General features: G+C 32.5%; 2 protein-coding genes across 3 annotated transcripts; one reads left to right on the top strand and one right to left on the bottom strand.

Annotated features, from left to right (window-relative positions):
• Window positions 1–25959: 25959 nt before the first annotated feature.
• Window positions 25960–67898, bottom strand: LOC133321257 (nuclear protein localization protein 4 homolog). 2 transcript variants are annotated; one of them, XM_061530353.1, is made up of 9 exons: window positions 67875–67898; window positions 57719–57862; window positions 57562–57651; window positions 57336–57502; window positions 56591–57119; window positions 56331–56529; window positions 56095–56255; window positions 26217–26632; window positions 25960–26140 (listed from the first exon to the last, which is right to left on the bottom strand). In XM_061530353.1, exons 1-9 carry the CDS (start codon window positions 67896–67898, stop codon window positions 25966–25968), a joined length of 1905 nt encoding a protein of 634 aa, XP_061386337.1. In that variant the 3' UTR covers window positions 25960–25965. The 2 variants fall into 2 exon arrangements, with proteins under 2 accessions (XP_061386337.1, XP_061386336.1); XM_061530352.1 differs by lacking the exon at window positions 67875–67898 and adding an exon at window positions 61015–61111.
• On the top strand, window positions 42389–44569 carry LOC133321256 (myb-like protein P; the record flags this gene model as incomplete). Its single annotated transcript, XM_061530351.1, has 1 exon — window positions 42389–44569. A coding segment is annotated over one exon (2181 nt), but the record flags the coding sequence as incomplete, so codon positions are not given.
• Window positions 67899–72089: the final 4191 nt, after the last annotated feature.

The raw sequence follows: 72089 nt of genomic DNA, 5'->3' as shown, positions 1-72089 counted from the left end.
TACCTATTCATTGTGCCATGGTTTTCATAATGGAAGTCAATTCACAATAATGAATTTTGGCAGCAAACTTGAGAGGCAGCTGGATGACAATACACCTTGGAACATCATTTGTTGTTCTTTTACTATCAAGGTCTATTTGTAAGGTCATCCAGGGAGATCAGCTGACTCTCAAGTTTGCTGAAAATGAAAACATTTTAACAGCACGGGTGCAATCATCTGGACTTATCTTACGACCTTATTGTTGGGTCATATAAAGGCCTATTAATCGATTGACCTAGACCTTGGAACATCATTTGTTGTTCTGTTACTGTCAAGGTCTATTTGTAAGGTCATCCAGGGAGATCAGCTGACTCTCAAGTTTGCTGTCAAAATTCATTATTAATTATTTTTAAAAAATAAAAAAAGTCGGTTATGTATGTGATAATTTTTTTCATCATCGCCTTGATCGGCCGAAACATTTTAAATAAAAGTGATACCTACTTTTTTCATTAAGGATTTTTTTACTTGCGGATTTTTTGTTCATGATGAAAGGAGAAAAATTCATTATGGATTTGGTATTCATGATTGGACTTTGGATCATAAATCGGATTTGGTTCAAAAACTCTTCGGCTCTCAAACCGTTATTTCGTTATGGCACAGGGACATATAATTACAAATATATACGAACACCTTGGATTTTGAACTGTAAATAATTGCAGGGCCCATTTATTGACTACATCAAATAAAAAGGGGTTAAATTCGGGCTGATCAAAATTGTCATTCCTCCAAAAACAGAAATGAAATAAATACCATTATATATACTTCGAACTATATTGAAAAATTTCTACAAGGATTAAAACCTTCAAAATACATAAAATACGGCAGAGCCTTTATTCTACCACAACCACATTGATGGGAAAATGTGGCAAGAATTTTCAAAGTAGGTCGAAATAGGTCATATATGGTAGTTAGGTCTAAGGATTTAACTAATTATTGCTTGGACAATTTAATCTACGACTTGGAAATTTCCAATATCTAAAAATAAGGTTGGAACCAAGATCTATTAATAAAGTCACCCAGGTAGCAATCGAAATTAGAAAACAGCTGTTTTTTCTCAAGTCTAATGTCAAAAATTTCGACTTTGTTTACGTTTTCATAATGGAAGTCAATTCACAATTATGCATTTTGACAGCAAACTTGTATGGCGCAGATATCGTGGTGGTCTCCCTGGATGACCTTATTTATAGGCCATGGGGTTGGAACCTTATATGGAGACTTTCTCAATATCGGAAATGCAAGTTATACCCAAATATGGACCTTTGTTGATATTTTTTCCCGTTCAAATAACTCGAATGTCAAAATATCAGACTCTTTGGATAAACATTAAATTTATAACAAAATTACAATCAGATATAATTTACTTCTTGATTTTGAAAAAGTTATAATTGATTTCTATTTCTTGTGTATTCGATTTCAAGAATCCTATGAATCCAAGATGTGCTAAAACTTCTAGGAAAACAGATATCGTAATTGTAGGAAAGAAGAATTTTATTGTTGAAAGAAATAGGTATTTAAAAAAATACAATTTCTTTTTCCTCTTTGCCATAAGATTTCAATTTTATTTCTTCTACTATTTACTGGGTCCGAATACCGAAAATATTTAAAAAAATTTACAATGTGAAAAAATGTTTTATCACATTTTCAAACGCAGTCATTGAAGTTGTAAAACAAGATTTAGGAGATATTTTTTCACTTTACAAAAACTAAATACATTAATACAAATAAAAATACATTAATACATAAACATACAAACACACATACTTAGGTGGTAAATTCAAAACAATATTAATGTGCTCTTACTAGATTAAAAAAAAAATAGACATGTTGTTTAGGACTTGAGATGTTCGAAAATGAGGCCTACTATAAAAAAACCAATACCCTATAGCCCAAAACATAAAAATACAACAATTATTCACAAATTACACACACACATATATATAAATGTATATATATCGAGTATATACCTTACATATATCTATTATTAAAACTCAGTAAATAAACAAACTTTTTCTAGAATTGTATGACAATAAAACAACTAAAACAAAACCCTTTATAAAAAAATAGAGTTTCAAATACAGAACAGTATAAGAAATTAATATTGAAAACACTATTTGGAACTTGAAAGTATTTTTCTAGTAACAAAAATAATAAAAAATAAAATAAAATAATTAAAAAAATATTGAAATCTAATTAAAAACAAATAATAGTATAGGTTATTAAATATATATACAGAACATACCTACATTATATATCCCGTGATATTATATACATATATATATTATATCAGAAACCCTTATATATAATTCCAAATAAACTGGCAACCAAGCAATTAACGAAGTATTAACCTTTTAGTAAACATAAATAGAAAAAAAATAAGTACAAACTTATATCTCTAAAATCATATTGAGAATATTAAAACGAATTCCCAAAAACAACAACATGAAATTAAAACCATATCGAATCAAATCTTCGATAGACAAAGAAAGACAACAGTGTTAAGACAAAATTTTACACACATACATAAATATATATATCGTACAAATATATATATTTGTATGTATTTATATATAGATATATCATCAAGAACTAAAGTGTTGTGTCAAATACATATATATACATATATTATTATATATATTTAGAAATGAGACTTTTTGTAAGAAGTATTTTTTGGAAACCTAACCTCAGAAACAAAAACGTATTTTATTTGAAAAAATTTCTTCCTTCATTTATTTTGTATAGTGTTGAAAAAGTAATTATTCAAATATATGTAACTCAAAAGACTTATAGTGAACAACGATCAAGTAACAAAAATATATGAAATTAGTTGTACAAGTGTATTTCTTTCCTAGTTATTATTATTATTACTTTTCTTTAATAAAAATAAATAGTATATTTGGTATTTTTTATTTAGTATATTCTGCTGAAAAAAATATATATAATGAAGTAATAAAACCGGTCTTCCTGTAAGTTTCATGTTTTTTAACTCTATATATAGACATTTTTTTAAAGAAGTAGTGTTTTATAATTTTCTATCTTTTAATTTTTGGTTTTTAGTAATACCACAATGCTACAAAGGAAACTAAAAATATTTCTATAGTGATTTTAAATTTAAGAATAAAATGTGAGGTTAAGGTCGAAATGAAAATGTTGCCAGTCTTTTCATATTGAAACCATTAACTCAATAATTTACCTCGATTTACCATAAAAAAGTAAATCGATTCATTATATCGATTTGTTCGATATGCAATTCGGAATCGAGATAATCTTAAATACAACTCTGTTTTTGCACTATAATGGCATCACTTTTGCTAAAAGTACCAAAAGGCAACACAGTATGAACGTCAATTAAAAAAAAACACGTTTTCTAATTCGAAAAAATCTTGGGATAGAAAGTTACGAATATTCAACATAAAAAAAAACTAAAAAGTAGTTCCTAATACTACAAAATTACAAATGGGATAGATCCTAAAATATTCGCAAAATTTAAAAGTATTGAGCACGAAGGTTTTGAAATTATTGTTAAAATTTTGCAATAATTGGAGCTCAGAATTGTCTTTAAAAAATTTGTAGTTTTTCTCTTTCGAGTCGAGCTTAATGATCGAAATTTTACAATGAAAAGGAAAGCCGGGGAGAGAAAGAGAACCTACACACCCACCATAATGGACACGTTTTGACATTGATTATGCGGCATATTGGGTTATGAGGTTTTATAAATTCTTAAGGAATTTTTTTAATACAATTTTCGGATTCCGACGTTCTAGAAAGCCCGCCATCAACAATAATATATGTGCAAAGTTACAAACCTTAACAAGCATTGGTATTGATTTACCAGCCCATTGGAAATCTTGAAAATTTAAAATCGAGAATGGGGGATTGATAACTTGTATTTAGTTTCATCTGCGATTCGAATTCAAAATTATCAAGGTTCGACATATGTCTTCACTCCAGAAGCTGTCCTTTTCAAAGCAGATTTTTTGTTGTTGCGATGGTAATTTTTTTGTGCAATCTTCGGAAGAGACTTATTGATTCAGAACGCTAAGTAGTCTGGCAACAATTTTGTTATTCAGGGAACATAGGTTAGAATCCTAGTCTTGTTCAGCTAAAATAATGTTTTAATTATATGCTCGATGTGTGATTTTACGTCAGTTTTTCTCTCTATAGAGTTAACCTCAATGTATTATGTTTAAATCAAAGAGTATTTCGTTTAGGGAATCCCGATCCAACAGAATTTATATCAGATTAAAGGCCAACCATCCCCATTTCATACTCTATCAACATCTCGGACCAAAATAATCAACATATATTCCAACGAATGAAAACTTGAAAGACTTGTCATGCTAATTTTTTGTTCAGATCTTCTCCCCCGGGAAACATTTCGATTTAATATTACAAAGTCAATAAATTAATTTAAGGGAACCCCCCCCCCCCATTCTCGATTTTATTTTTTCAAGATTTTCAATGGGCTGGTAAATCAATACCTATGCTTGTTAAGGTTTGTAACTTTGCACATATATAATTGAAGATTTAAAAGAGAAGAAAAATAATTTACAAAAAAATTTTGTTATTGTTTTGTTGTTGTTTTTTGTAATTAAAGAAAAGTCCTTATTTTTGATGGCGGGCATGATAACTCCTCACTGGAACATCGGAATCCGAAAATTCCCACGGTGTTAGAAAGAGTACATGTCTGACTCTCGTATGAACTAGGATTATTGACTTCGCTCTAAAATTAAGAAAATGGTGGCCCTTTGAAAAAATATTTTTGAAAAATCGCGGATTATTGACTTCGCTCTAAAATTAAGAAAATGGTGGCCCTTTGAAAAAATATTTTTGAAAAATCGCGGATTTTTTACCAAAAACCAAGGTAAAAAATAAGGAAGATCTTCACCGATTGGCTTTATCCTAGTTCATACGAGAGCTATACACTCCCAGAGAAACGTTGCAAAATTTGGAACCGATTGGATTATTAGTTTTTGAGTTATCGTGCCCGCCATTCGCAAAAAAATGTTTAGAGAAAAACGCGTTTAAAGTTTGAGAAGCCCTTCAGCCGTCACTTGATGCTGACACAATAAATCGGATATATCTTCAACAGTTCTTGAGATTTTCACTTGAAATTTTGTAGACACATTCTTTAATCAGTGTAGATTCGAATTATATCAACAAAAATTTTGACCCCGAGAATGGGGGGGGGGTCCCCTTAAATATTATAATAAAACTAACAAAAAATTACAATTTTTAAAATTAAATTTTAAAATTAAAGAATATTGGATTGAATATTGACGATTATAGCCTCAAAAAATATGCTGCAAATATTTCTAACTATGCAAATTATTGTAAATCTAAAAATACAAATTGCTGTCAAACTATTGATATAAAATCGTCGCAGGATATCTCGTGTTAAAAATGATTACAACACATATAATTCTCCCAAGAAACTGAGCTATACTGATTTATTCGAACCTTTTAAGGTGCTGCGACTCCTATTAGTATTGCCATTAATCATGCGCTCAATAGACACTAGAGATATAATCTATGTCTCTATAATATAGGTTATTCTCTCAAGAAATCGAACTAAACGTATTTCTTTGAAACTTATAAGGTGATGTGAAGCGTATAAGTAATGCCATCGTTCATGCGCTCAAAAGTACACTAGAGGAAAATTTGTACTTCTTAGTGCGTATGAATAGTGTTATTATTCATTCGCCCATAGGTACTTCATCTAAAAATGTAAAGATTTTATGGGTTTCAACAAAGTAACTAAATAAACGCGATAACAAAATAGCCTGCAAATTATTAATTTAAAATTGATCAGATCATTCTCTCAAGAAATCGAGTTAAATTTATTTCTTTGAAACCTTAAAGGTGATGTGAAGCGTATAATTAATGCCATTAATGCTCAGAAGTACACTAGGCAAAAATTCTTATTTATTGGTGCACATGAGTATGGTTATTACTCATACGATTATTGGTACTTGTTTTAAAAATGTTATAATATTATTTGTTTCAACAAAGTAACTAAAAAACACAATAACAAAATAGTCTTCAAATTGTGAATTTAAAATCGATCATTCTTCAGAATATGAAAAATTTCCTGATTATACATGGTTATTCTCTCAAGAAATTGAACTAAAGGTTTTCAAACCTTTAAGATGATATAAGGCGTATACGTAATGTAATCACTCTTGCGCTGGGTAGTACACCAGAGAAAGCGATTGGTGCGTATGAGCATCGTTATTATTCATACGATCATATTATTGGTATCAACAATCTAACTAAAACAACATGATAACATAATAGTCTTCATTTTTTTTATTTAAAATCGATCATTCTTCAGAATATGAAAAATGTCCTGATTATACACGGTTATTCTCCCAAGAAATCGAGCTAAAGCGTATGAGTAATGTCATCATTCATGCGCTCGGGAAAACGTATTATTCATTGGTGCGTATGAACAGTGTTATTATTCACACCCACATTGGTGCGCTCTGCAGGATCACAAATTACTACTTTAATAAAACACGGTTATTCTCCCAAGAAATCGAACTAATTTTATTGCTTGTATACCTTTGAAGTAACGTAAAGCGTATCAGTAGTACATTGGAGAAAGAGTATTTTTCATGACACGCATTTACAATTTTTAACATATTACTGCTTTCAATGTGTATTAACATTGACATCGTTCATACGCTCTGCGGTACTTTCAATAAATAGCAATATTACTTAGTGCGTATGAGTAGTGTCAAGATTCATACGCGCCTTAGAACTTCTTGCAATAAATTTAATATTTTACTGATTTCAATACAGAAACGTATTAAAATGAGTATTTGGTAAAAATCGACATAAATTACTTAATTTAAAATCATTTTGTAGCATTGTGTTATTAAAACAGTAGTAAGAAAATAATCATATTAAAATATACAATGAGGACCAAACAAAAATTTTAAGCAGAAAATAAAACCAAGAAACTTAACAAATAGTTGTAATAATCATTAAATTGATATAAAACGAGAAATTATAATCAAAACTAGACAAAAAGAGCATTTGACTTATTTTGTTTTTTAATTTTTCCATAGCCATAGACCAAAATCCCTGTCTTAAAATTAGTTCTACTATTTAGTTTATTTTTTTAATTATATATAGAAACTAATATTTATTTTAATTTATAAAAGTAATAATTAAAAGATTTTATTTAATTTATTTATATTTTTTAGATTTGTTTTTAAAAATAAAATAATAAAAAAATCCCCTATACTAGTCAATTATTGAAACAAACAAAGATACACAGAAAGAAACTGCAATATTTCAATAAATCAATAACAACAACTACAACTAACATACATATTTACTCATACATATATATATAGAATAAAGACAAACAACATGACAAAAAAAAACTATCAGACAAATAACAGCAACAACATCTATACTATTTTACATAACTTTTAAACAAATACCATATATTTATTATTTTACAAGAAACCAAAATGAAAGAAAATCGAATGTATTGGAAGGGCAAAACTCTGTAATTATTTGGGTTTTTCTAATAACTGATAAGAAAAAAAAAACTTAGAATTAAAAAAAAACATGAAAATTATTAAACAAATAACCTCTGTATGGACTTTTAAAAAAAATATCATAAAACAAATTTTATTCAGTTTAATTCGAATTTCAATATAATAATAGATAATTTTTTCTAAAATATTCCTTTAACTATTTTTTAAATTTATTATTAAAATTTCCAATAAACTAGTTATGATCATTAATGTACTGTGTTGCGTATGACTGATGTCAACAATTATACGTACATTAGTACCCCAACGAAATTAAAATAATTGAAAAATATGAAATATGTCAATTATATTACGAGTTCCAAACAATTTTTTATACAAAGAATGAAATAATATTAAAGGTGTGGTGGGATCGGAAGTAATTCCTCTTTGTGATTATTTAAATTCTCCAAGAAATGTATTTGACTATAAACATTTTCGTCTTTAAAGTATTGTTTTGCGTATGACTGATGTCATCAACCATACGTATATCTAACTCTATGAAATGATGAACCCATATTCAAAAATTAATTGCAATAAATAAACAAATTAAAAAATAATTATCTTAGCGATCGGAGATGAATTTCCATTATATAAAAATTTGAAAGATATTTTTATACCCTTCACTGTGGTACAGGGTATTATGTCCTTGTGCATATGTTTGTAACAAGCAAAAGGAAATGAGATAGACACATGGTTCCTTTTGAGAATATGCATAGAATCACTTTTTGAGTCGTTTTACGCATGTCCGTCCGTCCATGAATTTTGTGAACAAAGTACAAGTAGCATTTATGATCCGATTTGGATGAAATTTGGCATAGGTCACTTATTTGGCCCAAGGACGAACCCTATTGAAATTGCACGAAATGTGGCACAGCTGAATGAATTAGGTCTAGAATGATGTGTGCAAAGTTTCGTGAAAGTCGGTTCTGATTTAGATATAGCTCCCATATACATTTTCGTCGGATTTAAGGTAAATGTTGCACCAAAGTCTTTATATATCTTTCGATTTGCACGAAATTCGGTTTCCTGAAATTTGTTCAGATTTAGATATAGCTTCTATATCTGACCAAAAGAAACATTTAGTATAGGTTGCAGAATGACATGCTGATGGATCCAATTTCATTTTACTGGTCCTTTAAAAATACGACATCTGTTGGGAATCATCTGTTGAATATACCCAAAGTGGTGAATGGTATCATATAGTTGACCCAGTCCGACTTTACTACTTTCCTTACTGGTTTATTTTGAAAATGTACTGTTTAATGTGCCGTGTTGCGTATGACAGATGTCAATAATTATACGTACATTGGTACGGCATGAAATATGTACGACATGGTGAATTTTCATTGAAAATTTTAGAAAAACAAATACTATGTTTTAAATGCCAGCACATTCTGAATACACTTTATACAAAAACCAGTATGCCGAGCAGTATAGTCGGACAGGGCAGACCATATTATACCCTACACAACTTCCACGAAAATTTCTGTGTTTCTATGTTCTGAGCTTGGGCAATATTTCGCCACCCTCTTAATCGACTAGATTAAGTACAGCCCTTCTAATTACTTGGCCAGATTCCAGATTGGGTTGTGTTGTGATGTTCGGCTTTCAAATGTGGCTTATAGATCGACTCAAAAAAACACAAAAAATAATTTTTCGATCCAATTCATCCCAATATTATTATCTGATAATCACCGAAAATTATAGGCGTTGGCCTTGATCATAATTGGAACCTCAGGGAATATTTCTAAGCTCTCAGCGCTATATTTCCGCCCCCTAGTGTGGCAATGGGTTACTAAAAAATATATGAATACATAAGTGTAACTCCCACAACCGAGAACATACGGCAATATAATTGATACCAATACCAAAGGGCAACCTTCAGGGGTAAATATATACGCTATAGAATACACATTTTGTCATTTTTCACACAAAGGGTCCATTTGACCCGCTAATTATTTACCGATCTTTATCAAAACAGGCATGCTTATCCTTTGACCCGATCTGGGGCTTCACAAAGCTATAATACCTTGACAACATTTTTTATTTTTATTTCATAACTTCTCAAAAAAAAATATTTTATTAGAGAACAACCTTTTTTGGTACAGTGTTCCGTATGACTGATATCAACACTCATACGCAGACACGTACACCAACTAATTATAAAAGTTAGTGGATCTTCATTAACCAAATATGTAGTATGAAAAGTATATTCCGAATTCCTCATTTTTTTTATAAAAACAATTACATTTTATATTCTTTTTTGCAAACATATATGTTTTTGTTATCATGTCAGGAAACAGTTGTCAAGTTATAATGGAATAAACTTCAGAATAAAAATTTTTTAAGAACTTATCCGTGTAATATTATTTCAATTATTAATAATATTATAATATTTATTTTCCCGGAGCTAATTTATGATTATTTTCAAATTACGAAAAGTTCCTTTTAGAGTACTGGGTTGCGTATAAGAGATGGCAACAGTTATACGTGCAACGGTACACCCGGGAATTTATTGAATTATTGACTACTAATTGAATTATGATATATGAAAATTATATTTCAGATCCCCTATTACTAATTTTTGTTTTTAAATTCTTTTTACCGATTTCACTATTAAAATGATTAAACAAAAACAATTTCCTTTCGAATTTTCTCTTCTTTCTCTCTAAGAAAAAAAAACTATTTGATCAGGAAATGACCCATCTTTTCTGTACCATGTTGCGTATGACTGATATCAGCGATCATACGCACATTTGTACATCAAGAATTTATACGAGTTAGTGAATTTTCATTAAACAGATATGAATTAAACATTATACTATTTGATAGATAGTTTTCCAAGCCTTAATTTTTTAGGTAACTATGCAACCATGGAATTTTTCCTCTTGAGGTATTGTGTTGCGTATGACTGATGTCAACAATCATACGCACTTTGGTACGAAAAAACAAAATAATACGATTTAGTGAACCCTTATTAAAAATAATAACGTATTTATTTTTATAATGACTATAATAAATATAAAAACTATTTTTATTATATATATATATATATATATATATAATCATTAAATAGTTCTCCTCAGAGGTTATTTGTTAAAATTTTTTCTATATTTTTGATTTCACATATTTATTTTTAAACTTAACAAACAAAAAATCCCCCAAGACATATAAAAACTGAAACCTATGAAAGCAATTTTTTCTTTGAGAAATTAAAAAAAACAAATATTTTAAAAAATACAAACAATATATAACTTCTAAAAAAACAAAAGAAAAAAAATACATTTATTAAAAAATTATAATGTTACATTTACATATAATTACCAAAAAAAAGGAAATCATAGATTTTTAAGGTTAACAATTGAGAAATTATTTTAAGAAGAAAATAAAACATACAAAAATTATGTTTTATGCTTAAAATATTTACAATGAAAATAAAATAAATGAAAGGTAATAAAAATATATATTACAAATTTAAAACAAAAAAAAAATATATATACTAAAAATAAAATGAAATAAAAAAGAAATTTGAAATGAAACAAATAATAACTAAGAAACTATAAGAACCCCCAAAAATTTTGCTTTTTGTTCGAAAAACCTAAACCATTTATATTTAAAAAGAAAAATATATTAACAAATTTAAATAAATAAATATACATCTACGTATATTTATTACGAATTAAAGGTAAAATAAATACAAGAGAAATTTCCATTGAAAACTTACAAACCTACTTGAGAGTGTATGTTTGTTTTATATAAAACAGAAAATAATAATTATTTATATTTGTTGTCTCGAATGTACGTACTTCAATAAACAAACAAACAAACTGTTGCTAATATATATATTTGATGTGATTTCTCTGTACTACATACATACATGACTTCATATATATACACATACATACATATAATTACATATATATACAATTAACATATTTATGGTTACCAAATTAAAAACAAAAAAATAAAAACAAAAATTATTTAAAAAATAAAAATTCCAAAATATTATTTAAAAATAATTTCCATTTTTTCATTTTGTTTTCTTTTTGCAACAAAAATTTTTTCGAAAATAAATATGGTAATCGGAAGTATAGGTTGGTACACTCTTATGTCATTTAGATCTCTAAGATATTCTAAAAATTTCGGAATACAGAACAATGCTGAGCAGAAACGTGGCTTACGACACTGGACAATTGTTTCTCTTTATTCTCCCTTCATTGGTCACTTTTTATATGGGGAATTTTCAATAATTCGCACCCACCTTTAACTATTTCAGTACATTTAAATAAACTGGTTCGTTCATCAAGTTCAATAGTTTACTAATCTACATCCGTTTGCATTTTTATTTTTGTCATCATCCGAGAATCGGAACTAATTTATGATTATTTTCAAATTATAAAAAGTTCCTTTTGGAGTACTGGGTTGCGTATGAGAGATGTCAACAGTTATACGTGCAATGGTACAACTGGGAGTTAAATGAATTGTTGAATCCTTTTTGAATATCATGAATTAGGAAAATTATATTTTAGAATATATTAAAATTAGAATCAACAGATAAATATATTTTTTAGTTTCGTGTAAGTATTGGGAATTTAAACTTACATATTTTCACTATTAAAATTACCAAACAAAAACAATTTCCTTTCTTCCTTTTCTCCATTTAAGGTATGAGTGATGTTAGCAATCATACACAAAGTGGTAATGCATTGGTGAATAATAAATAAAATGTTATAATTGTGTGGGGATGGGAAATAATTTATTTACAGTATTATAATTTCCAATGAGAAACTATTTTTATGACACGTTGGTGCATATAACTATTATCTGACGAATTATCGATTTCTGATTGAAAAATGTATAATTAAAAAAAAGAGGTTTTAAAATAAATTCCAATAAAATGTATTTTTAAATTACAAACAATGAAAGTTAAATTAAAATTCATTGGACTATGAAATTTTAATGTAATATATTGCGTATGACTTGTGTCAATAATCATACGCACTTTGGTACTTTAAAAATTTGTACAAATTATAGGAAATTCATTAAAAATCTACTTCCATTTTTAAAATTCTCGACGAAAAATCAAATCGATTACGAAATATTTTTCTTTTCGGTACTGTGTTGCTAATGACTGATGCCATCAGTCGTGTAATTATCTGGAGATTGGAAATACAGTAAAATTGCAGACCCCAATCCGGATTACCAATTTTTGCGGATTACCGAGGGTTTTAAATAGGTTTAATTCTTTATTAAGTGATCATATAAATAGTTTTAAGTTTTTGTTGTAGCAAATAAAATTGTTCATTGCAAAAGTATGAGCTTTAAATATAAAAGGTGTTTTTTTTCTGAAATAGGTACAGTTTTACAGGACCACTTTACTGACGGCGTCGTGAAAAAATACTACACTGATAAGCTAAACACTCATAATTCTAAATGTAGGTTCGTGCCATTCTACGATTCTTATAAATAAATGCATATTCATAATTCGATTGTATATAGTCAAATAGAGACAAACAATACAGATTATAGAATATACAATGAGTTGTGAAATGTAGTCCGGATTGCCGGACAATCCGGATTATCAAGATTTTTACTGTAGTCTATTTAAATTTTTAAAATTCTTAAAACTATTTTAATAGAAATATATCCCTTTATATGATATCAATAATCATACGCACATCGATACACCATACAAATTGTAGATAATTTTTATTGAACAAATCTGAGGTATGAAAAGCATATTCCAAATTTAATCTTTATTTCGGAAAATAATACATATATTTTTGTTATCAAGAAAAAAATTGGAAAAAACTTCAGAATAAAAATAAATTGAAATATTAATTCATATAATTGTCTAGAGATTGAAAATAGTTCATTTCCTTTTTTAAAACTCTCAAGGAAATACTATTTGATAAAGGAATTTCTCCTTTTTTAGGTGCAGTGTTGCGTATGGCTGATATCAACAATCATACGCACACTGGTACACCAAGAAATTATAAGAATTATTGAATCTTCCTTAAACATCTCTGAAGTTTTTTCATAAAGCCGGAAAAATCAAGTCATAATAAATATATTTTCATATCAGAAAAAATATATTTTTAAAAATCAATTCAAATAATAATTTATTCACTTTTTTAAAATTCTCAAAGAAAAAATTATATAATTAGGAAATTACCCTTCTTTTTTGTACCATATTGCGTACATTTGTACATCAAGAAATTATACGAATTAGTGAATATTTATTTTTAAAAAATATGAATTAAACATTAAAATATTTGTGATAGTTTTCCAAACGTTAATTTGTGTTTGCTGAATGTATTTCTGTCTTTGCATTTTGTGTTGAAAAGTATTGAAGATTTCTCACATTTAGATTCTATATTCGAAAATCATATGAATATTCTGAATCTAAACAGATTCGGTGCTTCTAAGTATACATTTCATAATACTACGAATGGGTACACTTACCTTAACAAAAAAAATGTTCTGTACCAGAATGCTTTTTTAAAAATTGTGAAAACCTAAAGAAGTAGAATCTCACCGGGGCTGAGCTTAGAAATGTAATTGTGTTGTTTATTCTTCTCCAGAGAAGGCGATTTCTTGGCGAATGTGTATTTAAAATGGTGCTTGCCGATTTTTTGCGGATTACTCTTTCGGTTGTGTATTACTAAGAGGTGTGGGGAAATCTGTTTCTTTCTTCTTTTTTCTAGAAATTGTCCAATGTGTTATAGTCCAATGTGTTATACTAGATAGAAATAGGTCTGCTATTGGAAGGATATCAGCTGTATTTATTTGTTTGTTCTTTAATCAACATTATCTACTTTCGGACGAGCCTCTTTCTTGCAATTGAGAACACCAAAATCGGAAACAATAGAAACCAAGCGTTCAGTGAATCTCTTTCAATTATTTTATTCTTATATCTTGCTCCATACTCTCCTAGCTTCATGATAAAAATACATTTTGCTCAAAAATTATTATTAATAAAATATTGAGGTTTTAATGTCAAATTTATGATTTTGAAGCAAAAATCTTTGACATTATCTGGGTTAATGGTAACTGGTACAATAGTGCGTATGATTGTTAATAATTATTGGATTATTTTGGGAAATCGATAATAATTTGATCATCTCCAAACCGAATTTTGTTATTTCAATTTTAATTGATTAAAAACAAATAGAGGAAGTTTCCTGAAATTTGTATAGACTATATACAATTCATTTAATTAAAAAAATGTGTTGTTTTCAAAAATATTTTCCAATTCCAACAAAAGAAGTTCAATTTTCTAAATATTAGGAATTGTAATTAATTAAAAAACTGTTTATTTCCACTATAAAAAAACTACATATCAATGCCATTATTATATTCCGGTGAAGGGGAAAAATTCATTAAAAAATAAAAAAAATATTGTGATTTTTTTTTCAATACATTTATTCAAGGTGAGTTAAAATTCAAATTCTCCTCATGCAATATTTATTTTGGTAGCCCTTAAATTAAAATTCAGTTTTTCCATCATAAAATTTATTTTGGTAGCCATTAATATTACTTGTATTGAAAACATTTATAAAAATAAAAACTTAGAACTAGTCTTCCATAACAAAGAGAAAATAATAGTAAACAAATTAATGCATTATTATTATTTCCTATATTTAATGTAAAACTCTATACTCTATATAATCTATTAAGCTATATATACTCTTATATACACACACTACTTGGAAACTACAAACATATAATGGAAAAATTCTACTTAAGAGAGACAGTTAGAAAATTTAAATAAAAAGATGACGACAAAAAAAATAGATAACTGGAAAATCTCCCAACTTTAGTACAAGTACTCTTTGCAACGATTTGAAAATTGAAAAATAAAGTTGGAGTTTCAAAGGCGAAAAATTATAAATTTTAAAATAAATTCTAAATTTTGTATTGATTTTGAATTAATATTCATTTTTTTAGAATATTAATATCTATTTATTATTTTAAGTATAACTTCTTAGTTTAATATCTGTAGTTGAGTTATTTCAATTTTTAAAATTCTAAAAACTATTTAATTTGAAATTTTCTCTCTTTTAGGTACATTGTTGCGTATGACTAATGTCAGCAATCATACGCACAGTGGTACACCAATATATTATACAAGTTAGCGAATCTGGATTAAAATATTATCTATTATTTTTATACCCTTCACCACACTGTGGTACAGGGTATTATGTCCTTGTGCATGTGTTTGTAACAGGCAAAAGAAAACGAGAATCACTTTCTGAGTCGATTTATGCATGTCCGTCCGACCGTCTATATATGTTAAATTGTAAACAATGTACAGGTCGCATTTATGATCCGATTTGGATGAAATTTGGCACAGCTCACTTATTTGGCCCAAGGACGAGCCCTATTGGGAAAAATCCTAATTGGGAAAAATCGGTTCAGATTTAGATATAGCTCCCGTATATTGTTTCGTCCGCTTTAAGGTAAATGGGGCACAAAAGACCTTATATATCTCTCGATTTGGACGAAATTTGGCATAGAGTTCTGAATTAGGTCCAGAATGATGTGTGCAAAGTTTCGTGAAAATCGGTGCAGATTTAGATATATATATATATATATATTCGTCGGATTTAAAGTAAACGGGGCACCAAAGTTCCCATATATCTTTCGATGTGCACGAAATTTCGCATAACGCACTGAATTGAGTCTAGAATGACATGTGCCAAATTTTGTGAAAATTGGTTCAGATTTATATATAGCCCCCTTATATATTTTCGTCCGATTTAAGGTAAATGGTGCACCAAAGTCCGTATATATCACTTGATTTGCACGAAATTAGGTATAGGATACAGAATTGAATCTAAAATGACATGTGCCAAGTTTCGTGAAAATCGATTCAGATTTTGATATAGCTCCCCTATAAAGTTTTGTCCTATTTAAGGTAAATGGGACACCAAAGTACCTATATATCTTTCGATTTGCACGAAATTTGACATAGGGTACTGAATTGAGTCTAGAATGACATGTGCCAAGTTTCGTGAAAATCGGTGCAGATTTAGATATAGCTCCCCTATATAGTTTTGTCCGATTTAAGGTAAATGGGACACCAATGTACCTATATATCTTTCGATTTGCACGAAATTTGGCATAGGGTACTGAATTGACTCTACAATGACATATGCCAACTTTCGTGAAAATCGGGTCAGATTTATATATAGCCCCCTTATATATTTTCGTCCGGTTTAAGGTAAATGGTGTGCCAAAGTCCCTATTTATCTTTCGATTTGCACGAAATTAGGCATAGGGTACTAAATTAAGTCCAGAATGATGTGTACTAAGTTTCGTGAAAATCAGGTCAGTTTTAGATGTAGCTCCCATGTATATTTTTGTCCGATTTAAGGTAAATGGGGCACAAAAGTCCCTATATATCTTTCGATGTGCACGAAATTTCGTATAGGATACTGAATTAGGTGTAGTATGACGTGTGTCAAGTTTCGAGAAAATCGGGTCAGATTTCGATATAGCTCCCATTTATAGTTTTGTCCGATTTAATGCTTCAGCCAGGGACTTTGGCGTGCCAAAGTCCCTATTTATCTTTCGATTTGCACGAAAGTTGGCATAGGGTATTGAATTAGTTCGACAATGATGTGTGCTAAGTTTCGTGAAAATCGGTTCAGATTTAGATATAGCTCCCTTATATAGTTTTGTCCGATGCAAAATTTAATGACATGTGTTGGGATTAATCTTAGCCGATTTACTTTATCTGGAATATTGCCAAAGTAGTGAAGGGTATCACATAGTCGGCCCAGTCCGACTTTACTACTTTCCTTACTGGTTGTTTAGTTAATTGTCTGCCGTTGGTTTTTTTCAATTTATAAAATTCTAAAAAAATTCTCCCTCTATTAGGTACATTGTTGCGTATGACTAATGTCAGCAATCATACGCACAGTGGTACACCAAGACATTATACGAGTTATTGAATCGTCATTAAATCCTCTATGAATTTTTGTATTGATTTGGAATTTATATTATAATTTTTTGGAATATTAATAATTATTTATCATTTTTGTTATAACTCTTTATTTGTAGAACTAAGAATTTGTTGGAAGTCTCTTTATAGTGAGTGACCTTCCGAAGTCTAAAAAAATTGTCTTTATATATGAAAACTCATTTGTGACTAAAAAGAAAAAACATTTGTAACAAAAACAAAACCAGTGATTTTAATAATTGTTTATAATAATGAAAAAACTCTATATATACAGCAGAATATATACACCCCTTTTTATATATATAAACAACATATATATACAAATATATATATTTACCAATTTAGAAGAAACAAATATATATATAAACAATTGTTTTGCTTTTTTCCTGAAAAAAATCATCTCCAAAAAAAAATATTGTAATCCAATTTTTTGAGAGAGTGACATTTATAGAAAAACAGAAAAAACAATTCGAATTTGAAAAAATGTAAAGTGACATATATATTTATAAAACAACAATTATTTTGTTCTACCCAAAAAGATTATACAATGAAAAATAAAAAAACAAAACGAGTCAAGACAAGTACTTTTGCTTTCGTTAAAAGAAAAATCTTTTATTGCAATGTTGAAAAAATGCTGAGAACTAGTAAGTTTCAAAAAATACTTATTTCAAAAAAATGTTGCATTCTTGTAAATTTAAAATAAATCAAAAAAACTGTAGTTTAGTTGTTGTGCACCTTGGTCGCTATTGTATATCGAAACGAATATTAAATTCAATTATTATAATTAGTTTGGCCTATAATTTAGAAATGTAATTTTTCTTCTAGAAAATTGTGTACCTTAAAATTAAAAAAAAAAAAAAATATTTTCAAGCTTAAATATTTTATAGAATTTTTTTTAATAAACTGCAGTAAAGATACAGCTTTTTCTAATATGTAGTTTCGAAGTAATATTTGAATATTATTTTCTTCTAAATTTTAGTTGTAATTTTAAAAAAGTGAAATTTTTATTATTAAACATTTAGTAGGAGCCATTCTGCCTGGCTGAATTAAGTTTTTTATAGGAAATCTTTAATTCAGCCTGGCTTAATTAAGTTTTCTATATGAAATCTTCAATTCAGCCTAGTTGAATAAGAATTTCTATGGGAAATCTTCAATACAGCCTGGCTGAATTAAGATTTCTATAGGAAATCTTCAATTCAGCCTGGCTGAATTAAGGTTTCTATAGGAAATCTTCAATTCAGCCTGGCTGAATTAAGGTTTCTATAGGAAATCTTCAATTCAGCCTGGCTGAATTAAGGTTTCTATAGGAAATCTTCAATTCAGCCTGGCTGAATTAAGGTTTTTGTAGGAAATCTTCAATTCAGCTTGGAAATTTTCAATTCAGCCAAGCTGAATTAAGGTTTCTATAGGAAATCTTCAATTCAGCCTGGCTGAATTAAGGTTTTTATAGGAAATCTTCAATTCAGCCTGGCTGAATTAAGGTTTCTACAGGAAATCTTTAATTCAGCCTGGCTGAATTATGCCTTCTATAGGAAATCTTCAATTTAGCCAGGCTGCATAAGAATTTCTATAGGAAATCTTCAATTCAGCCTGACTGAATTAAGGTTTCTATAAGAAATCTTCAATTCCTTCTAGGATTTTTTATTGAAATCTTAAATTTAGTATCATTGTTTTTTAATATTACTTTTTTATAATTTTATTTGTTTCTATTTTTGTATTAGTTATCCTGTAGTCCTGTATTTTGTCGTCTCTCTAAACTTTTTTGTAAATAAAAATAAAAAAAAAAAACAAAAATATCCCAGTCTATCAGAACACAAACCAAAACGTTAACATTTCTAAAACAATATTTTATATAGCGTAAAAAAAATAATTCAAAATACGATAATAAAAAAATAAATGAATAAATTAACGAAAATTAGTGATTCAATTCTCGTAACGATATCACCAATTTAAAATGCCTTTAAAATAAAAACAACAAATAAATAAAACTGACATTATTAATGAACTCTTTTTACAAGACAAAGAAAGAGAAGATTCTAAAATTCTGGTCTTAATACTTCACACACACACAAACATATTCAAATATGTAGTTTGAAACAAGAGGAAAATAAGGACAATATTCCCTATCCGGAAAACATTGTTAAGTGACAACATATTAATTAATTAACTATAACTATACTACAAAAAAATAAATAAATAAAAAACAACAAATTATAATTCATTATTATAAATGACTAGTAGTTGTCTATTAAAAATATATAAATATATAAACACACACAATGAAATATTAAAAGCAATATAGAGAAATTAAAATAAAAAAAAAATATTTAAATAATAAAAAATAATTAAATAAGAATAAGGGAAACACAATACATATTCACTATTATTATATACAAGAAAAATATAAAAAACAAATCAATAAAAATTAAGAAATATACACTGACACACACTTACATATACAAAACATAGGCATAACAAAAATTCATTATCGATAAAAAATACAAAAACTAATTTTGCTTGTTATATAATGTTGCCTATTATATAAAAAAATATTTATCCAATTATGATGTTCGTTATTTGAAATTGAGAAAACAATAACAAAATATTCAGTATTATTATCTCAAATTTATATTATTATAAGAAATCTCTTCTCTTTAAACAAAATGCATAAAGAGAGTATATATCTATGTATTGTAGTTTTGTGTTGCTCTGTTAGTAGTGGTATCGAAATAATATTTGAAAAGAAAAAAAAAACATAACTCGAGAAAAGATGTTGTAAACGTAGTTGTAATCCCATAATTGTCATAGTAGAAAAACAATAACAACAATTTTAAATAATTTGCTATTTTTTCTTCAGTAAAATAAATTAGTTCATTTTTAATTTTTTAATAAATAAATGCTTCATATGTTTATAATTCCACACATCAAGACATGATTATCGCATACCAAAACCCTATTCAGCACACTAAAAACCATAATTCAGCCAGGCTGAATTGAAGATTTCCTATAGAAACCGTAATTCAGCCAGGCTGAATTGTAGATTTCCTATAGAAACCTTAATTCAGGCAGGCTGAATTGAAGATTTCCTATAGAAATCTTAATTCAGCCAGGCTGAATTGAAGATTTCCTATAGAAAACTTAATTCAGCCAGGCTGAATTGAAGATTTCCTACAGAAACCTTAATTCAGCCAGGCTGAATTGAAGATTTCCTATAGAAACCTTAATTCAGCCAGGCTGAATTGAAGATTTCCTATAGAAACCTTAATTCAGCCAGGCTGAATTGAAGATTTCCTATAGAAACCTTAATTCAGCCAGGCTGAATTGAAGATTTCCTATAGAAACCTTAATTCAGCCAGGCTGAATTGAAGATTTCCTATAGAAACCTTAATTCAGCCAGGCTGAATTGAAGATTTCCTATAGAAACCTTAATTCAGCCAGGCTGAATTCAAGATTTCCTATAGAAACCTTAATTCAGCCAGGCTGAATTGAAGATTTCCTATAGAAACCTTAATTCAGCCAGGCTGAATTGAAGATTTCCTATAGAAACCATAATTCAGCCAGGCTGAATTGAAGATTTCCTATAGAAACCATAATTCAGCCAGGCTGAATTGAAGATTTCCTATAGAAACCTTAATTCAGCCAGGCTGAATTGAAGATTTCCTATAGATACCTTAATTCAGCAAGGCTGAATTGCAGATTTGCTATGGAAAATCTTATTCGAAGATTTCTTGGAATCGAAGATTTCCAGGCTGATTTAAAGACTTTTATTCGCATTTCAACTTTCTCCAACCATGTAGCACCTTGCGTATCTATCTCATCCTTTTTTTAATTTTTTCATATAGTTTAGAAATCACCAAATATTTAAATACAAACCGTACATAAATAACGTAATTGTATTACAACGTAAAACAAAAGTATTAAATGAGCAAATAACAATAATATCAATTATTATAAACATTATTATTATTGAAATAAACAAAAAACAACAACAATAAAGTATTTAATTAATTTCATGTAGTTTGTGTTTTAGCTGCTAGTCTCAGAGAGTATCTTTAGTATTTTGAAAAAAAAAATATATTTCATTTCTAATTTTAATATTAATAACTCGCTTTTTACAATTTTTTATTTATTTTTATTCTTTTTTTTAAGTAACGCACATTTTGTCTCAGCTTATTTTTTTATTTTGTAATCAAAATCGTATATGATTGTAGATGAAAAGTCGATTTTTGGTAGTACCAGTAATATGGAAATTTGAAAATTTTGATTTTAATTTTTAAATACTTGCCTTATTGTAGCTTTTTGATCATTATATGGTAAGTATATTTGTAATGGAATATATTATAAATAATTTTTATGGATAACTTACCTCGGCATGTTTCAAAATATTTTTGGGGTGGAATAACAAACTTCGGGGCTTTTCTAACCAGCCAGCCATTGGGGCTGCAATAAAAACGTTTTTTTTTTCATTTAGATACTCTTATTCTGTCATACTGAATACTAAAGCCTCGCTGAATTGAAGATTTCCTATAGAAACCTTAATTTAGCCAGGCTGAATTGAAGATTTCCTATAGAAACCTGAATTCAGCAAGGCGGAATTGAAGATTTCCTATAGAAACCTTAATTCAGCCAGGCTGAATTGAAGATTTCCTATAGAAACCTTAATTCAGCCCGGCTGAATTGAAGATTTCTTATAGAAACTCTTATTCAGCCAGGCTGAATTGAAGATTTCCTAAAGTAACCTTAATTCAGCTAGGCTGAATTGAAAATTTCCTATAGAAACCTTAATTCAGCCAGGTTGAATTGAAGATTTCTTATGGAAAATCTTATTAAGCAAGACTGAATTGAAGAAATTCTATGGAAAATCTTATTCAGCCAGGCAGAATTGAAGATTTCCTATGGAAAATCTTATTCAGCCAGGCTAAATTGGAGATTTCCTATGAAAAATCTTACTCAGCCTGGCTGAATTGAAGATTTCCTATAGAAACCTTAATTCAGTCAGGCTGAATTGAAGATTTCCTGTAGAAACAGTACAAAATTTTATTCTTTTTTTCACTTACTTAAATTCGATCTATTGCGATATATTGTCTTGGTTAACATCATTGGTTTTACAATCTCGTGGGTAATTTTGTTGAGAGACAGACGTAAAGCCATTTTTGTTGCTGTTTACACTTTTTATTGATTTCAATATAATTTCCACTAGAAATCAAAGAAATTGATTTATTTGTGAGAAAAAAATTACAAGGAAGAGCAATTACCGTAAAATTTTGCAGTTTTCTTTTTCAAAATATAATTGGCACAGACAATTTCGTTTGTACTTCGATAAATGAAAAATTTAAAAATATTTTAAATTTGTTTCCGAATTAATTTTCCAAGTAGACTTGATAGAAACTTCCACTCCAACAACATTATGCACAAGTAGGTAAATTTGGGAAAAGTACTGACTGGCTGACTGACTGGAAATAGGGTTGTACTGGAGAAAGCATATCTGGTATAACGATTTAGTTGCAATTTTCTGAAATCGAAAATTAAAATTCGGCTGATTGAAATTAATTTTTTATATAGAAATATATTTTTGCCGATTTGTATGAATAAAAGTTTCTCTATATAAAAATATTCAGACGTGCTGAATTCAATTCATATATCCGAGGTTCCTTATCAAAATTCAAACAACAATATTTGTTTTTTTTTTTTTAATCCATTTCATTTTATTTACCACAAAAGATTTATTTATTTTTTCGAAATTTTTATTAGGCATATATTTTTGTTTATAGTAAGTAGTATAATAAAAGTAGTAGTAAAGTATTACAATGCTACAACATAACCTATAGATTTCATCTTTATTTTCATTCTATCGATTTAAGCTTCGTCTTTTTGTGTTTATTCATGTTGCTTTTTAATATAAAACAAATTAAAAAATATATCTACTGCTTGGCTGAATTGAAATGTAAATTGAAAAAAATATTCAGCTTCTAATTAAGTGGTCTTTTATAAATTAAAAACAAATTTATAAAAGGTCTGATAATTGAAAATTAATTCTGAATCCTTAGAAAAAATGAAAACTCACACAAAAATTGATTTTTTTAAACAATCGCCTTCACAAATTGTGTTTTGCCTAAAAGTATGCTATAATTTTCTTTATAAACAAACCAGAGGGGAGAGAAAGAAAATTGCCGTTAAAAAAACAAATTTTTGTGTGGTTTTTTGATTTTCAGGTAATAGGTGCCCAGCATCCAACAGCAGGTATCTTTCAGAACATCGCTGAATTCAAATGCAAATAACTCAGCAACTACTTAACCGATTTTAATAATTTTTGCACAAATGGTTCGAGGGAATTCTAAAGTTGTTTTTCATATTGACAATACATGTATTAAATTATCTTATATAATCATTATATGAATGTTCAGCCAGACTGAATTGAAGATTTCCTATAGAAACACTTATTCAGCCATGCCGAATTGAAGATTTCCTATAGAAACACTTATTCAGCCAGGTTGAATTGAAGATTTCCTATAGAAACTCATATTCAGCCAGGCTGAATTGAAGATTTCCTATAAAAAATCTTATTCAACAAGGCTAAACTGAAGATTTCCCATAGAAACTCTTATTAAGCCAGGCTGAATTGAAGATTTTCAATAGAAACCTTAATTCAGACAGGGTGAATTGAAGATTTCCTATTGAGAATCATATTCAGCCAGGCTGAATTAAAGATTTCCTATAGAAAATCTTATTCAGCCAGGCTGAATTAAAGATTTCCTATAGAAAATCTTATTCAGCCAGGCTGAATTAAAGATTTCCTATAGAAAATCTTATTCAGCCAGGCTGAATTAAAGATTTCCTATAGAAAATCTTATTCAGCCAGGCTGAATTAAAGATTTCCTATAGAAAATCTTATTCAGCCAGGCTGAATTAAAGATTTCCTATAGAAAATCTTATTCAGCCAGGCTGAATTAAAGATTTCCTATAGAAAATCTTATTCAGCCAGGCTGAATTAAAGATTTCCTATAGAAAATCTTATTCAGCCAGGCTGAATTAAAGATTTCCTATAGAAAATCTTATTCAGCCAGGCTGAATTAAAGATTTCCTATAGAAAATCTTATTCAGCCAGGCTGAATTAAAGATTTCCTATAGAAAATCTTATTCAGCCAGGCTGAAATGAAGATTTCCTATGGAAAATCTTATTCAGCAAGGCTGAATTGAAGATTTCCTATGGAAACTCTTATTCAGCCAGGCTGAAATGAAGATTTCCTATAGAAACTCTTATTCAGCCAGGCTGAAATGAAGATTTCCTATAGAAACTCTTATTCAGCCAGGCTGAAATGAAGATTTCCTATAGAAACTCTTATTCAGCCAGGCTGAAATGAAGATTTCCTATTGAAACTCTTATTCAGCTAGGCTGAATTGAAGATTTTTTACGGAAACTCTTATGCAGCCAGATTTTCCATAGGAAAACTTCTATTCAGCCAAGCTCAATTGAAGATTTCCTATAGAAACTCTTATTCAGCCAAGCTCAATTGAAGATTTCCTATAGAAAATCGTATTCAGCCAGGCTGCATTGAAGATTTACCCATGGGAAATCTTTTTTAGAAGGTTTCCTATAGAAACTCTTATTCAGGCAGACTGAATTGAGGATATCCTGTGGAAAATCTAATTCAGCCGGGCTGAATTGAGGATTTCCTGCGGAAAATCTAATTCAGCCGGGCTGAATTTAAGATTTCCTGCGGAAAATCTAATTCAGCCGGGCTGAATTGAAGATTTCCTATGGAATTTCTAATTCAGTCAGGCTGGAAAATCTTACTTAAATGTGTTGGGACCTTGGAAAAGTAATTTTAAGTAAGCCTAACTGAAATACTAAAACGTTTAGTTTTTAAGCTTGTTTTCCTTTTTTATATAAAAATTAAAAATATGTAAATGATTTTGCAAAATAATTTTCTTATATTTTAAAAAAGAAAATTATACAAATTTTATGTTTTTAATTTATTTGCCTTTTTTCTCGCTAAAATAAATTACAAAAAATAAATCTAGAAAAAAAACTATACTGAATATGTTTACAACATCAAACGCGCAACTGTAGTTGTGTGTGTGGTATAAGTTTTTTATTTATAATTTATTTTTTTTTTTATTCTTTTTCTTAAGAAAGCCATTTCCATGAAAGTTATGCTGGTAAATTTAGAAATTAAAAAAAAAAAATGTGAAACAAAAACAAAAGAAAAATTAATTTAGAATTGTTTTTCTTATAAACAAAATAAAATACACAAATATTCTGTTCTCTTTTTTTGTTGTTGTTGTAGATGATGATATTTTCTTGCAGAAAATTTATTCATGACAGTAGTTAGCAGACTTTGGGAATTTTGAAATTTCGCTTCGCTTCTTCTTCATCTGGTGGTGATGGTGGTGGTTGGGGTGGAAGGAAATCTATCTGGGCAGAGAGCAAATTTCACAGGATGACAATTCACTGCTATTGATAAAGGTGCAATGATTACAGGTCCAGGTGTTGCCATCGATGCCAGAACTATCCATGGCATTGGATGAGGAGCCACCGGCACCAGCACGATTTGTGGAGGATGACGAGGGATAACTTGTGGTGCCCCTAGAAGAGAAATAAAGAAAAGGTAAATAAATTTTTTAATTTTCTTAATAGAATATATCCATTTTTATTCACTTACCCACTACCACTTGAACTGGCCTGTATCAGCGATTCCAATAATTTCCACACCTCCTCCTTCTTAAAGGCATAGGCCATATTGGGATTCTTATTGCGTACCGCCTCCAGCAGTGGCATCATATGCTGACGCATTGGCAACATATCCATTTTAAACAAATAGACCAGCAAATGAAAATCGGATATGGCTTCAAGGAAATCTTCATCATCCCACTGGGATAGATAGGCGCTCAAGGCGTTAAAGTCCTGCAAGTGGCCATCCAAATAACGATTTTCCACGGGGAATGGTTGTCGTTTGTCATATTTGGAGAAAGTGAATTGCGGTTGCAACGGCGTCGATGCTGGCACATCGACAAGTAAATATTCAACGGGTAGTGGACGTGCCAAACGTTGTACCTCATTGCCGTATTGATCTTTTTCCTGGAATAATAAGAAAAAAATGTTTTTTTTTATAAAAAATATTATTCAACGAAATTAAGAAAATAATTCAAGAAAAAATTAAAAAAAAAGAAAATAAAAAATCTGGAACTTGTCTCTTAAATGCGTATAAATTTCAGCTAAGTATTAAATGAAGAGGTGGTAGAAGAGTATAAGGTAAGTAAGAAAGGTAAGTAATTTACCTAAAATCGGACTAATATATGTATGGTAGCTATATCTAAATCTGAACCGATTACTACGAAATTTAACACACATCGTTTTAGACTTATGTCAGTACGCTGTGCCAAATTTCGTGCAAATCGAAAGATATATAGGGACTTTGGTGCACTATTTACATAAAATCGGACGAAAATATATATGGGAGATATATCTATTTCTGAACCGATTTCTATGAAATTTAACACACATCGTTCTAGACTCAATTCAGTACGATATGCCATGTTTCGTGCAAATAGAAGGATATATAGGGACTTTGGTACACTATTTGCCAAAAATCGGACGAACATATGTATGGGAGCTATATATAAATCTTAACCGATTTCTACGAAATTTAACACACATCGTTCTATACTTATGTCAATACGCTATGCCAAATTTCGTGCAAATCGAGGGACCTATAGAAACTTTGGTGCACCATTTACATAAAATCGGACGAAAATATATATGGGAGCTATATCTAAACATGAACCCTTCTCCACGAAATTTCACACAAATAGTTATAGTCTTAATACAGTACGCTATGCCAAATTTCGTGCAGATCGAAGGATATATAGGGAATTTGGTGCACTATTTACCTAAAATCGGATGAAAATTTATGTGAGATCTATATCTAAATCTGAACCGATTTTTACGAAATTTTACACACATCGTTCTAGACTTAAGTCAGTAGGCTGTGCCAAATTTCGTTCAAATCGAAGGATATATAGGGACTTCGGTGCAATACTTACCTAAAATCGGACGAACATTTGTATCGGAGCTATATCTAAATTTGAACCGATTTTCACGAAATTTAGCACACATCATTCTAGACTTAATTCAGTACGCTGTGCCAAATCTCGTGCAAATCGAAGGATATATAGGGACTTTGGTGCACTATTTACCTAAAATCGGACGAACATATGTATGGGAGCTATATCTAAATCTGAACCGATTTTCTCGAAATTCAACACACATTGTTCTAGACTTAATTCAGTACGCTATGCCAAATTTCGTGCAAATCGAAAGATATATAGGGGCTTTGGTGCATCATTTACCTAAAATCGGACGAAAATATATATGGGAGCTATATCTAAATCTGAACCGATTTTCAGGAAACTTAGCACACATCATTCTAGACTTAATTCAGTACGCTATGCAAAGTTTCGTGCAAATCGAAGTATATATAGACACTTTGCTGCACTATTTACCCAAAATCGGACGAAAATATATATGGGAGCTACATCGAAATCTGAACGGATTTTCACGAAATTTAACACACATATTATTTTTCACTACCAACATAGTCGTGAATTTTTATCCCCTACACAACTATGTTGTCAGGGTATTATAGCTTTGTGCAGCCCCAAGAGTTTGTAACGCCGCGAAATATTGGTCTTAGACCCACCTTTATAAAGGGAATTTGGACCACAGAAAGTTATAGCTTTGTGATAGTTGTGTAGGGTATCGTATGGTCGGCCCCGTCCGACTATACTGCTCCGTTCACTGGTTTAAAAATAGTTTCTTATAAAAACATTCTGAAAACGTCCTCATGGCGTATACGCAATAATTCCATAATATTACTCATACGACACATAAACACCCTCTACGAAATTTTTGCAATCTTCAATATACTTCACACCACACTCACATTAAACGACACACAACGGTGCAACAAAAACAATACCTAATTGAGTAGAGAAACCAAACATACTCTCATACTCAAATACACCAACAGCGTGTGTGCACTCACAGGAATCGGTGCATAAATGTTGTGATGCTGTTCGGATGTTGTGTGTGTATGTGTGTTCGTTAATCATTGACATTGGACTTGTGTGTTGAGACAATAACAAACAGCCTTGTAAAAGTGTTACAGTTTTTGTTACTGTATTTTTGGCTGGCTGGATGACTGGGTGAATTGTTCGGCAATGGCTTTGAATATTTTTGTTTTGTTGGTGATACCTTGGCCATGAATAAAATAGGTGCATATATGCTACGAGAGAGTGTGTGTGCGTGCGTTTTTAAAGAGAGAGCGAACGAAGGAATTGCGGTTTAGGATTTTGTAGAGTTACCGATGTATGAAACGTAAGAATAATTTTTATCGATTATAATTTTTAAATTCGGAATTTGGGTTTCTTCTTCTAGGTTATCTTTATTTCGTTTGAATTTGGGTATGAAACGTCAGAGTAAAATTTTTGAATTTTTTTCGAAATTATGAAACGTCAGAATAAAATTTTTGAATTTTTTTCGAGTATAATTTTTAATTTCGGAATTTGGGTTTCTTCTTCTTGGTTATCTTTATTACTTTTGAATTTGGGTATGAAACGTCAGAATAAAATTTTTGAATTTTTTTCGAATATAATTTTTAATTTTGGAATTTTGGTTTCTTCTTCTTCTTGGTTATCTTTATTTCTATTGAATTTGGGAAAATATAATAATATAAACTTCAGACAATTTTTTTAGTAATTAGTCATTATTTTTCGGTTAAAACTTTTTTGAAGATTTTTTTTCTAAGTGGGACAGTATGAAATTGTATGCATTTTTTTTTTGGTATGTTGGTGTTATTGGTCGATTTTTAGAAATTTTGTTGGTTTTTTATACATAAAAAAAATGGGTAATTCTCTTCTTATCAATTGCAATAGTTTGGTCGGTTTTTTATTTTTGGACGATTTGTATACCCACACAACTATGTTGTCAAGGGTATTATAGCATTGTGCAGCCCCAAGAGTTTATAACGCCGCGTAATATTGGCCCTAGACCCACCTTTAAGTATACCGATCGCCATATCTCGATTATCTGAATCGATCTAGACTCAGTAAACACGATACAGGCCACAGTTATGGACCAATCTTCACGACATTTTGCTGGGTTCTGGCCAATGAAGACCCCTATTGTTTTTGGTAAAGATCGTTTAATATTTAGGCTAAAGTTAAGTTGGTCGCTCCAGAGGCCGCAATTATGGCCCAAACATAGGAGACGGGAATCGGGTCAGAGAAGACGCATGCCTGGACCCAGACTTTTGTGTGAAAAATGGCAAAATTTGTATTCTAAAGCGTATAGATTTACCCCTGAAGGACGTAGACTCAAGAGGAGTGGTTGACCGTTAAATTGATACCAATTATATTGTCGTTTGTACTTGGATGAGGGAGTTACACTTACATATTTACAGGTGGTTACGTATTCCGATATTATTTAGTAATCCATTACCACACTAGAGGGCGAAAATATAGCGTTGATCAAATATAAAATATTTTTTATTATTATTTATTTCGGGCATTTTCATGATTTTTTGACAATTTGGACTTTTTTGATTATTTTGGTCGCTTTTTGTAGTATTTTTATTTTTTTTTTCAGATTTAAGTTTTGGGCTCATTTTTGGTCAATTTGGGGGGATAATTTGATATATTTTAATAGATTTTCGATCGATCTCATTTTTAGAATTTTTTTTAAGACATAACTAAAATAATTCATTATACCTTTCACCACTCTGTGGTACAGGGTATTATGTCTTTGTGCATATCTTTGTAACAGGCAAAAGGAAACGAGATAGCAACGAGATAGAATATGCATAGAATCTGTCTGTCGATGTTAAATTGTAAACAAAGTACAGTTCGCATTTATAATCCGAATTGGATAAAATTTGGCACAGCTAATTTATTTGGCCCAAGGACGAACCCTAATGAAATTGGGAAAAATCGGTTCAGATTTAAGGTAAATGGTGCACCATATTTTGGTTCGATTTTATGTAAATGGTGCACTAATGTCCCTATATATCATTCGATTTGCACGAAATTTGATATAGCGTACTGAATTGGGTCTAGAACGACGTGTGCTAAGTTTCGAGAAAATCGGTTCAGATTTCGATATAGCTCCCATATATATTTTCGTCCGATTTTATGTTTTTTCGTCTGATTTTATGTAAATGGTGCACCGAAGTCATTTTATATCATTCGAATGGCACGAAATTTGGCATAAATAAATAAAATAATTAATTTTTCATCGCTTTAATTTTGGGAAATTTGGTACATTTTCGGTAAAATTCAATTTGAGAAATTTGGTAAAATAATTTCTATATTTTTTTTAATTATGTGTGTATTAAAATAAATTACTACCAACATTTTTGTTTGTTATGTTTTTTTTTATTTGGTCGGTATTAAATTTTTTTTCAGATTTTTTTGGTCGGTTTATGTTAACTTGAGAGGCAGAAGATTTTATTTTTAGTAAATTAGTACCAGCATATTTTGTTGTTCATTTTTTTTTTTTGTAAGTTGGTAGGTATTAAAAATTTTTTTGGTCGTTTTATGTTAACTTGTTGGGCATATTTTTTGAAGATTTTAATTGTGGGATTTTCGGTCCTTTTTTAGTAGAAATTATTTTAGAAATTTGATCGATTTTTTTAATTTATAGGAATTGTTTATTGGAGTTTTTCTATAGTCAATTAGGACTTTATTATTTTTGGTCGTATATTTTTTCTGGGTACTTTGGTCGTTTTTTTTTTTTTTGTTTATCAATGTAACCTAATTTTAATGTTATGTTATGTTTTAATGTTATCTCCTAGTCTCATTGAATGCGTTATTATTCCTTCTTGTTTTGTTTTTGGTCGGCCATCAAGGTAAATCTCTTTAAATCTTTGAACGACAACACTGACCTTGGCCATGGAAACATGTACGAGTGTGTTTGCATATCAGGAGAGAGAGAGAGAGAGCGAGCGAAAGTGTTTGTATTGTGGTTACTGTGTTGTTCATCATTCAAAGTACATGAACTTGAAATTATTTAAATACTTTGTGTGTGTGTAAGCGAGAGAGAGAGAAAGCGGAAGTATAGTTGTGGGTGAGTAAGAGAGAGAATTAAAGGGGGAGTTGAATAGGATATTTCAGAGAGCTAGTGATGCATTGTGTTAGGCTTTCTCCTGCATGTTTACACATGCAGAAAACACACTATAACGGTCAACAGACGGCAGCAGCAACAGCAGTAGCATTACTTTGTGCATTTTTGCAAAATGCAATGACAAACACTTGCAAAGTGGTACTCTAAGGAAGCGGTTTAGAGAATACGATTAAACGGAAAATATAGAAAACAAAACGAACGATTTATTTAATAAAAATAGCCCTAAAAGAAATCCAAAAAAATATTTAAAATTCTTGGAAAAAAAATGATTTTTATTTAAAGAAAATAAATTAATAAAATATAAAAAATACAAAAATACAAGTTCCTAAACAATGTTGCCATGGTGAAAAAATAAAGAAAATGTTCGCAAAAATTTAGGATAACAGAAAAAAAACGGAAGAATAAATGAGTATTGAATAGAAATATGCCAGCATTTCTTTGTGAGTTTGGTTAAGAAAAGAAGCTGTTGCACACATAAAGAGAAAATAATATGAAAGTTTTATAAAAAAAAACACAAATATTACGGAAACGAAATTGAAATTTTAAAGAGAAAAAATTAACATTTCAAACGAATAATAAAAACATTTCGAAAGAAAAAAATTAATTAAAAAAGGAAAAAAATACATTTTTTTCGTTACAATATCTACGTATCGAAAAATTGTTTAAAGAAAATATTTATTTTTCCTAAAAATATCTACGTATCGAAAAATTGTTTAAAGAAAATATTTTTTTTTTTTTTTGTTACAAAAAAATCTACGTATCGGAATTTTGGTTTATTAGAAAAATAGTTTTTTTTTCTTGGAATTTTTGGTATATCCTTTGGTACAACTCCTGCCTACTAAATATATGTACATACCATAGTTGAGCTGTGATTTAACAACAACAACAAAAACATAAAAAGGACACACCGAAATCAAATAGAGTAAGTAACCATATCATCCACCCCAACAGCCCAAGGCTATCACCATAAATATCCTTCATATTCCCACAATAGCCATTCATGCAATCATCGCATATCTATTCGAGTGGTCCATTCATCATCGCCATCAATATGTGAGCCACCATAAGGTAAATATGGAATTCTCAGAAATCCGAAAAAATTTGCATCTTTTCCACCATCTCCCACCCATTGGTCAGAAAAAAACCCCAACTGCATTTACAGTAAAATCTCCTCTCAAAGATCTGCTAGAAATTGTCAACCATCCATATGTGGCTGAGGATATGTGAGATATGGTTTCACTGTATTGTATCCTGGAAAATTTTCCTTGGCTAATGCAATCAAAAATAGCCTTCAAAAAATATCCCCAAAAAATGCATTTCTGTTATATTTTTGTATTGCTTCCCCAAAAAAACATACACATACATATATAACATGCACTTATGTATATCCGAGTAAATCTGAAGGCTATTATCATCCGGAGAAGGACGTTACATCCGTGTTGTAGTAGTTTTTCCCACTTTCATTTCAAGGTTTAGGTTAAGGCTAAGGTTTAAGGTTATTAAACGACCTCAAAAAAAAAATTGTATTGCTGTTGTTGTGTACAATTTTAACTTGGTCAAGTCCTCAAACAAAAGTGAGAGTAAATTAGAGTGAGAGAGAGCAAACAATGGTGAAAAAAATTAATAGAGTTTCAGGGTGTTGGTGTGACCTTAAATTTGTTTGCAAAATAAACCTTCAGGGGGCTGGGAGATATTTATAAATAAATGTCCTTTAATAAATTATTAAAAAAAATCAGAACAAGTGTTATTGTTTTCTTCTTCATTATATCTATAACAACATGAGATGTGTGTCAATGTCACACAGATGGTCATGAAGTAAAACTATTTCCAAGAAGGACAATGTCAAGGGAAAGAATCTGTCTTTGGAGAAATAAGCTTAAATGAAAAAGAAACTAAAAAGCAACAAAAAAATAAACTTAAAAAATTGAAAAGTAATGATTTCTTTCAAATAAGATTTTGTGTATGGGGAGCGTATGAATGCTGACAGCACGTATACGCCACGGCGTCACAAAGGAGAGGAAAGCCCTTGTACGATTTAAATAATATTTCGCATAGTCACAATAAGGCGTGTATACAGTAATACATCGATTTTTTTTTTGAGACCCATAAAACACTTTTAAGAAATATTTTTGAAGACCTTTAAGAGACTTGAATTTATTATAAATTATTTCTTGAGTTACTGACAAGGCCTATTTTTATAAAAAAATATATTTTAAACGTTCTGACAAGGCATGGATTTATTAGAAAATATTTTTTTTAAATACCGACAAGGCGGGGATTTATTGTCGTATTGATAAGGCATAGATTTAAAAAATGATCTTTTAAGGTATTGACAGGTGAGGTTTAGTTTAAAAATATTTTTCAGATATTGACAAGGAACGAATTTATTAAAAATACTTTTTTCATATACTGAAAGGTTTAGATTTATTTAAAAATATTTTTGGAGTTACAGGTGTAGATGTGAAAAAAATATATTTTTTCTGATCTACTACAAGGTGAGGATTTTTAAATAATATTTTTTCGTAGAAGCGTCACTAAAACAAAAACTTGTAATAATTATTTTTTCCGAGCCACAATAAGTCTTAGATTAGGCGTGGCGTATTAATACTGCCAGAACGTATACACCATGGTGTCACAAATAAAATAATTTTGGAATCAAGCCCGTTTGGTGGATTCCATAAATATATTTTTTGAGACCTATTGACTGGTGTAATTTTTAAACTTTAAATGAAGTAGAGGTACTGAGGTAATGTGGAGTAAGATTATTATTTTTCTGTGCTACCGCAACGCGTGGACTTTACCGATCATCAGAAAAGCACATATTTTTAATGAATATTGTTTTTCTGGACCACAATAAGACGTAGACAAGGGGGCGTATGAATGCTGACAGCACGTATACGTCACATAATTAAAGGGTGACAAGGCTGGGCCGACTATTGTTCCGTTCCAGTACCTTTTTAATAGTAAAGCTAGTAAAAGGGAAACATTTCAAAATCGCTCTCAGAGTACAAAATTATTTCAAAAGTACGGGAACGCAAATCTAGTAAATATGCCAAAATTAGATGGCAATACTTCAAAATCAACATAACAACCAATCAGACGTTGGCATTCCTGTTTACCATTTTTACTCGGCCAAATTTCTCGAGTAAAAAGTTTTTTTTAGAGAACGCCATTTTGTTTTGTGCTCTCTTAAATTTGATTCAATGTTTTACCAGTTTTGTGGGTTCAGAAACGATTTCCGAGTAAAACGTTTCAAAACTTGTAAAATTAGTAGATTATTTTAGGTTTTGGAACGGAACTTATATGATACCCTTCACCACTTTGGACATATTCTATATCTAAATCTGAACCGATCTTTTCGAAACTTGACACACATCATTCAAGACTCAATGTAGTACCCTATGCCAAATTTCGTGGAAATCGAAAGATATATAGGGACTTTGGTCCACCATTTACATAAAATCGGATATAATTATATACGGTAGCTATATCTAAATCGGAATCGATTTTTACGAAACTTAGAACACATCATTCTCGACCTAATTCAGTACACTATGCCAAATTTCGTGCAAATCGAAAGATATATAGGGACTTTGGTCCACCATTTACATAAAATCGGATATAATTATATACGGGAGCTATATCTAAATCTGAATCGATTTTTACGAAACTTAGCACACATCATTCTCGACCTAATTCAGTACACTATGCCAAATTTCGTGTTAATCGAACGACATATAGGGACTTTGGTGCTTCATTTACCTAAAATCGGACGAAAATATATATGGGAGCTATATCTAAATCTGAACCGATTTTTTCCAATTTCAATAGGGTTCGTCCTTGGGCCAAATAAGTGACCTATGCCAAATTTCATCCAAATCGGATCATAAATGCGACCTGTCTTAGTCCACAAATATACATGGACGGATGGACAGACGGACATGAATAAATCGACTCAGAAAATGATTCTATGCATATTCTCAAAAGGAACCATCTGTCTATCTTGTTTCCTTTTGCCTGTTACAAACATATGCACAAAGACATAATAGCCTGTACCACAGTGTGGTGAAGGGTATAAAAAAAAACATTTTGGTGGCCCTCAAGGCGTGGATTTATTAAAAAATATTTTGTGAGGTCCTCACTGTACGTGGATTTATTCAGGAAAATGTTTTGTGAGGTCCTCACAAGGCGTTGATTTATTAAGGAAAATGTTTTGTGAGGTCCTCACAAGGCGTGGATTTATTAAAAAATATTTTATGAGGTCCTCACAAGCCGTGGATTTATTAAAAAATATTTTATGATGTCCTCACAAGGCGTGGATTCATTAAAAAATATTTTATGAGGTCCTCACAAGGAGTGGATTTATTAAGGAAAATATTTTGTGAGGTCCTCACAAGGCGTGGATTTATTAAGGAAAATATTTTGTGAGGTCCTTACACGGTGTACATCTATTAAGAATATTTTTGAGGTCCTTACACGGTGTGGATTTTTTTTAAATATTTTTTGTGGTCCTCGCAAGACGTGGATTTTTTTTAAATATTTTTTGTGGTCCTCGCAAGACGTGGATTTTTTTTTAAATATTTTTTGTGGTCCTCGCAAGACGTGGATTTTTTTTAAATATTTTTTGTGGTCCTCGCAAAACGTGGATTTTTTTTTAATATTTTTTGTGGTCCTCGCAAGACGTGGATTTATTTATTAAAACCATATTTTTTGGGCTACTGAGATTTATGAACAACATATTTTTTGAGCTACTTAAAATCCGTGGATTTATTAAACAGTATTTTTGAAGTTCTCAAAAGGCGTTGGTTTTATAGAAGATATTACTGAAGTCGTCATAAGGACCTGACAAGGCCTTATGACAAGAAAATAATTAAGAGGTACTGATAAGTCGTGAAAAAATTTCGAGGCCTTTTTTTTTGAGGTACTGATAGATCGTCAAAATATTTTTTGAGCTACTGACAAGACGCGGATTTATTAGAAATTATTTTTTGAGGTACTGACTGACTGACATAACATCTGGATTATTTCAAATAATTCTCTAGGTACAATAGTGCGTATAAGTGTTGTCAACATTCATACGCCCCATTGCTGAGAAAATACACTTTATTTTTTTAATTTTTCACTTTTTAAATGTTAACTTAAAAACTACATTAAATTATTTTATTTCTTCTTTAAAAAATTCTATAAGAAAACCTAAAATTTTTCGTTCCACCCTATGACATGAACTTGAAAACAAAACGCATCCTTAATTTAATTTGCATTTATTTGTTTATTTTTTTCCCGTATTTTCTTCTTCTTCTATCAATTTTGGTATTCAAGGTCCTGCTTCCTTCACTTTGGCGAAATGTGAAACGTTGCCTTTTATTGTTGCATTGAAGAGATTTCAAATACATGTACACAATACTCAAACATACAAACACAGAATAGTAGTAAATCAGTAAGGACATACACCCATTTTTATGCAAAAGAGGCATTGTGCGTTTGTGTGGGTGTGTGTGTGTGTGAGTGTTTATGTAAGGCGTTTGTTTGCTCAATCGTCAATGGTAATTTGCCTTATTCAATTCTATCATTTTATAGTTTCACCTTCATTTGCAATCATTTCTTTTCGTTTTTTATTCCTCCATTACATCTCTTATTACGTGTGAAGAAAAAAAGGAAGAAAAAAAACCTCAACATCCGGATAACAACAACAAAAGAACTTGGGGTCGCTAGATAAATATCGTATAGGTGGCAAGTCGGCAAATTTGACGAGGCTGATGATGATGTAAATTGTTCTCATCATCCTCCTCCTCCTCTTTCTGCTCTTTTCATAAAGGAAATGGCCAAGATGATTAACTGTATGTTTCAAGGTGAAGGTTGTACAAAATATACAGGCCGACTTACACACGCACACACACACACACACAGGGACATACCCTCAATTGGTGATTCTCGCATTTAAACGTCAAATGCAACAAAAACAAAGAATTTTTCTCATTGCCAGTAAGGATTCAATATCAAGGCCAATGTTCTCTCTCCCACTCTCACTATTCATATCATCAGTAATAACTAGGTCTCTGAGAGTGTGAGAGTGACAAAACAAAAACAGTAATGTTTAGCGTGGTTTTATATTTGTCGGGATCGGGATCGGTGTTGAGAGTTTCTCTCTCTCTCAGTGGTAAATTGTGAATTGTGTTGGGAAACATTACCACAGGCAAGAACAAAAAAGTACGAAAGGGTACCTAAAATTCTACTTCAAATGATAATAAATCATAATTATCGAGAAATATTGGCCAATATTTATACCTGTTATTTGCATAAATAATATATGTTATGAATGTATTCACGAATAATAAAAAAAATCTAATTTTTGTTTTGGTACGTTTATGTCAATTCGTACCTTTTGTGAACAAAAAGTACGCTTGTTATAAAATTAAAAATAGCGCAACTCTATTACTCTCTCAAGAGAGAGAAACTCTCAACACCGATCCCGATCCCGGTAAATATAAAACCACGCTTACATTAGTAGCACATTACTCACTTTCTCTCTCACTCTCTCTGTGTGGAAAGTTCAAACAGTAAAGAATGCGTGAGAGCGGAATAACGTTTCTATGGATTTTGTGAATGACATCCTGTTTATTCGTGTTTTTTTGTTTTGTTCTGCACCACAACAACACCAGCAAAAAATGTGAGATTTCTGTAGTAAAACCGCACATTGTTGCAGCATACAGGTGTTTTTTTTTTATTCATTTGGTTTGTTTTGTTTTTGCTTTCAACAAATTGCATTCTATTTAAAGCCGTCTATATAAGTGGGATTGAGTGTGAATGTGTGTGCATTTATATATACTAATGCAGTTTTGGCGGTTAAACTTAAAACACTAAGCTACAGAGGCCATCAGGGAGGCGAAAGAACCTTCATAATTATTATTTTTTTTTCATATGAAAATATTTTCAATGCAAAATTATTTAAATCGAAATAAAAAAAAACAATTTTATATAGAAAATTTGAAGGGGCAAATTTGTTTAATTTTTGAAAAAAAATGGATAATTTTTTTGTTGTTGAGGATAAAATAGTAAATGTTTCGAATCACATTTTTCGTATAGAGGATCTTCGGGATCATGAATGCTTCCAATAATTAATTTTGAAAGACAAAGTGTTGCGTGCAAAATTATTTCCGAAAAAAAATCATATGAAAATGTTACGTGTTTAAAATGTTCGTATCGAAAATGATACGGATAAAATACTATCGTATAGAAAATGATGCCGATGGAGGGTGTATATATAAAATAATGCGAAAGATTTTGCAGATAAAAAATGTCCTTATGTCAAATGTTGCAAAAAAAAAATATTTTCATTAAAAAAATGCTGCGGATAAAGTATTTTCTCATAGAAGATTTTGAAGATATACGATAAATGCTGCTTATCATATAGAAAACGTTGCGGATGAAATTTTTTCGAAAAAAAAAAAATAAAAATAATTCCTATAAAAATAGGTAATCGTACATAAAATGTTGCGAATAAAATATTTGTGTAGAGGAAAAATTGAAGGCATTTTATAGACGATCTCCGAAGACCATATATTGATCAATTAAGATATTTGAAGGACTTCTGTGGTCCATAGAAAGTATTTTAGATATCTGAATGCCTTCAAATAACCATAGAATACCTCTGAAATACCACGCAAGGAATTCTAAATATTTTATTTGACTTAGCGGCATTCATAAAAGACTTCTAGAATAGCCCGGGAAGAACTTATGTTTATAATGGAAGCATTTTGGAGGTCTTAATATAAATTTGTCTAGTTAGAAGGTATCTAAAAGCTTTCGGTTGACGGAATAAGTCCTCCGAAGATATTGTATAGTCACATAAATAAATCCTTTAAAGGCTTTCAAGTGACTATATATGACCTCTGAAGCCTGCTGTTAAATATATATAAATTCCGAATGTGATTTATTCACCATAGAAAAGCAATATTAACCATTGAAAATGAGACCTCACAAAATCAGACACATCTGAAGGTCTTCCATTAAAAATGCGAATGTTTTGATTGGATCATAGAAGACCCAAAAATAGGTCTTAAATTAATCTCTAAGAAGACCTCCGGTGGCTTTTCATTGACCATATAAGACTTTTGGTGACCATCGAATTCCCACAGCAGACTTCTAGTAATAATAGAATAGATCGCAAGATATACTATTAAAAAGTCCTTTGGCCATTGAAGACCTTTGGCAGCCATCGAGCTCCCCAGATTTCTGAGGACTTCTCTTAATCATAGAAGTCCTCCGAAGAACTTCTAATGATCAAAGAATTTCTCTGAAGGTATTCTATTGGCCTAAGAAAACCTGTGAAAGCCTTCTATTGTCGATAGAGACCTTCGAATGTTTTCTTTTGGTTGTAGTGTGCCTTCTAGGTATTCTCTAAGTTATAAGCATCTGAAGAACCTTTGGAAGTTTTTCATTGGTCATAGAAGAGCTCTGTAGTTTGTTGACCAAAGGATACCTTTGAAGGTATTTTATTGGTCGTAGAAAATCTGTGAAAACCTTCTATTGCCTATGGAGACCTTTTAATATTTTCTATGGGTCGAAGAAGTGTTTCTAGGTATTGAAAGTCCTCCAAAGACCTCTATTAATCATAGAAATACTCCGACGACCTTTTAGTGACCAAAACGGATCTCTGCAGGTAAACTATTGGCCGTATAAAACCTGTGAATGACTTTCATTGTCTATAGAGACCTCTGAATGTTTTATCTCCGACGACCTTCTGTTGCTATTATAAAACGTCTAGTTATAATAGAAGACCTGTGATGTCCTTTTATTCATCAAAGAAGATCTTTGAATGTTTTCTATTGGCCGTAGAAAATCTTCGAACCTCTTCCATTGACTTCTGATCGTTTCCCATTGGTTGTAGTGGTGTTTCTAGGTATTCTGTAGAGTATATGCTTTTCTAGAAGTTCTCTGAACATCTTCTATTGACCATCTGAATGACTCCGTTGATAGTGAGATACCTTTCACTGGTTAAAGCATACCTCTGACTACCTTCTGATGCGCATGCAAGACCTCTGAAAACTTCTATTAATCATAAAGATCTCTGAAGGTGTTCTTTATATTGGCCGTAGAACATATTTGAAGGTCTTCCATTGAACATTGAGACCGCTGAAAGGCTATTTTCCAAAAGACATCTCAAGGTCCTCTAGACCTTTTACGACCTTCTGTCGTAATTTGAAGACCTCTGAAGATTTATATTAATCATGGAAGATTTCTGATGACCTTTTATTAACCAAAGGAGATATATGACCGTCGAAACCCTCTGAAGGCCTTATATTGTCTATAGAGACCTCTTAATGTATTCTATTGGTCGAATAAGTGTTTTTAGATATTCTCTGGATCATTAGTTTTTCTAGAAGTCTTCTGAAGATCTTCTATTGACCATCTGAATGACTTCTTTGATCGTAAAATACCTTTCATTGTTCAAAGAATACCTCTGACGACTTTCTGATCTCATTAGAATCCCTCTGAAGACCATAGGAGATCTTTGAATGTATTATAGTGGAAAAACTTGTTACTAACTAACTAAAACATCTGCAAGTTTTCAATAGACTATGAAGAGCTTTGACGGGTTTTCATTGACAATAAAATGCATCTGAAGGTCATATATTGGCCGAATAAGGTATAAGGGGCATATTATTTGTCCCAAGATCTCAGAAGACTTTCGCTTATCCCTAGAAGACATCGGAATATTTCCTTTTGAAGGTTGACCTGTGAAGGTTTTATATAGGCAACTGTTCGGAAGATATAATGATCCTGGGAGAAATCCTGTCACTTCTGGTGACCACAAAATATCTCTGAATATCTTCCATTGGCCACAGGAGATATTCTAGACATTTTATTTGTCTAAAAGTTTTATATTAGAGCTGGAAGACCTCCGGAGTCCTTATATTGACCAAATTAGATCTCTGAAGGTTCTCTATTAACCAACGAAGATGTCTTTTGATGTATAATGGGTATTTTATTTGTCTTAAGATCCCAGAATACCTCTAAAGGCCTTGGATTGTCCTAGAGGATTTTTACAAGTCTTCTTTTGACTGTAGAAGACCTGTGAAACTTTTATATTGGCGATGTAGGAGCCTTGAAGATCTTCTACTGGTGGCAAAAGTCATTCTATGAACCTTGAAAGACCTCTGGGTGCTTCTGTTGACCAAAGAAATCCTCTGAATACCATACATTGGCCATAGACGATATTCTAGGCATTTAATGTGTCTAAAAGATCCCCGAAGTCCTTAGGTTGGCCTAATTAGATCTCCGAAGGTTCTCTATTAACCGAAGAAGAAGTCCAACGTGAATCCTCATTTAAGAATATACGTGATTGTAGGTCTTACTGACCACAGGACATACCTCTGTAGGTATTTCATTGACCATAATGGCCTCCTAAGTTCTTCCTTTGCCCCTATAGATGATCGCTGAAGTTCTTCAGTTACATTATATAGCCGATAGAAGGCCTCAAGATAAAAAACATTACAGATCCTTTAAACTAATTTTAATATTTTCTTCCCACTCTGCTTTTTTCCTCTTTACAGATCCAATATGGCTGTGGCGACACATAAAACTGCAACAACAACAATGCCCATAACCACCGCCACCACAATTACAACAATAAACACAAATAACAACAACAACCAAAACAACAACAACTTTATTATCAATTGCAGCGGTTGCCATTTACCATTTAACTTTAATAATTCCGTGCCAAAATCATTGCCATGCAAACATTGGTTCTGTCTATCCTGTCTGGAGGATATGATCGGTAAATCGGATGATTTTGCCCATTTCGATTGTGCCAACTGCCAGCAGACCATTGATATTGATGGCCTAAATAAGACTTTGGAAATATTGCCAAATAGCGCTGCCGCCACACACAACAACCACAACAACATCACCAACAACAACAACAACAATGCCGAAATCGAAACCCAATTGTCGACACGTTCGGCATCGATAACATCCGATAATTCAATAGGTTGTAGTTTATTTTACAACAATAGCAACAACAGCAACAATAACAGTATTTGTAGTAATGGTAGTAATCACAACAACAACAACAACTCCAACAATACTTTTAATCCCAATAATGGCCACTTGCATAATTTTCCAAATCAGCATCGAGGTGGTGGGGGAGGAAACGGAGATAATGCTTTGGGACCCATGTTGCCGGGTGAGAACTGCATTCTCCATGGCATGCCGAATATTTTGTGGTGTGCCAGCTGCAACGCCAGCCTTTGCCGTGGCTGTAACTCGGGTCCCGACCACCAGGACCATATGATACAAAATCTCCAAGAGGCCAAGGAGGCATATCAAAATCGCATCCAACAGGATATTGGCAAGCTGCAAGGTTCCCTGGGTGACATGGAACAACTGCAGAGAATCCAAAGGGAATTCCTGTTGGGTCTGCTGGAATCCTGTTGTACCCTGAAAAGTCACCTGGAACAGGAGATCAATAATCCATGCCACAGCCAGGCGATGGAGGGGATGCGTGAAACATTGAAAATGTTACAAATCCATATGGAACTAATGCCCGATTGTAGTCCCCGGGATTATGTCAAGCTAAGCAATGCCGTGGCGGAGGAGAAACAGAAATTCTATGTGAAACACAAGGAAATGTTGAGGCAATATCAGATCAGTGAACTGATCAGCAGCAATGAGAGGTTGTTGGATTTCCCCACCATGCAGCAGATTTTGCAAAAACAGGATTTGCGATCGGCGTCGGGGGGAGATAATGGCGGTCAAATGCCCAGTAATCCGATGCTGCACCTGACCAACTACTGTGTATTCCATTTGTATTTGCGTTACTCCAAACAAAAACAACAATTTTTCGAAAATCAGCTGTGGAGATATCAACAGTATCAGCAGCAGATAATAGCGAATTTCAAGACCCAACAAAATCAAAAATCCTCCACATCATCGGGGACGTCGCAATCATCATTGTCCTCCTCGTCAGGGTCATCGGCAGTGGGTAGTTATCAACATCATCAACAACAACAAAATGGCATTACATCCAATAACTATCATCAGGGAGGTACCTCTACGACCAGTTCCGCCGCCTACGATACGTTACAAATCAAACGTAAAACCTATGCGGAAATTGCCAATAGCAATTGTAGTTCCAGCAAATCCTTTGATTGCCATGGGTCTCAAGATTCATTTGATCTCTTCAATGGCCCCTTGACGGTTTCGCAATACAAACAACTCGAAGAGGTCGGGAAATGCATAGATCTGCTTCTGCTCAATCCGATCAGTAATGACAATAATCACATTTATTATTTCGATTTTGAACGGAATGGTGAATTTCTCGGACGGGTCCTTATCAAAGTCTATGCCAGTTATGCCCCCAAAATGGCCTACAATTTCCATGCCCTATGTACCCATGAAAAGGGTGTGGGCTATAGGGGTTGTAAAGTTTTCAAATGTTATCCGAATCAAAGCATTATCACAGGAGATATAGATCAAAATAATGGATACGGTAGCCGTTCGATATATGATGAACCACAATTTGTACCAGATGATACGAAAATACCCCCCTTCATAGGGGCTGTGGGTATGCGTCGTGCTAAAAAGATTTACGACTCTCAATGTTTGGTGGGTTCACAATTTCGTATTATTCTGAAGGTGAGACCATTTAGTGCTATATTTGGTCGTGTCATAGAGGGTTTGGAAGTGGTTTGGAATATTTCACAAACCCAATTGCAGGGTGATAAGCAACAGGGTGCCGGACCACCTAGTAGCAGTAGTGGTATGGGGCATATAAATGTTGGCCAGTGCGGGGTGTATGAATTTGCTAAAAGGAATTTGCAGGGTGGTTTGTAAAGTGGGGAGAAAATGAAAGAAGATACAATTTAGGGGAAATTTCGAAAATTATAAATTCTACAGAAGAAAAATATTTTTTGAAAGGGATTCTAAATAAAAAATTTTCTATTCCAAACATTGTTGCTAGATTTTTATGACGATTTGCCTAGCACAATACGACTGACTATGTCGATGTCCGCGTATAGATTCTAAAGCTAGTGGTTCATTCGACGCAGATCGGCCCGTAGGTCTTTCGGAGAAGTTTTTTCTCAAACACCCCAAGAGCTGCCTCATCTGCTTGCGCAAAGTACCAATACTTCAGATCCATATAACAGCACGGGTAGTATCAGCGTCCTGTAAAATGTGAGTTTCCTCAGGCGGGAGACCATAGTAGCATCTGTTGGCCATCACAATCCCTCTCCGATTTTCAAAACAGATGTCATTCGTTTTATTTATGGTGGTATCAATGTATATAAAATCTTTTACCATCTCGAAGTTGTAGTTCTCAAGTTCCACAGATGGTCCGAGTCTACTGGACATCTTGCGCGTTGATACCGTTTACTGCCAGCCCCACTTTGGCAGACTTCTTCTCAATTTGTTCAAAGGTGGATGTTACCGCTCGCAATGTCTGACTCATTATATCAATGTCATCGGCGTAGGCGAGGACATGTTTTGTTTGGTGTACATCGTGTCATTTCTGTTCGCCTTCGCGTCTCGTATAACCTTTTCACACGACAAACTGTCACCTTGTCTGAATCCTCGTTCGATATTAAAGGGCTCCGATAGGTCTTTTCCGACTTTAACAGCTGACCTTGTGCCACTTAAAGTTATCCTGAATAGCCGTATTCATTTTGCAGGAATGCCGAACGCAGACATGGCGTTTAATACCTGTGAACGGATAGGGCTGCCGAATGCCGCTTTATAGTCGGCGAATAGGTTGTTGTTGTTGTAGCAGCCCTATTGCTTTTACAAAATGAGCTGAGGTGACAGACGTTGGCCGAATATGACCTCGGGTCGTTTCGGATCGTAGACCCCTCTGTCGTGAAAACGTCGGCGAATAGGTGGAATTTATCGATGTGTTTTTCGTGAGGATTTGGCGCAGAGTGAAAATCTGGACAATGCATTGACCATTGGCCTCAGTCGTTCTCACAGCACACTGGATAGCACTTTATATGCGATGGGAAGAAGACAAATTCCTCTATAGTTGGCACATATCGTCTGAGGTTTCAATCATTAGGCATGCATTCCTTTAGCCAAATTGTACTAATCAGCTGGTGCATGCTTCTGACCAGCATCTGGCCACCAGTCTTGAATAGTTCGGCTGGTAACCCATCGGCTCCTGCTGCTTTATTACTCTTCAGCATCTATTATTGGTTCTGGAATATATTCGTGGCCACCACTATTTGATACCAGAAGCTTTTCATAATGCTCCTCCTGTATCTGTCACCAGGTTTCCTTCTTCATCTTTACAGGAAGATGTACCAGCACCAAAGCCTTCGGTTTGGAATTTTACTCCTTGGTAAAATTCTCGGACTTCATTCTGACTCCTGTACATCTCGATTTGATCACGCTCACGTTTTTCTTGTTCTTTCTTCTTTTTTTCTGAAAATACGTTTCTCATCTCTCCTTTTCTACCCATAGTTCTCCATCGCATTACGTGTTGCTACTGTGTGATCGTTCCATGGATTTCTTGATCTTGGTTTTTGGTATCCAAGTGTTTGCTTTTGCTGCAGTTTGTAGGAAGTGGGCAATTCTTTGCCATTGTGCTTCTATACTATTATCGAGACAAGAAGTGCTTTCGCCAAGCATGTGTGTAAGTTGAGCGAAGTAGGCCTTTGCTACCTGTTGTGTTTGCAGCTTTTCGACATCGAGTTTCCGTCTTGTGTTAGATCGCATCTTTGCTGCTACATTAAGACGCGTGCGAACCTTGGCTGCAACAAGGTAATGGTCCGAATCGATGTTCGCTCCTCGGATCGATCGAACGTCTAATACACGAGATGAATGCCTTCCGTCTATCACAACATGATCAATTTGATTTCTCATTGTTTGATCAGGAGAAATCCAGGTGGCCTTGTGTATATCGAGGTGCTTGAGTGCGAACCTTGGCTGCTACAAGGTAATGGTCCGAATCGATGTTCGTTCCTCGGATGGATCGAACGTCTAATATACTGGATGAATGCCTTTCGTCTATCACAACATGATCCATTTGATTTCTCGTTGTTTGATCTGGAGAAATCCAGGTGGCCTTGTGTATACCGAGATGCTTGAATCTGATGCTGATAACTACCATGTTTTTTGCTGCTGCGAAGTCAATCAACCTCATGCCGTTGTCGGATGTTTCTTCATGGAGGCTGAATATTCCGACGGTGAAAATTTTCCCTTCCGATTTTTGCATTAAAATTTCCTAGCAGAATTGTTAATGTCATGGCCAGGGCAGCGGTCATATGCTGTTTCTAGGCTAATGCTGGGCAAGCAGGAGAAATCCAGGTGGCCTTGTGTATATCGAGATACTTGAATCTGATGCTGATAACTACCATGGTTTTTGCTGCCGCAAAACCGATCAACCTCATGCCGTTGTCGGATATTTTTTCATGGAGGCTGAATATTCCGACGGTGAAAATTTTCCCTTCCGATTTTTGCATTAAAATCTCGTAGCAGAATTTTAATGTCATGACCAGGGCAGCGGTCATATACTGTTTCTAGGCTAATGCTGGGCAAGCAGGAGAAATCAAGGTGGCCTTGTGTATACCGAGATGCTTGAATCTGATGCTGATAACTACCATGGTTTTTGCTGCCGCGAAGCCAATCAACCTTATGCCGTTGTCGGATATTTTTTCATGGAGGCTGAATATTCCGACGGTGGAAAATTTACCTTTCGATTTTTGCATTAAAATTTCCTAGCAGAACTGTTAATGTCATGGCCAGGGCAGCGGTCATATGCTGTTTCTAGGCTAATGCTGGGCAAGCATGGGAACTGGTGCCCTTGTTTACATGTATCAATGAACTCGTTCTCTGTGTTCTCTTTTAGTAAGTCATTTCATATGGCGGTTTCTCATTTCTCCTCCGAGCATTTTCTTTTTGCTCAGCTCTATTCTAGGCGCTCGTAAAATATGTCTTTGGTCTGTCCATCTTTGTCTTCCGTTGGAGCATGGTCGCAAAAGAAACTTGTGTAGAAGAACTTGGCTTTTACACGTATTATAGCAATTCGCTCATCTACTGAAATGAATCTGGAAACGGGGTCTTTTATTCTCCTGTTAATCATAAATCCGCAGCCAAATTCATGTCTCGTTTCATGGCAGCTATAATATAGTGCGTAATCGTCTGATTTACTTACGCCAGTCCCTTTCCATCGCATTTCCTGTAAGGCAATAATATCGGCTTTGTACTTCTTGAGTAAATCAACCAAAGCGGAAACTGCGCCTGTTCTGTACAACGTACGCACATTCCAAGTGCAGATTCGCCTATCGTGGTCCGTTATACGTTTGCGGGGGGTAGTCAAAATTAGGGGGGTTTGGTTTTTGGTTTGCTTTGATTTTTCATAGTAGGGGGATGGTTTCTGAGTGTGGGCAATCTAAACCCGACGCCTCAACCCATTTTTTTTTTAGTTCTTATGGGTGAATATCGGCTTTGTACTTCTTGAGTAAATCCACCAAAGCGGAAACTTACAACGTACGCACATTCCAAGTGCAGATCGTGGTCCTTTATACGTTTGCGGAGGTCGTCAACATTGAGGGGGTTTGGTTTTCTTTTTCTTTGCTTTTTCATAGTAGGGGAATGATTGCAATCTAAACCCGACGCCTCAACCCATTTTTATAGTTCTTATTGGTGAATATCGGCTTTGTACTTCTTGAGTACATCCACCAAAGCGAACACTGCGCCTGTTCTGTACAACGTGCGCACATTCCAAGTGCCGATTCGCAGATTATGGTCCTTTATACGTTTGCGGGGGGTCATCAACATCAGGGGGGTTTGGTTTTCTTTGCTTTTTCATAGTAGGGGGATGGTTTCCAAGTGTGGGCAACCTAAACACGACACCTCAACCCATTTTTTACAGTTCTCATGGTTGATCTCGCGTCACATATCAGCTCACTATTTCAACGGGTCATGAAAATAGCTACATTTTCTAGCAACAATGAATCTTAAACATTTTCTATGGAATATGTATACACTCTCCCCAATATCTTAAGAAGCATTTTCTTTCACACATATAGCATTTCGAAAGAGACAACTGAGAATCTATGGTCCAAAACGTAGACACATATACACCTACTCACACACACACACATGCCAAACAATATAAAACCGAATACAAATGAACTTAATTCCAGAATAAAACTTAAGAATTTTTAATTGATTAGTAAAAAAAAAAGAAATTATAAATAAATAAGAATCGATTGAGTAGGAACTTATATCACTCTCTCTTCCTCTCTCTCTCTCTCTCATAAAAAAACTCATTCTCTAACACGATACTGTCCTCTATATATTTATACAAAAGAATGGCGGCTAATATCAATATTAATTAATGCAATATAAATAAATATACAGTTAAAAACTATACGAATTTCGATGTGTAAAAAATATGAAAGGAAAAAAAAAATAGATAAAAATTAAAATTTAGGGAAATAATTTATAAAATTAGTTCAAAGTAAAAAAAAAAAATATTTTTTGAATTAAAAAAAGCTGAATTTGTGGTTTGTGCCAAAAAAAAAAAAAACAAGAAATTGGCAAACTCTAAAAAAAATGTGAGATAAAAAACTAATAGTTAAATATAAAAATTTAATTTTGGAAACAAAAATATAAGAAACGATTTTTTTTGTATATCAAATAAAAATATAGCATTCAAGTGAGAGAGATAACTCTTTATATTCCTCTCTCTCTCTCTTTTGTTTGATATACAAAAACCAAACTTGAAAAATTTGACGCTACAAAGAGACCTGTTGTTGTAAAAGCCTGGCATGTATAAAAACAAAAATAAATAAATACTCAGGCTTAAAAAAATATTAAAAAAATAATATAGAAAAGTATTTTGTGTATTACAATTATTAAATGAAAAAAAAAACCAAATCAAATACGTTATTAGCATTTTAAGTCTATTCAATGTCTTCTTTATAGTATTAAGAAATGAAATAAAAACACTACACGATTTTGAAAAAAAAATTACTAATTTTTTGTAGTCCGTTTAAGAAAAAAAAATAATAATAATAAAGTAAACAGAATAAATATTGAAAATACATTTTAAAATCGATCTTGAAAATGTTACAACAACTTTTAGTCTATCGTTTAGGTAATACACTTTTAGAAAAAAGGCGATTAAAAAATTATATACAAATTAATGAAAACTATGCTTGTGTGTGTGTGAGTATTATAAAGAAATAATAAATGAGTATTAAAAAAAAAATAATATTAAATGTAAGGTGCAGTGTAACAAAATATTTAAAATAATCAAATTTTAGGACAAGATCTACGAAAAATTTAGTAGATAGAAAACATGTTGGAGATTAATTCAGAGTATTATGTATGCATTAGGGTTTTTTTTTCGATTTTTAACATAAAATATTAATTTTTAATCAGGGTGCGAAGAATGATTAAAATACACTCTTTCTCACGAATGCTCACGGGCGAGAATTCGAATGTTTTCAATTTATCACGAATGATAAAGTTACAATGAATGCACAAGCACTCGCGAGTACTGTTAAAAACAACAACAACAAACAAAAATATCATAAAAACACACACACAAACAATGAAAGAATGTGTGTGGAATAATGCTGGGGAAGCATGGGAACTGGTGCTCTTGCTTACATGTATCAATGAACTCGTTCTCTGCATTCTCTTTTAATAAGCCATTTCATTTATTCTCCGACAATTTTCTTTTTGCACACCCTGTAGTGTGGAACAGCGGTCGGCAACAAATACATATGCATTTGTTTGGTCCTGGCCAGAGATGGTCCGTCAGAAATAGTGACGTAAATGACATACATTTCCGACGTATAATACATACGTCAGAAACGTCGGAAACCCACCCAAAACCATTAGGTTTTTGACAAAATAGCTACTTCCATTTATTAATTTTGGACATTACATTTGCTTTACTCAAATCCATATCAAATTTCAAAATTTTCTTCTCCGAAAAATTTAGAATTTTTTATCAGTTCTCAATTTTGTTATGTCCACCACTGGTTTGGTCACACAGACACAAAGTGTATGAGAGTAAATCTTGCTCTCTCGTAACACTTCGTCTGCAATAATACATTGCTACGATGAAAATCATGAAAACAAGCGATCATCAACAGCTGAAACGAGACTGATCGACGGCTGTTCTCTTTCACGAACGTTTGTTCGAGAATTCGGGAATATTTGTTTTCATTCGTGAGAGAATGTCAAAAAGAATTTCAACCACCAAACGAAAGGAACGAACGTTGTTGTGTGCGAACATTCCTTGGCGAATGTTCGTTTGGTAAAGAATTTATCGCCATAAATCAGGCATGTTCGGCCATACACGGTACCGTAACTGAGTGTCGATGGTTAAACACGAATTCTGTTTTTTTTTTTCTCTTTTGGTCAGTCGTTTTTAATGATGATTTCTCAGTTACGCTCACCCACATTTATGCTCAATTTTGTTATGCCCACCACTGCCATAAATTCATTCTTAAAATGAGCACAAAACGAAAAGAATGTATTTTGAATCATTCGTGAGCGAATTTTTGCGCACCCTGGATTTTATTGAAAATGTTTTAATGCGATCTGTTAGGACAAATTTAATTGGAATTCCCAATAAAAATTAAATGTGTTGGGATTTATTTATTCAAAACAAAATATATCAGATTTTTTTAGGTTCAAAATAATTTTTTTTAATTAAATTTATTTGGAATTTTTCTACAAACAAAAGAAATAAAAAAAAATATAAATTCACTCCACTGTTGGGTATTATAAAAATAGCCTAGGTGTATTTGCCAAATATTGCAAGCTGTCTCTTGGATTATAATTCGAATGAATGAGTATAAGTATATGGATTAAAATTTATTTTTGAAAAATAATTATTAGTTAAAAAAAGAAAATATTGTAATAAATTATTAGTATTAAAAATAAAAAATATATTTAATCGAAATAAAATATCCCCACATTATTGGAAAAATTAATGTTCAAACTAAAAAAATAACCAAAGTATTCAAAGAAAAAATAAATTAAATTATATAAAAAAAAAACAAAACAAAAAACTGCCCTATTTAGACAACTAACAATTTTTGAATTCGAAAACAACAACAACAAAACAAAAGAAAAACTTATATTAATGGTCAATGTAATTAATGTGGCTTTTAAAAAATACAAATACAAATGTTCTTCGAAAACTCTAAACCAAAAAAAAACTTTTCTTAAAAATCTATTTGAATACTATCGAAAAAGTATTTATTTCATAATCGTTTCAAAAAAAAAAAAAAAAAAAAAAGAATAGAAAACTAAAACAAAAGTTGTATCGAATAAACTGCCATCATAAATTCAAATTGAGAAAAGAAAATCGCCAATAATTTAAAATTAAAACACTTGAAATCATTGTAAATGCAAAAAAATAGATGACAAAACTGCTCAACGTATTGAGAAAAAGCAAGAAAATTTAAATGAAAAAAAGTACACAAATCAAGTAAACCACCTATAGTGTTATACTTACAACGGACTAACAAAAAAGAAAAATCGAAACAAAAACTACTAAACATATATATAATAAAAATAATAAGATGAAAACTAAATAAAAACAATGAGTATTTATATAAGTGAACAAAAGCCACCAACCAATACTAACTATAATAAATTATATATGTCATTAAATAAATAAAAAACAAATACATACACACAATGTGTATGTATGTGTGTAAAAATTTGGTAGTTAGTAAGAATTTAAATTGAAAAAAAAATATAAATAAATAAGAGGAATAAAATAATAGCAGGCAGGAGGGCTAGAGAATACCTAAAAACCGAAAAAAACCTTAAAAATTATCTTTTAAAAAAATTTTAAGTCGATACATAAGCATGAATCCTGAAAAAAAATTTTTTTTTTTAAACAATGTATTGCGATTTTGGCCCTTGACAAATATTTGTTTTTAATTTCCGCCACTAATAAATAAATCTGCGGCACAAAAAAATACTTCACTAATGGATCTTAAAACCAGTAAGGAAAGTAGTAAAATCGGACTGGGCCGACTATATGATACCCTTCACTGTTTGGGTATATTCTACATATGTCTCCTAACAGACTCCGCCTATTCGAAAGAACATTGACATGAAATTGAATAATCTTGAATATGTGATGTTTCTGGAACCTATGGTAAATTTCATTTCATTCGGGCTAGTTTAGAGTCCTTTGCGTAAAATGGGACACATTTTGAAAATCGATTTTATTGGCATAAATTGAATCTCAATCAGATACCCGTTTGTAATATATATGAAGACTGTGTCTGTATCTGCACCAATTTAAAAAAGGCTATAACGTCATTCTAGTCTCAATTTGATACGTTCGTGTCAACCGGTGCAACATTTACCTAAACTCCAACGAACATACAAATGGGAGCTATATCTTAATCTGAACCGATTTCAACAAAATTATATGTCAATCGTACAAACATTTGGTCTTTAGTGCACACTTTACATATAATCGAAGAAAATATATATGGAAGCTATATCTAAATTTGAACCGATTTTCCCTAATTTTAATAGCGTTCGTCCTTGGGCCAAACCAATGACCTGTACCAAATTTCATGCAAACCGGATTATAAATGCGACCTGTACTTTGTTTACAATTTAACACCAACAGACGAACGGACGGACATGCATAAATCGACTCAGAAAGTGATTCTATCGCTTTTCATGAAAAGGAACCTGGGGTCTATGACGTTTCCTTTTGTCTGTTACAAACATATGCACAAATACATAATACCCTGTACCACAGTGTGGTGAAGGGAATAAATATTATTTAAAATCAGTGAGCGGAGCTGTATAGTCGGACGGGGCCGACCATACGATACCCTACACAACCACCACGGAGCTCTAACTTTCTGCTAATGTTTATTCCGATCCTGGGCAATATTTCGTGATATTTGCACCCTCTTGCCCGATTTGAGATCAACAGCACCTCTTCCTTACACTGACATATATTCCGAATATTATTAATATTCAGTACAGCCCTTCTAATTACTTGTCCAGATTACCTTCACCGTGAGTTGTGTTCTGATCTTCGGCTTTTAATTGTGTCCTATAGATCGACTCGAAAAAACACAAACAATTATATTTCCGGTCCACTTCATCCCAAAATTATTATCTGATCATTACCGAAAATTATAGGCGTTGTCCTTGACCACAACTGGAATCTCATGGAAATTTCAAACCGATCCGCGCTATATATCCGCCTTCTAGTGTGGTAATGGGTTACTAAATAATATCTCAGTACGTAAGCACCTGTAAAAATGTAAGTGTAACCTCCACAACTGAGTACATACGACCATATAATTGGTATCAATTTAAAGGCCAACCACTCCTCTTGGATATACTATAAACTTCTCGGGTATATGTCTTTCAGGTGCAAACATATACGTCATAGAATACAAATTTTGTAATTTTTCACACAAAATTCATGGTCCATTTGACCCGCTAAATATTGAGGGATATTTATGAAAACGGTCATTCTTATTCCCCATATTCGGGCCATAATTGCGACCTCTGGATCTACCGGAAAATTAGACAAAAATAAAGTTTTTGGTCCATTTCATCCTCTAAATATTAACCGATCTTTACCAAAAACAATAAAGGGGTCTTCATTGGTCAGAACCCATCCTACATGCAAAATTTCGTGAAGATTGGTCCATAACTGTGGCCTGTATCGTGTTTACAAATTACAATGGACGGACGGACGGACACACATGTCTAGATCGACTCAGCTAGACGAGATATGACGGTATATATCGGTATATTTAAAGGTGGGTCTAGGACCAAAATTTCGCGGCGTTACAAACTTTTGGGGCTGCACAAAGATATAATACCCTGACAACATCGATGTACAGGGTATAAATATGCGGCACTGATGGGGTTTGAAAAATATTTTTTTACAAATCGTCACTTATGAGCCTTGAGAAAGATTTTTTAAAAAATTTACGCAACTAATGAACGTTAAGAAATCGTTTTTAAAAACTGATGTAAAAAATTCACGCCTTTTCTGGGTCTTAAAAAACTATTTATAAAAAATCCAGGTCTGAATCTGAGTCTACAATTTTTTTTTAAATCCACGCCCATGCAGGGTCTTCATAAATATTTTTAAAAAATGTACGCTATGTTAAGTCATCAACATTTTTTTTAATGTTTGCCTACTCTGGGACTTCAGGAAATATTTAAAAAAAAAAAAATCCACGCTTATGCTGGGACTTTTGAAGAAAATCCACGTCTATGCTGGGTCCGTCACATCTAATTTGTTTAATCCATGTCTCTGTTCGATCATTAAAAATATGTTTTTATCCTCCTCCTGAATGCTAGCTAATGATAACATATTTCAAAATAACTATGAATTTATCTGATCTTTGTATCTAAGAAGAAATAAAAATTAATGAAGAAAAAAATAAAAGTTCGATATCTGTCTATAAAAAAAAATTAATAAAAATATTAGTTTACGAAATATTACGTTAACACAACTATAGAAGTGGTGCGATTTTGAGCCGCTAAAACAAAACTATTTTTTAAATTTTAAGAAATCGATGTTAATTTTACTGAAATGTTTGTTTTCTTTAAAAACAGCAACAACATATAAGAGAAACTACAACAAAAGTAAAAAACGAAAAAGTGTGGCGAATTTTAGAAACAATATGAAGAATTATCAAAATTAAGTCAAATATAAATATCTTTGTTATATATAAATCTGTGTATGTATATGTCGGTGTCTAACAATAAATGGAACAATGAATGTTACAAAATAAAAATTTAATACAAAAGGTTTTAATTGCTTTCTGATGGATTTAAAAAAAAAGTAATCTACAACACTTAAAGATCTGCAAAATTGTTTTATTAAATTCACGTTGCTGATGGGCCTTGTAACATCTTCAATGAAGACTATCCCACTAATAGGTCATTAAGGATATATATTTTTAATATCCAGACCACTGATGGGTCTTCATTTCTTTTTTAATTCACGCCAAAATGCAATACCACACAAATGTTTTTCAAATAAATCCAGACGACTGATAGACCTTGGGTCTCGTAAAAATATTTAAAAAAAAAATCACGCCCATGCAGGCCTTTAAAAATATGTTTAAAAATCCACGCCCTGCTAGGTTTAGAAAAAAACTATTTTTAATACCTTTTTTTATAATCCTTGCGTTTGCTGGGTCTTGAAAAATATGTATTTTTTTAATTCCCCGTTTTCAATGGGCCTTAAAAAAAACATTTTAAAAATCCACACCTCATTTTCACCTTGAAAATTAGTTTTTAAATACACACAACTTTTTTGGGTTTTTAAAACCTCCTAAATATTAATCGACCACCTCCAAATTTAATGCCTCCCCTGTACTTACCTTGTAGTAAACATCTGGAACATATTGTTTATCAGTCGATTCTCGTACATAGCCTAGTTCAGGGGCATCTTTGGTGGGTAATAGGCAATTATCACGCACCAAGGCCATACATTGAGCCGATACAGCATAGCCCTCCATGTGGACTTGTTTAGTGCTGTCGCCTAAGAGGGAAACGGAAAAGTGGAAACAAAAATTAAATATAAAAGTGAGTTAAAAAAAACAAGACCCCTACTTACCGGTTACACAAACTGTAACAAATTTCGAACCAAATACACCATTCGAAGCGTATTTGCATGGATTTGGATGACGATTTTGTAATTCACCAGCCATTATGCATTCCTGAGCTGTAAGGAAATGGGTTTGTATGCCACGTATTTGTTTCACAGTACCTGCAGCCGGGTCATCGGTAATGAGATCGGTGAAAATCCAACCAACCTTAGGAGAAAAAATTGCAAAAAAAATTATAATTTATTTGAAAAATTTATCGAATCTTTACCTTTTTCAAACCCAATGCCTTGGCCACCTCTTCAACATCATCGGCATTTTCATCGGTTAGCAATTTAATTGAATCCCGACTTGATTCCTGGGGTGGTTCATAAATTGCCGCCACCTTGGCGCGTATGCCCAACGGTACATCCGTGTTAACTTCATAGGTACCGTAAAGGAAACCCATTCTTTGGTGTCCAGTTGTACGCCAATAATTTAGAAACCTCTCTACAATGGTGGTATTTTCGAACATCACATTATCGACATGACGATAAATTTGACGATTTAATGTAATGGCCGATGGTTGACATTTCGAACAAATGCCCTTGGGCCATGGTGGATGCTCACGGCAGCCGGGTTTAATGCGACAATTAATATCTTCGAAGACCATATATTTGCCACGATCAATGCCCGATGTTTGTTTGCGTATATACGAATTGAAGGATAAATGTTTGATTTTCTGTTCCTTGAGATAATTTTCATTGTACGGCTCGAGCGGTGAGCAATGAACACAACAGCCATTGGCGGCATGTCGGCATCTGTAAAAAGAAATTCAAAAATCAATAAAATTCTAAAATAGTATTATGCTGAAAAGGGTATTCTGTTCGGAATTTTAAACAGATCATGGTGTACGCCATATAGTGCCGAAATTGATTATTGCGAGGTGTTGCAAATGGAATGATAAAATTTGTGTACCCTCCATACTATGGTGGATGGTATAAAGAAAGCACAAAAAAAAGTTGTGCCAAACTTACAATTTGCTATCCCTTTCACGTTTTATTAGACCATCCTCCTTGGCCAGCAGAATATCAACCTCATCCTCTTGTATAGCGGCAGAGGGTTTAAAATCACTACTATTTGCTGCAGAATTTGCAATGGCCTTAACACTGGTAAAATTATCAATTGCTGTGGTACTGGTACGCTGCAAAAGATAAATAATAAAATCAATTAAATTGTCATGGAAAGAGTGAAAATAATTACCCTTGATGAGGTACCAGCCATTTGTTTCAAATATATCATATCGCCATGTTTCAGTACACTGCCCACCTCTTGTGACGTATGTGAATAGATCTGTCCAAGGAGATTTCAACAATTTATTAAATATCATATATTTTCATATGTCCCTTATTATATTCACCTCCTTGGTTAGATTCCTTTCCTTGAACAGACCAAATCCATCGACTTTTAAGACTTTCTGCACCGACTCGAATAGATCCTTTAGATTTGCCTTCGGTGAGATTTCAATACGTTTAATGCCTTCCGGAGATTGCACACGGACCAACTGTAATGTAAGGGGGAGAAGGAGGAGGAACGGAAAAGGGATAAAAAGTAAAAGAGAGAGAAAGAAAAAACACACGATTAATGATGACAATTTTTTTATTTTTGTTTACATGCGAATAAAAATTTCGTTTACAAGCGTGGGAAGAGATCTTTTATTTATTTTTATCCCACAAAACAAATTAAAAAAAAATTCGTCAACGTTGCCAAAATTTGGACCATTTAATTAGATTTCTTTTTTGTTTTGTTTCACTATTGTTTTATTCAAGTTCATGACTACACTGAGCGAATGATATGCCATTTTTTCTACTTCATACAAATGACAGAAATACGTTATCTGTATTTTCAGTGTAGAAGTTTTTTATGCCCCTAAGAACCCGAAAAATGCTAAATTCCACCCACTTCTGTGGGAAAATGTGCCTAGGCCATCAATACACCAAAAATGGAGTGGGACCTGTATATGTGGACTAGGTCAAATAATGGACTTATATTGAAATATTTCTACAAATAAATTTTTGCCCCCTAAGAAACCGCAACTGCCTTGTTGCTCACTTAGAAGCAAATATTTTTCAAAATAGTCTCTACATGAAAAAATAATATCTTCGCCTTAAAGCTAACTGAAAAAAATATAAGAAAATATTTTTTATAAACTTCACGCCTTTTGACTACTTGAAAAAATTTTTGTTTTTTTAAATGCACAACTGGTGGCTACCTGAAAAAATAATTTCTAAAAATCCACAGCTGGTGGTTACGGGAAGAAATATTCATTAAAAATTTAAAAATGGTGGCTACTTGAAAAAAACTAGTAGGGAAAGTAGTAAAGTCGGACTGGGCGGACTATATGATACCCTTCACCACTTTGGGTATATTGCGCATATGTATCTTTACATTTGCAAGTCAATGTTCAAATTTATAAAAACGTTTTATATCAAAATTTATACACGCTATTCGGTACGCCGCATTGTTAAAAATTTATTTTCAATCAGACACCCGTTCGAAATACATATGGAAGCTATGGGTGCATCTGCACCCATTTCAACAAAACGCAATAACGTCATTCAAGTCTCAATTTGATCGGACGAATATATATAAATATGTGAGAGCCACATAGAAATCTGAATCATGCTAAACACAATTCAGTGCGCTATGACAAATTTCGTGCAAATCCAAGAATATTTAGGGACTTTGGTGCACCATTTACATGAAATCGGACGAAACTATATATGGGAGCTCTAACTAAATCTGAACCGATTTTCACGAAATTTATCACACATCGTTCTAGACTTAATTCAGTACACTATGCCAAATTTCGTGCAAATCGAAGGATATATAGGGACTTTGGTGCACCATTTACATAAAATCGGACGAAAATATATATGGGAGCTATATCTAAATCTGAACCGGCTTTTCCCAATTTCAATAGGGTTCGTCCTAGGGTCGAATAAGTGACCTGTGCCAAATTTCATCCAATTCGGATTATAAATGCGACCTGTACTTTGTTTACAATTTAACATGGACAGACAGATCGACTTAAAAAGTGATTCTATGCATATTCACAAAAGGAACCATGCGTCTATCTCGTTTCCTTTTGGCTGTTACCAGCATATGCACAAAGACATAATACCCTGTATCACAGTGTGGTGAGGGGTATATAAATAGTTTCTAAAAATCCATGACTTCTGGCTATAAAAAAAAATAATTGAAAGATATTTTTTTGTCAAATGGCCCCATATGAAAACATATTTTTTTAAATATCTTCGCTTTGGGCTACTTGAAAAAAAATATTTTTTAAAAAATTCAGGCTTTAAAAAATTCCACGCCAAATTAATACCTGAAAGTATTTTTATACCCTACACAACTATGTTGTCAGGTTATTATAGCTTTGTGCAGCCCCAAAAGACATGTGTGTGTCCGTCCGTCCGTCTGTCCATTATAATTTGTAAACACGATAGTCATGGACCAATCTTCACGAAATTTTGCATGTAGGATGGGTTCTGGCCAATGAAGACCCCTATTGGTTTTTTTTTTTTTTTTTTTTGTAAAGATCGGTTAAATTTTTAGGGGTGAAATGGACCAAAAACTTTATTTTTGTCGGTTTTTCTGGTCGCTTCAGTGGCTGCAATTATGACCCAAACATCGCGAATTTTTACATGGAGCAGGGAATCGGGCTAATGACAAAGCATGCCAGTTTTGATAAAGATCGGACAATATTTGACGGGTCAATTGGACCCTGACTTTTGTGTGAAAAATTACAAAATTTGTATTTTATAGCGTATATATTTACTCCTGAAGGACATGGACCCGAGGAGTTCATATTATATCCAAGAGGAGTGGTTGACCTTTAAATTGATACCATTTATATTGTCGTATGTACTCGGATATGGGAGTTACACTTAAATATTTACAGGTGCTTACGTATTAATATAGTATTAAGTAACCCATTATCACACTAGTGGGCGGAAATATTGCGCTGATCGCTTTGAAATGTTCCATGAGGTTCCAGTTATCGCCAAGGACAACGACTATAGTTTTCGGTGATGATCAGATAAAAATTTTGGGATGAAGTGGACCGAAATTTTTTTGTGCTTTTTTCGAGACGGTCTATAGGCCGCAATTGAAATCTGAACATCACAACACAACCCACGTTGAAGTGAATATGGACAAGTAATTAGAAGGACTGTACTGAATATTAGTAATACTCGGAATATATGTCAGTGTAAGGAAGAGGTGCTATTGACCTCTAATCGGGCTAGAGGGTGCAACTATCACGATCAGGTTCGGAATAAAAATCCAAAAAAAAGTTAGAGTTCCGTGGAAGTTGTGTAGGGTATCGTATGGTCGGCCCCGTCCGACTATACTGCTCCGCTCACTGGTTTAAAAAAATGTGTTTAAAAAATTTTTCGTCTAGTGCAACGTTTTTTTACCACAAAATATTCCACTGTACAAGAAAATTGAAACAAAAAAAATAAAGAGAACACGGAATTACCACCACCGAAAAATGCAATCGGTGTGCATCACCTCAATGTCTGCTGATGGGAAATTTGAATTTCCTTTTGTTTTAAACAAAAAACGACACATTCATTCACGCACACTCACACACACTCCTAAAAAGACACCCACCAGACAAAAACAAAATCCACACAGCTGAGTGCTTACCGATTGTTTGCACATCAAAAAGAAACGATGACGTACAAAGGCATAAACGATATTACGTTTTCTATAGAATAATGCCTCCAATTCCATTGCAGCCATGATGCAGAGAGGGTCTTCTTCTTCCTTCCTTTAGATGTATTCAAAATTTAAACTTTACTATTTTCTATTATGAATCGCTTAATTTGGGGACGGTGTCTTGGGCGGTCTAAGCTTTGTTTAAACTATATTTTTGTTGTTCGTGAAATAATATGCAGCTGCTGTTAAAGGGGCTGCTAATAAGGCCTTAAAGGGCCTTATATTATGGTAAAAAATATCCTTCCGTTCACCATCAATATTCGCAACGAACTGAACGGGAATTGAGGAAAAAATAAATAAATGATTGCGCATTTTCTGACAATTTGTTTTTGGCGCTTCGTCAACATCACAATTTCATTTGAATAGTCTATACGATTGTTGAGTGTAAAAGATGATGTTGGATGGATAAATTTTTTTGTAAGAAAATTCGAAAAGAGAGGGAGAAAATAGAAAATTCTAAAAGAAATAGAAGACTAATAAGAATGAAAATGACTGTCGTTTAGAAGTAGCGGCAACAACAATAATAAATTACATTATTTGGTGGGGGGAATTTAGTCACCTACACTATTGGCGTGGTGTAGGTGTCTGTCATAACTTTCTAGGAAAATTTAGCTAATTTCTACATTAGTTTGGAAAAAAGTAACAAGGGAAAAGGCGTTACGTTCGGCCTGGTCGAACTTTGGATACCATCCACCACAGATATACTGACAGATACTTGAAATAAAATACCAAATTGCAGCGAATTCGGTTGAAAAATGCTCTCAAGAACCCCAAAATACCGAAAATTGGGGGTACCCTTATATGGGGGCTATCCGAAAAAATAGACCCATATTTATAATTTTTTTGTGGAGATATTTGCTACCTATTAATAACTCAAAATACTAAATTACAGCCAATTCGGTGAAAAAATACGATCAAGACCCCAAAAAAAACTGAAAATTAGGAGGTACTGTTATATGGGGGCTACAAGAAAAAGTGGACCTATATTTATAATATTTTGTGGAGATATTCAGTACCCAATAAAAACGCAATGTACCAAATTTCAGCATATTCGGTTGAAAAATGCGCTCATGAACCCCGAAAATTGGGGGTACTGTTATATGGGAGCTATGCCTAAACGTGGACCGATATATCCCATCTTCGAACTTGACCTGCCTGCAGACAAAAGTCAAACCTATGCAAAATTTCAGCACCCTATCTCAATTCCTTAAGAAGATAGCGTGATTACAACAGACGGACGGACATGACTAGATCGTCTTAGAATTTTACCCTGATCAAGAATATATACTTTACAGGGTCGGAAATGAATATTTCGATGAAATACACACGGTATGACAAAATTAATATACCCTCCATACTATGGTGAAGGGTATAAAAACAGCGGGGTCGAACAATTCCCTTGTAATTTGTGGGGTGAATTCAAAATCAATGTGGGGTCTATGACATTGTAAATTATCAGGTTGAAAAACTTGGCTAGAATCTTCAATATACCGAAATTTACGATAGGTCTTTGTGTGGTGGATTTTTAAAAATATAAAACATTATCTGGGAAGAAGTTGTTTTTTAATTACCAGGAATCCGTGTGTCAAATTCCAATAACTACGGTGGGAAAATTCGAATAATATTCCCAAAAAGACTGTGCCAATGCAAGGACCTACATTAAAATGTTTTTCTTCCTTGAAAAATCCGAAATGGAAACTGACAACCACTTCGGTGCTAAAATACGTTTTTTGCGGGACAAAAGCCATGCTAAAACATGGCCATATCTTATTTTATTTTCTGCATAGCAACTCAAATGTAAGAACGATAATTTATTTTGTATTGTCCGGTTCTGACTACTATGTGTCCAAATTCAGGAACATTGCAATCTGTATAGCTTGCATTCATAGCAAATTTCCAGATGTTATTGTTGAATTTTCCTGCTCATCTGGTTTTGCTTCTAACTTCAAATTCAAAAAGGATGCAACCTGTACCGGCTGAAGTTGGGGTTAGGTGAGTGGGTTTGGCTGGGCAACTGAAAAAATGTACGTGTCATGTGAAGACCATAACCATATGCCGAGCATATATATGGTCACCGTGTCATCAATTCGCGGCCAATACGAATTTAGGCGGCTACACCACCAGATCTCTGTTGTGTCAAAACCATTCTGGTTTATCGTGGTAGCTGACGCTCTTCTGCTGTTGCGATTTCACATTTATGGAAGATATTCAGACCTGTCTTAAAAGCCTGTAAATCTAGTGGTACACCTTTGTAACTTTGTGCCTCTTTCTCTAGATCACGAAGTGAAATCCGCCAATAACTCCATAAGGATATGACAGGTGTACTCTCGATTATAACACTCAATCAGGTACTGCAATACTGTGCCATATTTGACTGTGCCAATGGACGGTTATGATCTTATGAATATGGTCCACTGGTGCCATGAGGAGACACCCTGTTGTAGTTCTCAGGGGCGGCATTCTGACAGGTCTGACTTTTTTCCACTGCGTATCACATACATTCGCAAACCACACTGGCGCCGCATAGTTATACACCAAACTTTTCATTTATAGGAGGTCAACTTGTGCTGCCGGTCAACGAATTAAGGTCATTGCTCCTATTTCTCAGCTTATTGATAATATCACTGAAATGAGCGGACGAACGTTACACACTCAACATCTTGGGGAGTTGGTCGGAATTTGCTCTCCCTTAACTATTATATTTAGCGAGAGCTTCATTTCAGCCGTTTAAGGCTAACACCGTTCCAATGGTGTTAGAAAGAGTACATGTCTGGCTCTCGTATGAACTAGGATTCTTGACTTCAAGAGTTCTTGAGATTTTCACTTGAAATTTTGTAGGGACATTCTTGAATTAGTGTAGATTCGAATTAAATCAAACATTTTTTTGACCCCGAGAATGGGAAATTGGTATTTCCGGAAATATGAACCTACGAAGATCCGATCGCTAGTCGTAGTTACCATCTGTTCATGGGAGAAACTGTCGAATCCCATACTGATTTCCGGAACAAATGCACTTTACGGACACCTCTCAGATCATTTTGAAATTTTTACCATAGGTAGCCCTTCTGATGCTGATTACAGCAACATAAATTTTTTCGGGGGGAAATCAGTACTTCCCGAGATATGGGGTTCCAAAGTTCAAAAAATACCCCCACTTTTTATTAAATACATTTAAGAATACCACTCCGAAACGTTTAATTTTTTTACAGCACATAGTCCTTTTGGAGCTGATTACAACAACATAATTTTTTTTTTTGGGCGGAACTTCGTACCTCCGGAAATATGGGGTATCAAAATGTAATAAAAACCTACATTTTATACCCTTACTTATTATCCTAAAACACTGTGAATGTATAACATGTAGACTGATATTTTCACTTCTATACACTAAAAAGCCATTAAAATAATCGAAAACAATTTAAAAAATGTAATTTTATAACAAAATAACAAATTAAAAGCGGAAAAAATTAAAAAACTAAGAAATAAATTAAGAAGTAGACAAATTAAAATAGTAACAAATATTTAAAAAAAGAATTAATAAATAACAAAATTAAAAAGATATTAAATACAATTAACAAATAAAAACAATTAAAAATATATTAAATACAATTAACAAATAAAAACAAGTTTTAAAAAATACTACGCTTAATCATCCTCCTCGTCACGTTCTGAACTTGATAATCCTATGACTTCCAACGCAACAGGATCTGCAGAATCGCCTCGAATTCTCTCAAGTTCGGAGTCAGCTGCAGGATTGGATGGATCATACAGCTGACCCGCGAACTTGAGAAACTCCAGAAATGGATTCTTCTCATTAGCTCGGCACCACCGTAAAAAGATAAACTTCTGCACATAACCGTTAAAAAAAGCTTTACGGCGATTATATGCAGGAAGAGATCTTTTTAGATGGCGCCAGAGCCCTTCGATAGTATTTGTGTGTTGATTGGACTGTGGATCTACAAAGTTTTCGGAATGGTTAACTCTATAATGTTTATAACCCTCCTCATCCAATGTATCATACGCCTGAAAATAAACAAAATAATATTAATGTATATAAAAATATATAGATAATATAAAATTTACCTTCCAGCAATCCGAAATTATTACTGAGCCTGGCTTGATATATTTTTTAATAAGGGGCAGTAAGGTTTCTTTAGAACGATCTTCCACCGGCACTATAAAGCACTTATTGCTTGATCGCTCAATGCCTCCAAAAACCCACTGCCCCTCAACTGCATGACCTCGGTGGTACTTTCTTTTGCCTATTTTAGACTCATCTATTTCTATTTCCACACCTGGTCCACCAATCTGAATTTGGGTTTGGAATTGACTAAAGATGATAACTTCCCTGCAATAACTATTCCAATCCACTGCAGTATGGTTACTAATGGATATCTCTTCCATGATATCGTCAAGTGTCCCAGTTCTTTTCGTCCACATAAATACAAAGACAATAATTTTGTAGATTGGCAAGTGGGACTTGTCAAAAAAAGTACCTTTCCTCAATGAACACTTGAAATTACATTTTTTATTTTTACGGCCTCGGACCTTTTTACAGCATCTAAATTATAAATATTATTAAATTAGTCTACTATGTTGTTAATTACTTACCTCCACGCCCAGCCATCACAGTTATCGAAAGGGATCAATTTTAATGGATGACCCTTTTCACATTTGTACTGTCCCTCTTTCGGGATCAATCCCCACTCCTGCAATTTATCCACTATTGTGGCGGATATGGGCCCATTTTCACAGCCATCGAATAATTTTACTATGCAAGATAATTTCACAACCATTTTAATCAAAATTTATTTAAAATAAAAATGTATACCACAATTAAAATAACGGATGTTTTCCAACACACATTCCATTCAAATGTTTAATCAAGTAGAAAGAAATAACGATAACATCTGACTACTGATCAAATAAACATTTGGCAACGCGTATAAACGTTCTTTCCAATGTAAAGTACATTCATGTTTACACTAGACAAAAAGTTACTTATAATTAACAGATCAGTAAAAAATAGTAAAAATTGAGTTATTAGAACAAAATTCTCTTTTAATTTCAATTTTTTTCTAAATAGCCGGCCTTCGGCCGGGGATTTAAGACTTTCTTCTATGGACAGGTGGAAAATTGGGCTACGCGAGCAGAATTCTCTTTTAATTTCAATTTTTTTCTAAATAGCCGGCCTTCGGCCGGGGATTTAAGACTTTCTCCTATGGACAGGTGGAAAATTGGGCTACGCGAGCAGAATTCTCTTTTAATTTCAACTTTTTTTCTAAATAGCCGGCCTTCGGCCGGGGATTTAAGACTTTCTCCTATGGACAGGTGGAAAATTGGGCTACGCGAGCAGAATTCTCTTTTAATTTCAACTTTTTTTCTAAATAGCGGGCCTTCGGCCGGGGATTTGAGACTTTCTCCTATGGACAGGTGGAAAATTGGGCTACGCGAGCAGAATTCTCTTTTAATTTCAACTTTTTTTCTAAATAGCCGGCCTTCGGCCGGGGATTTGAGTCTTTCTCCTATGGACAGGTGGAAAATTGGGCTACGCGAGCAGAATTCTCTTTTAATTTCAATTTTTTTTTAAATAGCCGGCCTTCGGCCGGGGATTTAAGACTTTCTCCTATGGACAGGTGGAAAATTGGGCTACGCGAGCAGAATTCTCTTTTAATTTCAATTTCTTTTTTAAAAATTATACGTGATTGAATAAAATTAAAAGCATATTTAATAAGCTTCATTACTAAATCCCCGGCCCCAGCCTATTTTTTCCAAACCCCATTTCTCAAGAAGTATGGACTTCCTCCCATATAGTAACATATTTATGTAATCAGGTAAATTATACATACCTGATCCAGAACAATCCGAGTGTCCCTAAAGTAAAAAATTCTTAAATCATACAAATAACTATATAAGCTTATTTTTAAAAATTTGGAACCCCATATTTCCGGAAGTACGAAGTTCCGCCCAAAAAAAATTATGTGGTTGTAATCAGCTCCAAAAGGACTATGTGCTGTATAAAAATTAAACGTTTCGGAGTGGTATACTTAAATATATTTAATAAAAAGTGGGGGTATTTTTTGAACTTTGGAACCCCATATCTCGGGAAGTACTGATTTCCCCCCGAAAAAATTTATGTTGCTGTAATCAGCATCAGAAGGGCTACCTATGGTAAAAATTTCAAAATGATCTGAGAGGTGTCCGTAAAGTGCATTTAAGCCTGATTTCCCCCCGAAAAAATGTATGTTGCTGTAATTAGCATCAGAAGGGCTACCTATGATAAAAATTTCAAAATGATCTGAAAGGTGTCCGTAAAGTGCATTTGTTCCGGATTTACTATCCTTCCTATAAAAATAATCAATATTGGTCCACTTTTTTGGGAAGCCCTCATATAATATTACCTCCAGAATTTCGGTGTTTTGGGTAGTTGGGAAAGGCCTCAAAACTTCTAAAACTTTCCAAGCATTACCTCTTATCCACTGGGGTCGATTAATCCCAAATACAACAACAACAAGACCATTTAAAACATTTGACGTGGTCTTACACTTTTGATGCCTTGGTGGCTGACTACCGGTCCGGATAAATACAAAAACAGCAAACATTGCATTTAGGATGCCGGGTGGGTGACACACATTAAGAGCACACACACACTCACTCACACAAACACTTACGAATCAAAAAACAAAATATTAAATAATTTTAAATACTATTATTAAATAATCAGATGTGGCAAATGCCGTGGCTCTTTGCCGGAGGGTCGCCAATATAATACCGGTCCCAAAACTTACAATATTTTGACCAGGTTTCGACATGTCGTCCGACTTCTTCCAAAACCAACTGCAATCACTTCTGCTTGCCAAAGACTTGCTGCTGCTGCATAAAACACTTCTGGCTTTGATTTCTGTCTTTAGAGCTTTTTCTTTTCTTTTTGTTTGTCCGAGAGTGAGAGACTATGACAACTGACACTCGTCAACAAGTGTCCGAGGAGTTTATTTTTTTCTTTTGTTAAATATTTCACGTTTTATTGGGTTTTTTGTTAAGAACTTTGTTTAAATCCTTGCAAATAACAATTCAAGTCCCAAAAACAATCGACATTAGGGTTCCGTAGGTCGACAGACAGAAAAAAATCGCAAATTCACTTCGATGTCTGCGGTTAGCTGTCAAATGCCAGTCGAAGAGAGTGTGGTCAATTGCATTGTGATGGAAAAACGCGAAAATTATTGTAAAACTTAAATCTTTAGATATAGTATATGCCCATAAAAAATTCGAAAATAAATTGAGAATTTATACAGTTTAAAAATTATATGACATATTTCATCACATTTTCAAAATATGCAAATACTTCCTACAATACTTCATTTTTGGGACTAAATGTTAAAGGAGAAAATGTTCTACATCGAATTGCACTATAGGCCTCCGACAAATTTAAATCTGTAGATATAGTATATACCAGTAAAAAATCCCAAACAAATTGATAATTTATACAAAATATAAATAGTATGACGTTTTTCATCACATTTTTAAAATATGTCAATATTTCCTAAAATACTTCATTTTAGGAACAAATTATTAAAGGAGAAAATGTTCTACATGGAATTTCACTATAGGTTGCCGAACAAGAAAAATCTGTAGATACATTACATATCAATAAAAATGTCAGCAACAAATTTTGTTATTTATAAAAGAAATATTATGACATTTTCCAAATTGAATTGTATTTATAAGAATGTTTGAATGTTTTGACCCATTTCCCAATTATGTCTATATTTCCTATTATACTTCATTTTATGAACTCAGTGTTATAGCCTAGACAGACGACAGCCTTAATTTGCATTAACATCCTTAATTCAAATTAACTTGTACATTATCCTCATTTTTAGGTGTTGTTAATGCACAAAATCAAACTGAATTTATACTGAATTAGGCAATTTCAATATGGCAATGCTGTCGAAAATTAATTGTTTCTTGTCAAATTTATTTGTATTTCTGAAAATCAAAATAAGAAATGAAGGCAAATTTTAACCATTTTGTAAATTGGGAGCTGTTTTGCTAAAATCATAGTTGCTATTCCTCCTTTATGTCATGTATCAATTTCCTAAAGATGAAATCCCGAAAAATATCGGAGCAAATGTAAAAAAAATGTCATCCTACACACAGACAAACAATTGTTTTGAAGCAAAAAACTGTTTCGTAAATGCAGAAACTCTCATCTGTCAGGGGTAAATATTAATTCAAATTAAGAACTTTTTAATGCAAATTAAGGCTGTCGTCTGTCTATGGTATTAATGAAGAAAATGTTTTACATCGAATTTCACTATAGGTCTCCGAACAAACGAAATACGTAGATATGGTATTTATCAATTAAAATATCACAAACAAATTCATTATTTATACAAGAAATTATTCTTTGAAATCGACCAAAATTTCCATTTATCTCAATATTTCCTAAAATAATTAACTTTAGAAACTGAGTGTCAATGAAGAAAATTTTCTAAATTAAATTTCATAATAGGTCCACGAATATGCAAATTATTTATACTGATTTCATATCAAATAAAATATCGTTAAAAAATTAGGAATTTTTGTCTTATTTTCAAAATTTGTCCATATTTCCTACTATACTTAATATTTGCTACTATACTTAATTTAGGTGTTAATGTAAAAAATGTTATACATCGAATTTCACTATAGGCCCCAAACAAAAATCAGTAAAAAATTGGTTATTTATACAAAAAAGAATTTGTTGTGCATTTTTGAAGCATTTCCTAATTACGCCTATACTTCTTATAATACTTAATTTTAGCAACTGGACGTTAATGGACAAAATGTCCTATATCGAATTTCACTATAAGTCGACGAACAAATGAAATCTCTGAATGAAGTATATAGGTATCAAAAATCAGTAACAAATTGATTATTTATAAAAAAATATTTTTTGCGTCTTTTTGCTCTAAATAATACTACATTAGTCCTTCATGGAATTTTACTATAGGTGTCCGAACAATATAAACGTATAGATGTAGTATGGTATCAATAGAAAATTGAGGTAACATTAATTATTTATACAAAAACTAAAATTGTTTTTGATCTGTTAAATAATTAATAATAAAACAGCCTCTTTTTATTTCTGATTTAAATGGGGCATATATAAATATGTATAACACTAAATCAAATTTGATTAACGTTTAATTCCAAAACTTTGAAAACTATAATCTTCTATGGGTTTCATTTCGGAAAATTCTGCTTTATCGATGCGAGAACTAGGACTTCCCTTATTTTGTAGCCAATGTTTCCTACAAAAAAAAAAAAAAACGATAAACAATTAATAATAAAAAGAGTGAATGATTATTCTTTACAAACATTTCATTTAATTCATTTTGTGGTCCTTCTAATTGCCCTTTAACTGTTCCCTCGGAGGTATTCATACACCAGCCTCTTAAACCCAAGTGATTTGCTTGTTTTTCGGTATATTTCCGAAAGAAAACCCCTATAAAAATTAGATATATGTATTAAAATAAATAGTATATATGTGTCGATAGTTACCTTGCACTTTTCCAAACACCTCAAAATCCAGGGCAAATAAACGCTTGGCCATGCTACTAATATGATCAAATGTTGGATATTTCTTTCCCGTTTTATGTTATATGAAGTGAGAGCAATCTCTCTCAGAGAGATATATATGCAAAAATACTAAAATCAATATAACATGTGTGTTTTATTAATAATTTATTTTTATTAAATAATTTAAATAAACTGTCTTTTATAATTCAGATGCGTCCGAGTCCTCGGTTTCCAGTCCAGCCAGCAAACCCCCAGATGTTTGTTTGATGTGCTGTTGATGCTGGCTGAAGTGAAGCTGAAGCTTTTTTTCTACCGCCTTTTTCACCGACAGAAATATTGAAAAACGTTCCACCTGTTACGAATGGGATGGGAAAGTCAAAATGCCCGGTAAAGAAGAAGTCAAAAAAGAAGACGGAAAGTTACGAATGAGGTGGGATGGAGACTAAAAAGGAGTTGGTTTGTTTACGAATGAGGTCAAAGCAAACGAGAGGAGGGCCAACCAACAGCTGATCACAATTTGAACAGTTGACCAGCTGTTTGTTAGTTCCGGAATGAACTAGTTCATTGAATGACACTTCGTTTTGTTATTCACTATAACATGATAACACATTGTTGTAGGGACAATAAAAAAATAGAATTTACTTTCTCCGTTTACATCGTACTGGATTTAACTAAAAGGGGATTTAATTAAATAGTATAATAAGTAATGAACTAAGTGTGAAATTGGAAAATTTTGCCACTTGTTCAGAAGGGGAACATAATTACATTACACAAAATCACACATATAGAAATTTTTTTATATTAAAATTAAAATATTAAATTAAGAACTTTGTTTAAATCCTGCAAGCAAATAATAAAGTCCCAAAATCAATCGACAATAGGGTTCCGTAGGTCGACAGACAGAAAAAAATGTCAGTCGAAGAGAGTGTGGTCAATTGCATTGTGATGGAAAAACGCGAAAATTATTGTAAAATCGCCAGAATAGGGAAATAATTTAAGAAGTGTCGAAAAATCAGCTGTTTAGGATACCACGGAACTCTAACTTTCCGCGAAGTTTTATTCCGAGTCTGGGCAATATTTTGAGATAGCTGCACCCTCTTTCCTGATAAGAGGCCAACAGCACCTCTTCTTTACACTGACATATTTTCCGAATATTACTAATATTCAGTACAGTCCATCTAACTACTTGTCCATTCTCCCTTTACCGTAAGTTGTGTTGTGATGTTCAGCTTATAACTGTGGCCTATAGATCGACTAAAACAAAAACACAAAAAAAAATCATGATCATAAACGCAAATTAAAGGCGTTGTCCTTGACCATAACCGGAACCTCATGGAAATTTTATAAGCGATCAGCGCTGTATTTCCGCCCTACAATGTGGTAATGGGTTCCTAAACAATATGTGAATACGTAAGCATCTGTAAATATTTACGTGTAACTCT

The sequence above is a fragment of the Musca vetustissima genome, unplaced genomic scaffold (assembly GCF_032173495.1).
Source record: "Musca vetustissima isolate MV318-11 ecotype Yass unplaced genomic scaffold, APGP_CSIRO_Mvet_v1 utg23670, whole genome shotgun sequence".
NCBI lineage: Eukaryota > Metazoa > Arthropoda > Insecta > Diptera > Muscidae > Musca > Musca vetustissima.
The sequence above is the reverse complement of the archived record's forward strand: the minus strand, read 5'-3'. Positions and strand labels throughout refer to the sequence as shown.

What these genes read in the sequence shown, in the direction of transcription:
- LOC133321257 (XM_061530352.1), bottom strand. Translation starts at nt 61,110, where the DNA reads ATGGCTGCAATGGAATTGGAGGCATTATTCTATAGAAAACGTAATATC. An exon ending in CGTGAAAGGGATAGCAAATT is followed by an intron (nt 57,120 to 57,335) that starts GTAAGTTTGGCA and finishes TTCTTTTTACAG; the next exon opens with ATGCCGACATGCCGCCAATG. An exon ending in AGGCATTGGGTTTGAAAAAG is followed by an intron (nt 56,530 to 56,590) that starts GTAAAGATTCGA and finishes TTTTCTCCTAAG; the next exon opens with GTTGGTTGGATTTTCACCGA.